General features: G+C 34.6%; 5 protein-coding genes across 5 annotated transcripts; 1 reads left to right on the plus strand and 4 right to left on the minus strand.

Moving 5' to 3' along the window:
• The first annotated feature begins 848 nt into the window (after nt 1-848).
• On the plus strand, nt 849-1964 carry LOC113766594 (putative UPF0481 protein At3g02645). The gene has a single exon (XM_027310768.1). The coding sequence runs from the start codon at nt 849-851 to the stop codon at nt 1962-1964; it is 1116 nt and encodes a 371-aa protein (XP_027166569.1).
• A 1786-nt stretch (nt 1965-3750) lies between these two features.
• LOC113765104 (RING-box protein 1a-like) lies at nt 3751-4394 on the minus strand. The gene has a single exon (XM_027309163.1). It carries the CDS (start codon nt 4369-4371, stop codon nt 3994-3996), a length of 378 nt encoding a protein of 125 aa, XP_027164964.1. The 5' UTR covers nt 4372-4394; the 3' UTR covers nt 3751-3993.
• A 25516-nt stretch (nt 4395-29910) lies between these two features.
• Nucleotides 29911-31488, minus strand: LOC113766595 (putative UPF0481 protein At3g02645). Its single transcript, XM_027310769.1, has one exon. The coding sequence runs from the start codon at nt 31486-31488 to the stop codon at nt 29911-29913; it is 1578 nt and encodes a 525-aa protein (XP_027166570.1).
• Nucleotides 31489-45708: 14220 nt separating this feature from the next.
• LOC113766865 (UDP-glycosyltransferase 13-like) lies at nt 45709-47446 on the minus strand. Its single transcript, XM_027311027.1, has one exon. It carries the CDS (start codon nt 47292-47294, stop codon nt 45885-45887), a length of 1410 nt encoding a protein of 469 aa, XP_027166828.1. The 5' UTR covers nt 47295-47446; the 3' UTR covers nt 45709-45884.
• A 1750-nt stretch (nt 47447-49196) lies between these two features.
• Nucleotides 49197-53090, minus strand: LOC113764716 (putative disease resistance protein At3g14460). The gene is made up of 2 exons (XM_027308687.1): nt 49576-53090; nt 49197-49406 (listed from the first exon to the last, which is right to left on the minus strand). The coding sequence occupies exons 1-2, from the start codon at nt 52920-52922 to the stop codon at nt 49274-49276; spliced, it is 3480 nt and encodes a 1159-aa protein (XP_027164488.1). The 5' UTR covers nt 52923-53090; the 3' UTR covers nt 49197-49273.
• Nucleotides 53091-72089: the final 18999 nt, after the last annotated feature.

Raw genomic sequence — 72089 nt, forward strand, 5'->3', positions numbered from 1 at the left:
GAAAAAAAAAGAGGAAGAAAGAACAATACTGAAAGCCCAAGCCACATTTCTTCTTTTAAACAGCTCTTATCCTTACTTTGAACCTAAATAGTATTGCACAAGAAGAGCATAAAAATTAAACCAAGATTGTTGAACTACTGAATTCTCAAAAATATGGTTAGTGAATTTCATGGAAAATTCTTGCAAGCTTTAAATTTCTGTTGAAGATAAAAAAAAAAAAGAAAAAAAAGGTTCTTCTCCGTAGTGGATAACTATCTCTTTACACATAAAGATTGTCATAGAAAAACTGTCTGTAAACGGAAATTCCTTATGTCAACAACCGTACCCTTGGCATTACTTGGTGAAGGCTTGAAAATATTCTGTTTCTTTATCAGTCTTGTTTTAATGTCTCACAAATAATTCTGCACTAGAAGGACTATCTACTTATAGCCAATAGTATACCTCCCACTTTTAATTCATGTCCGATTATTTCAATATTTGGGTGTATTTTTGCCTGATCTTTGTGTGAGTTGGATTTGGAGTGTATGCGAATCACGAGTCTAAGTTGTCTAACTATGTATGGCTTGTGGAGGATGAATAGTTTTTTTTTGTTAGGCATTGAGAAAATAAATGGTTAAATAGATGGATTATGGTTTTACTTACATTATCCATTCATATTCCTTTTTTTTTTAGCATTGGTTGTAGTTTGATTGCATTAATATTATCCACCATACATTTACCATCCGTTTATCCATTTTGCTTAAATGGATTATATATGCTCCTGCTAAGCACATTCTTCCATGCCATAAGCTCAAAGCCAAATAGATATTCCCTAAAAAAACTACCACTGACCGCATTTCCTTTGCACCATGTCTAGCTCATTTTTTGATTCAATCACAAGCGAGCAAAGATGGACTGACCAGTTCAATGAACATTTCATCATATGCATTGATAATCATGCTTCCATCTTTCGTGTACCGAAAAAAGTATGCGACACAAAGCCAGAAGCTTATGCCCCTCGGCAGATAGGCCTAGGAGCATATCATCACTTTAGGCCTGATCTTGGTGAAATGGAGCGCAGAAAGCTTGAGGCTGTCAAGAAATTTTTGAAGCCAGAGCAGTACCGGAATTTCAAAAGCCTAATTGTCGACAAGGTCAAAGTGCTTGAGCCCTTGGTACGCGCTTGCTACAGCAAGTACTTGGACATTGATGGCGGTACTTTGGCATGGATCATGTCTATTGATGGTGTATATTTGCTTCATCGGCTGAGCACCTATACAGATAAAGGAAATGTTGATTCGGAGGACAGGAAGTTAGCTCAGGAGCTTGTAATGTTGGAGAATCAAATGCCCACAACTGTACTGAAAGAAATACTAAAGGCTATACCACCTCCTAGGGGACTCCCGTGCCTGAGTCCAACTAACATAGTGGACGAGGAAGAAGAGAAGGAAAAAGGGTTAACTTTTCGCACTATAACCGTGTCCGGGGGACTCCTATGCCCGAGTCTAAGTAACATAGTGGACGAGGAAGAAGAGAGGGAAAAATGGTTAACTTTAAAGCTCCTGTGGTTCTGTAAAGCACATACTCCTCTAGGCCTCATTGATAAGGAAGAAGTTGTTCGTGACACTTCTAATCCTCATCTTCTGAGTTATATGTATAATTTGATTGTGAAAAATTGGTCTTTTGGAGATCAGGCTCCCAATCGTCGTTTTAACCATAGCGCAGAGGTTGCTAAGCAAGTTACACAGGTTGCAAGCGTTGCAGCTGATTTGACGGGGCAGAAACCTCTGCAACTGTTAGCAAGTTTGCCACTGCAGCAGCTTGCTGCTCTTTTCAAAGAAGATTCTAAAAAAGGAAACTCTTCAATTGAGGAGATCCATATACCATCTGCTTCCCAACTTGATGCAATTTCCAATGTGCAATTTAAAGTCTGGCGTGCAGATTCAGGCATCAAAATCATGCAGTTTGATAAAAGGATCGGGTAATGTACCTCCCTGTAATCACTCTGAACACTGATTCAGAACTGATATTACGGAACCTGGTGGCTTGTGAAGTTGTCTCTGCTTCTCCTGGATCTACCCTTATACTTGCCGGATATGTGGATTGCATGTGCGGCATTATTGATACTGCAAAAGATGTAGATTTGCTCAAGAAAAAGGGAATCATACAAAGCGATCTCCCGATTAAAGAAATTGCGGAAATCTTCAATGGGATAAACAAATCTAGCAGTCAGAGTGCCCTTCCTGAATTAGAAAAGGCTACTCAGGATTTGAATAGGATTTATGACAGCACTTTCAGAGTCAGAACTTGGAGATTCATAAGAGACCATTTTATTCCATCTGAGGATGCTGTCAAACTCTTTCTTGCGATATTGCTGATTTTGCTGCTCATACTACAAGCAGTTTGCCAGGTTTATGGCTGCAGTGCTCGTTGGTTTGGCAGGGTCAGTTCTAAATGATCATTATGGTTTTACAGAAAGTTCTTGTTTGCTTTGGGGTTTTGGTTGTTTTGTACAATAGTCTGTCTTTTGTTGGCTTTTGGTCTTAAAATTAGAATTTTGTCTTGTTTCTCGGTTTGTGGAGGTGTTAATTATTGTTCTTTTGACAAAAACCTAATGATAAGAGTACTAGTTTGGCCAAGGCTTCTTTCTTTTTCTGTTTTTCAACCCAAATATATATATACATATATATATATATTTGCATCAAATTATATATCTCTAATTAATGAAGCAAAATATCATACACAAGCACAAATCTTAAGAAAAAATTTAACAAAACTAATCAGAAGATAACGCTGACCAAAAATCAGCTTTGGGAAATCCCTATTAAGACTAAAGTTCTCAATTCACTTGCTCTAGTGTTCTTGAAACCTTTCGGGATCCTGCAAATCCTCCTGACAATCTAATCAGTTGCAGTAGATTTATGAGTAAAGAGCCTATGATTCTTCTCACGCCAAACGCGATTCACAGTAGCTGCCAATACCGACTTGTTGATGCAGTTGCAGAGAGAATATTCACCTAAATATTGAATTAACAAAATCAGCTCCTCCTTCCATGCATAAACTTTTAAGGTGAAATAGACAAGACATCTGAACCCTGGACCACAATATAGGCAGAATAAGGGCATGTAAATTATTATTGCAATTTCTTTTTTGTTTTATTCAAAATTTTTCTTTGGGTAAAATACACTTAAGCGATTTGGCACGTAACGCTCCTGTGATTTTAAAAACTATACATAACTCTCTCATAATTTGGACTAAAGTGTCAAAATAATAGAAATGATCCTCCGTAATGGAACCCACAAAAATGTCGAGATTATCCTTATTTAAAAACTAAAATAAAAGAAGTAATATAAATGTATAAATATAATATGCATGATATTTTAACCCTTTATAGTTTTGTCTTTTACCATATAACCCCATTATGATTTTTGAAATATGTGCATAATTGCCATGTGATTAATGAAAAATATCCAACTTTACATAGGATACTTTTGACATTTAAGCTGAATCACTAATGAAACGCAAATTCCATTAGTTTGAAACTTTCATCCAAATAATGAGAGACTCATGTATAGTTTTTGAAATCATAATGGAGTTATGTGTAAAAGTGCTAAACCACAGGGAGATAAATTAGTATAATTTATCCTTTTTTCTTTTATTGTGACACATTTATGTTATGCAACGGAAATTTGTCGCAGGTTCTAGCAAATTAAATTAGTTCCTTCTTTTGAGATTTGTTTTTTTTTTTTTTTTTTTGACAACAAGCAGCAATAAGGTGTTAAAATCATTAAAAGCAAAGAACAGACATCAATTCAGTACGAGTAACTGCAAACTAATTTACTGATGAATCCCTACATAGTACCTAATAGAACCAGATATTGCATTCTACAACAAATAACGTTTCTCAGAATATTTGACTTCATATTTGCAGCAAACTGGTAAAGGAAGGTAAAGACAGGGCTAAATCTTCATTTTCAACAACACAGAGAAACCCAACTGTCAATTGCCCAAGCTCTAGTGACCGTACTTCTGGAACTCCCACTCACTGTTATCTAATGGGCAAACCTGGCGTGTCTTGAGCCATCTGCTAATACAGTGGAAGTGAAAAGCATGATTGCAAACACCCAAAGCAACCGTGCATTCCTCGCTAGTAGCACTGGCTTGATTAGCTTGACACTCGATGCAGAGATCCATAATATGATTCCTGCAAATTGCACAGTTATCCACCACGATATCCCAAGCCCAAAGAGCGACGGCGTTCCACTTCTTGATCTCGAATCGCTTGGCTTTCTTACCAGAAGTTGAGGTGGACGCTGTGGAGGATGAAGGTCCGGCTCCGCTGGAGCCTTCTCCAGCCGGAACCATGGTGACGTCGGTGTCAAGAGATGCCATTGGGTTGGCTCGAAGAGAGCTCTCTTCTCGTTCTTTTGAGATTTGTATTTGTTCTGAACAGTTATTGCTTTATCAACAAAAGTGACAAACTTATCAAAAAAATAAAATAAAATAACAGGCTAAAAAGAAAATATGGAATTGATGGTATTCTTTTCAAATTCAACATATTTTATGGCCACTACAGTATTCAAAATGGTTCAGTTCTTCAGTCTTGACTATTCTTCATCCATAGCTCCACAAACTTTTGCCAATCCACTACCTAATTTCTCATCTTATTGGGATTCAAAAGTTAAGATTGAAGGAGTCGAAATCTGGATTTTTGGGGTTCTAAAGCAATTCTTGCCCCAAAATGCATCAGCATAAAGAACATAAATTAGTTCTAATTCCTTTTCTAGTCCCTCTTTACCCTCCAGCCAATAAACAAAAAATAATTCCAAAGTAAGATATAAACAAAATATTCTCTAGGCCTCAGGAAATTTATACTAATACGGATTGTCAAGGGAATTAATTCCCCAACCAAGATTACGAAAATGAAACTATACATACTAGGCTACTAGCCTTGCATATATCCCGTGAGTTTGTTTAGATAATAAAATTATTATTAGAATTTTGGAGTGAAATGATGTATTCTGCTAGCCTCAACATATTTTGGGGCCTGTCAAGGCCTCATGCCCGTATACTGGTGTGTTTTCAAAATATACATGCTGTAGTTGTCTGCATAATTGGACGAGTTTCAGCAGCTAGTAGTTTTTCAGGGGCTTTTAAAAAGGGCAATTCCGCAAAAATATTGGCCAGTTAAAATCCCTAGACCAAAACGTAACAAATGGGTCAGTTCTAAACTTGAAAAGGGGTCCAAAAAATGGTCTATCAAAATAAAAATTATCACTAAATGAACATGTATGAATAACTTGAACATGTGAGATGGCTCAATTTATTGTTATCATTTTTTTGGTTATTAGCGGCAACATCTACTCTATTTCTACAATAAGATGAGCCATCAGAATTTCTACAATATCCTACACTATGGGGAAGGGGAATCTAAAAGGGCATCAGAACTTCTACACTAGTCTACCTGCAGACCAGACAAGTGCAGTAGGATTTTTTAAGAACAAGTAAGCACCACTCTTCCTTGTAATGCATTATTGATAGGGTATAATTTGTTAGTAAATTTATTATTGATTTCCCCTTCTATCCCTGACAAATATTGTGCTAATTGCTGACATTTACTCATATTTGGTATTTGGAATCAATTTCAGGAGTGAAGCAGAAAATTACCAAAAAGGAGGGACTTGTATGGAAAAATGCAAACTTCTAAGGGCTTCAACCTTTGGGTCCTTGAATTGGTGGGGACCACAAGCTAGTGCAAGGCATTTAGTCATTTGGGCTTTTCAAAGAAAGCAACGTAGAGAGACTTGGAACAACAAGTACTTTGGAGGCTTTGTCCACATGTGCGGGGACCACGGATAAGAAGCATGAGTCATTGGGATTCTAGGAAAAGAAACGTACAAGACTTTGAATTTGGTGTGGGGACCACGAGAGATAGCATTAGACTTCCTTTTGGCTTTAAAAAGGGGGAAACGTATGGAGATCAGGGGATGAATACTTTTTATCTTTAGTTCTTATCGAAGCTTTAGGATAGTTTTAGTTTTTTCGTTTCTTTCTTGGCTCTTTTGATGGCCTGGACCTCAGTGGAATTACTTGAAGATTTTCTCATGAGGCGTGGCTAAGTTTGTCTAGTCAAGAACAACGGAGGATTTGGTTCTACTAAATTTGTGAGATCGAATTAGTTTTTATTTATTCCCATTATTCACTGGTATTTGTCTATCTTCTGCTTTATGTTCATATGGTTGTTTTATTATTCGATTATCCAGGGCCCGGATTCTAGATTAATTCAATAACCTGAAGCCAATTAGGGTAGTTAAATCCGTAATTGTTTAATTATTCTAAACTGGTGGCAACTGGCATGATTGGGTTTGTGTCAGGGAGATAGGCAGGCTAACTTAAAGAGACCCTCGTAGCGTGTTGATTGGTTAGAATTAGGCTCTTCTAATTATTCATGCAATTAGGGAATTGAACTTCTATGGTCGTACCTAGGGTTATTTTCTGATTAGAGAAATAGTCAACGGTCGTACCTTGGCTATCGACAAATTGAGGAAGAGTTGGTTGTTTATCGCGTGTATGACAACTATAACTAATTTATCAGATAGTAACTAGAATAATCCTTGCATCTGTGATCGAATTAAGTGAACCATCTCCGAAGTTGTCTCTTGGCTAGAGTTCGTCCATTATTATTTTTATTGTGATAATTAGTTATTTGAGTTGTAGTTATTTTATTTTAATTAATTTATTCCAAGTAATTTAGTTACTATCATTTTCAAAACCCCCCATATCTGGAACTTGAGAAGAAATTAAATTATCCACAGTCCCTGTGGATTCGACCCTGCTTACCGCTATATACAGAATTTGTACTTTATTTAAGCAGGTATTTATTATTGCACAGGTTTGACGCCTGTCAATTTTTGGCGCCGTTGCCGGGGACTGGTGCCAGATTAATTTGTTTCTTTTTGAGTTCATCTTGTTTTTATTTTTTATTTTTTATTTATTTTTCTCTTATTTTTTTTATTATAGTTTATGGCTTCTAACACTCCGTATTTTGGTGATAGACTGAATTTTGTTTCGGGGGAAGGCGATGAGACTAGTTTTTTGCTAAGTTTGCACATTCAGAGGCACTAAACTCTATTAGAGAAAGAATGGCTGCTGCAACCTGTGAAATTTGTTATGCCAGGGATCATTCGACCGGTATGTGCCCCGAATATCAAGATAATCTGAGTGTCCCACTCAATAATTATGGAGATTTTTCACCATGGTCTCAAACGTGGTATAACCCTAATCCAAACGGGTATGATCAAGGATGGTGGGATAACTCCAGTTATAATTATACAACAGGGCCACTAGATTTTCAACAGCTAGAGTCTCAAGAACCGTCATCCATGTCAGGTATGTCTCTTGAAGAAATGGTTGAATTAATAGCTACTAACACATATCAAATTCAACAGGAGGTACATCAACTTCAACAGGAGACACAAAAGATGAGTGAAGAGATGAAAGAAGGAAGGCGTGAATGGGCATCTAAAATGAGCAAATTGATTTCTCCAGTTTATGAAGAATTGCCCTCACCGACTATTATCGACCATGAGGAAGATGAGAGTGCAATTATTCTGACAAATGACATGGTACTGCAAGGGTCTCAAGAAGAAGAATCTAAAGATGCAGATGAAAAGAAAGTTGAAGCACAAGAATTGAGACCCCAACATCAAATGGTTCAAGTGAATGAATCCAGTGAACAATCTCCAAATGCGGTGACATCTCCTCCATTCCTTGATCAATCTTTTCCTGACTCTTATTCTTTAATTCCTGTTAATGAGATTGATTTTATTATACCAGAAAATTTTGAGTTTCATGACAGGAACAATTTAAGAGTCAAGATGGCAAAATATCTCAAACCAGCAAATGCAAGTGAGGGAGGAGTGAATGGAGAATGCAAATTATCATCGACTCGTTTGGCGCCATTCACTAGTCCATGGAAGCCCGTAACTCGTGTGCTCAAGGATTACTCCATCTATGAGGGTTACCAGGATCACATTGAAGATGAAGTATTGAAGCGAGCTACACGATTTTATCCTCCATGAATAAATATGGCAATGTCTAGTCAAAGACATTAAAAAAAGGCGCTGCTTGGGAGGCAACCCAAGGCTCTTTATTTTAGTTTTCTTATGCTTTTTGGAATTTTTGTTAAGTGTTAGTTGCATTTAGTGATTTGTTGCTTTTGTGGCAGGAAGCTGACAGTTATACGTGCCCTCGCCAGGTGGTCACGCCTGAGGGAAAGAAATTCTCGTTCAGGATCTGCGGACTCTATAGCAGTTGAGCGTGCCCACGCCTAAGACAGGAGTCCCTCTAAAAAAAAAAAAAGAAAAAAAAATTTTGAAAATTTTATTATTACAAAAAAAAAAATTTCAGCAATTTCCAATTGGGACGATTTACATTAGCGTAAGTTTTTACAAAAAAAAAAAAAAAAAAAAAAAAAACAATTCCCCTTTTCTCTTTTCTTTTTCTTTTTCTGTCTTTCTTTCTTTCTTTCTTTTTTCTTTCTTTCTTTTTCTTTTCTTTCTTTCCTTTCTTTCCTTTTTCTTCCTCTTCTTCCCCGCTTCCTTCTTCTTCTTCTTTTCTTTTCTTCTTCGACCGAGACCAGCGCACCGCCAGCTCGCCTCCACTCTAGCAGCTCCATCGCCATCTCCAGCCCGCGGCAGCTGCTGACTAGCCGCCATCCACCAGCGGCTACCCACTCGAGCCCCACCTCACGGACCACCTTCAGCTGCTCCAAAGACCGCCGCCGCTCCCCTGCCCACGGCCGTCCACCCACAGCTCGCTGAGCTCCTCCGTTCCAAGCTCCACCCGCCACCTCCACTCACCAGCGCCTTTGACTGCCACCGCAACTCCTCCCCTACTGCGCGCCTCCACCCCAGGTCGCACGCCACCAGCGCGCGAGCTCGCGCTCTACCACCTCTCTTCGCCGCAGCCACTCTCATTTCTTCATTCGAGGAAGCAGTAGAGGTATTTGTCATTCGATCTCCAACTTTGGGCAGTGTTAGGCGTCATTCGGATTAATTAGTAGGCGGTGTTGATCTTTTGTGATATCTCTTCCCTGTGTGCTCCATCAGTAGTGGTACTGTTGGGGTGACTGGACCTGAATCTGATTTCGCTATTTGGTTGATTGAGTTGTTATTCTCACGTCTTTGAATGGTCATCATTGCATTTGCTGATTTTGAGTTAGGATTCTAACTGGCCAACTGGGCCACTTGTTGAGATTTTGGGTGAGCTAATTTACTGCACTTGTTTGTTACATTGGGAGGCCTCTATGCCATTTACATTGCTTGTTCCAGTTGGATGCATCTAATTGAATTGCTGGGTTTCCTTACTAATTTTGACTGAAACTCCTGTGATTACATTACTTGTTGTCTGAATTGAGTTATTTGGGGTTTTCATTAGTGTGAGTTAGCCATTGAACTTGTTTCACCCATTGTTTGGGTATTTTGGCTCCACTGGGTTAATTCCACTCTATTGGCTGACTGTTGGAGGCTGGGCACTTGGAATCCCTTTGCTACTGCCGGATTTATGAGCTATTATTGTTTGAATTGTTATTTCTTGGGGCTGTTGCTACAATTTCAGCTGATTGAGTTGTGCATTCTATCTTCCGCCAGTGGTATTAGTTGAGGTGTTTTCCCCTGAATTTATCTATTCTAGTTGGTTGGATAGTCGATCAACTGCCGATGCCTTGTGGCTCCATTGCTCTTGCTAAACTTAAAGACTGCTATTGCTAGATTTAGCATATTATTGGGCAATTGTTGCAATTTTAGAGTGCATGTGTTGAGATTATGGATGGCCAAGTTTGCGTGTTGCCTGACTGAATTGGGTAGTCCCTGTGCTTATTGACGTGCCTTTGCTAGTTTCCAGTTGTTGATAATAGTTTCTGATTGTTGGTTTTGGAGTGAAACTGTTGCTTTGTTGACCATATTTGGGCTTGGGTGCACATGTTTGCTTTTGCATTTGACTATTGAGTTGGAGAACACCAGTGACTATGGATTTGCATTTGTTGGTTGCTATCTTTGTTGGATATTCTGTCTTTTGTTGTTTGGGGTGATAATTGGCGACAATGGTGAGTGGCGCCACTTACAAGCACAGGTTCACAACGTAGAAGAACGAATGACGAACATCACCCGCCAAGTGGCAAGGATGTCTCAGAACTCGGCTCCCCTCCATTGTTCCCTCCTATCCCTTAGCTGTTCAACAGGGAAGTTTCATTGTTCTCTTCGCTTTCATTACTTTATTACCTCCATTGAGGACAATGTAGGATTTAGGTGTGGGGGGAGCAGTTGTGGTTTTTGGTGTTTTCGTTCATTTTCTTTTTCTTCTTTTTAGTGATTAGCTCGTAAGTGCATGCCAAGGTTTGATGTTGGATTATTGCCTCTATTTCTACTATTGCCAATTTTAATAATAAAAGGGTATCAAGTTAATGTGGTTGAATCCAAAAATATCTCTTTGGTGAATATCGATGATTGTTTTACTCTTATAATTTTTGGTTAACTTCCTAGGCATAGGGAATGATTATTGGCATTTTCATGTGAATTGGTCCGGTTATTAACTTTAGTTCTCCATGTTTGAAAATGAGGCTAGCTGATGCAAGTTTTCTTTTTGGTTCTTGTGTTATATTGAGTTTTTGTGATTTTTAACTATAAATAAACTTGACTGTACTCCGCTATTAGTTACTACTGAGTAACCGGGGATCTGCACCTAAAAGTGTTGATTCTCGCGTCAAAAAGTAGTAATTGCTATGAGTACGTGGTCACGTGGCGATAGAAGCTGAGTAACCGGGCTCCTTCATCTGGCCAATGTTGGAGTTCGCGTCAAAAGGCTCAAATGGCTAGCGACTAAGTCTTTTGTTACTATGGAAGAAAGAAGATTCAAAAAAAAAAAAAAAGTAGAAAAAAAAAGTGAAGAGAAAAAAGTAGAAAAAAAAGTGAAGGTTGTGTTAGTGTGTAATAAAAGTCAGCTTGCCGAATTATGGATTTAATGTTGAGATTTTGGTTAATAGTTGGACCATTTGCTGATAAATGTTATGCGTCATTCCTTTTTCTTAGATTAGTTAACCTGAAATTGGAGGAGTTTGTGGTTTAGAAGCTAACCGGAGTGATGTTTCTTGGATCTTGACCATTGATGCTTGATTATTTTTCTTGGTATCTTGGCAATTTGGTAGATAGAGCAATGACCATTATCAAATTTTGGTGTCTGTATACTTTCCCCATGCTTGAGGGCAAGCATGATTCAGGTGTGGGGGGAATTGATAGGGTATAATTTGTTAGTAAATTTATTATTGATTTCCCCTTCTATCCCTGACAAATATTGTGCTAATTGCTGACATTTACTCATATTTGGTATTTGGAATCAATTTCAGGAGTGAAGCAGAAAATTACCAAAAAGGAGGGACTTGTATGGAAAAATGCAGACTTCTAAGGGCTTCAACCTTTGGGTCCTTGAATTGGTGGGGACCACAAGCTAGTGCAAGGCATTTAGTCATTTGGGCTTTTCAAAGAAAGCAACGTAGAGAGACTTGGAACAACAAGTACTTTGGAGGCTTTGTCCACATGTGCGGGGACCACGGATAAGAAGCATGAGTCATTTGGATTCTAGGAAAAGAAACGTACAAGACTTTGAATTTGGTGTGGGGACCACGAGAGATAGCATTAGACTTCCTTTTGGCTTTAAAAAGGGGGAAACGTATGGAGATCAGGGGATGAATACTTTTTATCTTTAGTTCTTATCGAAGCTTTAGGATAGTTTTAGTTTTTTCGTTTCTTTCTTGGCTCTTTTGATGGCCTGGACCTCAGTGGAATTACTTGAAGATTTTCTCATGAGGCGTGGCTAAGTTTGTCTAGTCAAGAACAACGGAGGATTTGGTTCTACTAAATTTGTGAGATCGAATTAGTTTTTATGTATTCCCATTATTCACTGGTATTTGTCTATCTTCTGCTTTATGTTCATATGGTTGTTTTATTATTCGATTATCCAGGACCCGGATTCTAGATTAATTCAATAACCTGAAGCCAATTAGGGTAGTTAAATCCGTAATTGTTTAATTATTCTAAACTGGTGGCAACTGGCATGATTGGGTTTGTGTCAGGGAGATAGGCAGGCTAACTTAAAGAGACCCTCGTAGCGTGTTGATTGGTTAGAATTAGGCTCTTCTAATTATTCATGCAATTAGGGAATTGAACTTCTATGGTCGTACCTAGGGTTATTTCCTGATTAGAGAAATAGTCAACGGTCGTACCTTGGCTATCGACAAATTGAGGAAGAGTTGGTTGTTTATCGCGTGTATGACAACTATAACTAATTTATCAGATAGTAACTGGAATAATCCTTGCATCTGTGATCGAATTAAGTGAACCATCTCCGAAGTTGTCTCTTGGCTAGAGTTCGTCCATTATTATTTTTATTGTGATAATTAGTTATTTGAGTTGTAGTTATTTTATTTTAATTAATTTATTCCAAGTAATTTAGTTACTATCATTTTCAAAACCCCCCATATCTGGAACTTGAGAAGAAATTAAATTATCCCCAGTCCCTGTGGATTCGACCCTGCTTACCGCTATATACAGAATTTGTATTTTATTTAAGCAGGTATTTATTATTGCACAGGTTTGACGCCTGTCAATTACGCAAGGTTTAAACCCTTCAACCTAGTATACGTGAAAGCTTTAACAGACTCTCCCTAATCATTGGATCAATGCCCAATCATTGCTCAATTTATTATCTGTTTGTAAGATTTTCATTTTCGCCACGACTTATCATTTGGAAGCAACTTTGGATTCCTTTTCCTAAAGGGATAATTTCAGAAACATCCCATGAGTTTTCCAACAATTTCACTAGCCTCTCTTGAGATTTGCCAAATTACACAAACCTTCCCTGAGGTTAACATTTTAGTAACAAAATTAGTCCAAATCAGAAAAAGTGACATTAAAAAGGTATTTTAAGGAGAGAAATGAAACTTTTATCCCATAACTACCCCTTATATAAGTATATAAGTTGTATTAGTGAAAAAATGAAAACAATTAAAAATTAGAAACAATTAACACACACATTTCATTACTGAAAAAGTTCATATTCAATATATTAGACAATACAAATAAAAAATAAAACTAAACTAATGATCATAAGATTCAGTAAAATAGACTAATCATTGCTCTTAACATTAGGTTTGCTATCATTCTTGTGATTTTGAATATAAAAAATTTTTAAATTTTGCCTTTCTTTTCCCTTCTTTCTCCTTTACTTCCACAAAATTGCTTTACAACTATTACAGTTTTAAAAGTTTCAAAGAAAATTTTCTCATGAACAATCTTCTTTTGCCCTATATTTTTTCTTTTACCAAAGTTCTTCTTCTCACATTGTGTACAACTGGTTTCTGATCATTATCAAGTTCTATCAATCATGAAATAGTGTCATTTGGTATATCAATTGGCCTTATTTTATAATTGCAAGTCACTATTCATCATTAAAGAAATTCTCAACAATTGTTTTCCTTAATTAGTGCTCTAATAAATCAATCGTTAGATATTAGTTTCTCTAAGACATAATGTTTTAGGGTATATATATGAGTAATCTCTTCCCATATGGTGTAAATAATTGGGTCCACAATTCTACCAAGGGTGGTAAATGTAATTTTATAAATCTCAGGGGAGGCCAGTGAAATTTTCAGAAATCTCAAGGGAAATTTCTGAAATTATCCCTTTCCTAAACTACACTTTCAACCATTGAGGTAACTGTAGACACCAAATTTTTGTCAATTTTTAATATTTTCTCAAGATTTTTCTATTTAATGAATTATTTATTTTCTAGCATTTTAATGTGCATTTTTCTCATTTTTGCAGGTTTGCTTTTAAAAAAAAAAAAAAAAAAAAGAAAAAAAAAGAAAGAGAAAAACAAACAAAAAAAAAACAAACAACAAAAAAGAAAATAAAAAAAATCATCATAATCATTTTCTCTACCAAAACAACTATTAACCCATTCCACACTCAATTGCCAGGGACCTTTCTTTTCATCCGCAGAAGCCATCATTTTGAAGGAAACCAAACCCATTTGACTCCTTCTTGGCCATGAGTTTTTGGCTCTGCCAACACTCAACATTTGCAGAGGAGAAAACACGCACAAAAAGCTAATTTGGCGACCCATTTTCTTCACTCGGCTCTCTCTGGAAAATCAGGGAGGCCACAAAGAAAAAATTCTCCACTCTTGCTTCCCCCAAAAAATACATCCCTCGGCTCTCTCTAGTTTCAGGAGACCAAAAAGACAAGCCACAAAAAGAAAAAAAGCACTCCAATCCCTCTGGGCTCACTTGGCAGAGGCAGAAAAAAAAAAAGAAACGCACGAGAGAAGAGGAAGGGAAGCTCTCGGAATTTTGCAGCTGACCCCTCACTCTCCCTCTCTCGGACTCGGGCGGAGGAAACAAATAGAACAAAAAAAATCTTCCCCAACTCCTCTCGGTTCCATCTCAACCTCACACACACCTACATTGAGGTATTTTTTTTAGTCTTTGTCTAGCACATTAAATCAATGCTTCATTGTTTAGTTTTCTTTCATTTCTGCTCGCTGCCTTGTATTGTTGTTGTTGCATTGCTGAAAATTTGGAAATGGCATGAACTAGATGAAGGAAAAGGAAATGATGTCTGTGAATGCATATTAATTGTTTGAAAAAATGCCAAAAAGATTTTTAGGTACTGTTTTGCCTTAATGTAGTCTTTTGTTATTGTTTTCTGGTTAGTTAAAATCATAGTTGTATTGTAGAGGTTATAAGGAGTATTGTAATATATTTTTTATGATTTTTGGTGAAAGATTTGGGTGTTTTAAAAAATAAAAACTGGACTGTATTTTGACATTTTGGCCACTTTTAGATCGTCTTTTGTAAAAACTAACTCCGAAAATGGAGTCTACGCGAAAAATCGAGTGGGGAGGTGTATTTTGAGGATTTTTGGTGACCGGAGAGGTCACCGGCGGTGGCGGTCGGCGGCGGCGGCGCCACCGGCGACCACCATGGCCGCCAGCTGAAGCTTCAGCTCGCCTGGGAAGAAGAAGAGACGGAACGAACGGGGAAGAAAGAAAAGAAAGAAGAAGAAGAAAAAAAAAAGAAAGAAAAGAAAAGAAAGAAAACGGTTTGGGCTAATGTTTTTTCTTCGGTTGGGCCAGGAGTTAGTTTTGGTTGGGTTTTGGAAATGGGCTTTGGTTTATTTTTTTTTTTTGGGTTTCGGATGGGCTAGGAGGCTGGAGCCCATGCATTTCTGGGTCAGGTTTGAGTGATAAAATGACGGGCTGGCCTGCTCGTTTCTATGGATTTTCGGTTGGGCTTAGGTAGTTTTCGGCCCAAAGAAATCAATAATGGCCCAATGGCCTTTTTCTCCCCAATCAGAAATCAAATTTTGCACTTTAGCCCCTGATCTTTGGAGTAGTTTTATTGTGGCCCAGAACATTTTAAATTCCTTTCACCTAGGCCCTTAAATTAATTTCATTTTGGTCCCTGAATTTTATCTTTCATTTAATTTTGACCCCTGAACTTTGGAAAATATAATTTTTGTCCCCCAAAAGTTTTCAATTTTTGCAATTCAGTCCTTGGCAAATTTTGACTCTCTTTATTATGATTGTTTCTTTTCTTTAATAGCTAATTATGTTACTTTAGAATATACTTAACTTGGAATTTTTAGATTTGCTTAAATCTCTTTACGTCTGACATATTAGTGTGAATTTAGTACTTGTATTATTATTTTCTTTTTCAATTAAATTGGTGCCATGATCCTTTTGTTCATTGTGAGTATAAATAGGACAATTTGACTCCATTTAGTCACCACTTCAAACGGGAGGTACCCCTATTTTTATTATTTCAATGTCAATTACGTGCTCTTATGTGCTCTTATGTGTTCCTATGTGTTTATATTTTTATATGCTTTATTTATTTGATTTAAATATTCATTCAAGTTTTCTTACATATGTTTTAGTTAATTTTTTACAATGATTCAAGAGGCATTTAAATACCTCAAAAAAATGTAATAGATAGGATAATTAAATTTGTTTTATTATATTTTTCCCTCCTAGATTGTAGTTAGGCGCTCCCCGATGTAATAGATAAATTGCGTGTTTATGTGGCTTATGTGTTATGTGTTTTATCCGTTTTTCTTAGGATTTTGGCATCTAGATATTATGTTTACGTGTTATGTGTTACGTGCTCTTATGTGTTTATTTGTTTTAATTTATGTTTTATTTGTTTCACTATGAATTGTTGATGCATGACGTCACCACACTAGTCCGACGTTAGTTGTGGTTTCTCCCTCCGCTTACTTGCTAGTCCAACGCTAGTAAGGATTTTTAGAAATGGGCTAGTCCAACGCTAGACCCTTTAGGTTATCTTGCGCTAGATTCATCTTTGTGTGCTATTCACTACATTTTCATGTATATTTTTATTTTTAGGATCTTTTCTCATTTGCATGATATTCCCTATTATATTATCCCCTACCCGCTATAGGTGCTAATCATGTCATTTAGAATTGCATCTCATTTAAGCTAGTTCATTTGCTTGTTCATGTTAGGATAATTATTTTTCAAACATGGGAAATGGGTGATTATAACTTTCTAGTTTAAATACCCTATTAATCCATGTATAAGAAAATTATGTCACGAATTTTTTTTGCCTCCCGTACCCTTTATGTTGCATTCCCTTTTTCTTTGATCACTTATATATATGTATATAATTTAATTTCTTTTCTTTTATTTTCTTTTCTTTTTCATCATTTGCATCCTTGTGACACCTTCGAGGATTTATTTTGACCTTCGCAATTAATGCGATTGGTTCAATTAAACCCTTGAATGAACATGTTGTCCCTTACGATATTTTTTAGATTTGCATTCATATAGAAAACATCCAAATGTGATAAATTAAGGGTTAGATTAGGAAAATTTTGACTAAACCTCGCAACTAGCTTAGACTAGGTTGAAAGGGTGCCTTAGATTTGAGTTAATCGAATCTTTGCCTTCCCTTTCTTCAACCGTGACTCCCGAATCCATTTTCTCTTGTTTTCAAAGACCTGGAGTTGTCAAAAAGGGTTTCATTTTGTTTTACTTTATTTTTTTTGGGTGACTTGGTACACCAAAACTCCATACCAAGTGGCGACTCCTATTTTTTCTTAAAAACCCTTTTAGACTAAATTTTGGACCCAAATTGTCGCATTCTTTTAAGTCCCATTCTAGGTCCTTTTTCATTTATTATTAAATCACATCTTTTTATAAAACTTATTTTTCTTTTCCATCGCGAAAAATGGGGCGCGACAACTTGGCGACTCCACTGGGGACCTAAGAGAGTCCAAGCACTTGGTTTAGTCGTCTTTTTCTCTTTTTAACCCTTATATTTATCATATTTGGATGTTTTAGGTTGCATTTTTCTCTTTTAGGATATTTTGCATTTCACCCTCGTATTCGTTTATCGTTCCTCGTATATGTGATGAATGATTTATTTATTTACTTTTGTTTATTTACTTATATGTATCGCGCTTTGCATTTGGGGGTGGGGAATATTACCCTAGAGCTTCGCATTGGTTATCGATCCCTCCCCTCCAAAATGAGCACTGGCATACGTGCATACGTTTTATTTTTTATCCCTTATTTATTTTTCTTTTAGTGGCTTGTCACGCCACTCCACCCTACTAGGATTTTAGGCGACCCACTTGGACATGTGATCGTATCACGACGTGTGCGTAGTATGATCCGAGGGGTCACTCGATCTTCCGCTTCAAACTTTAGGTTGATGACCTATTAGTTTTTAGTCGAAGGTTGAGGATTCTTTTTAGATTCGCCCAGACGGGTAGCCGTAACACGACGTGTGCGTAGCAACGTCTGGGGAATCGCTCGAGCCACCGACAAGGAACCTTGGGAGTGATGACCCTTGGTTTCTAAGTCTGAAGGCTCGGGGACCTATGACTTATCGAGTCTAGATGCATTAGTGAACCCTAACCTCATGCATCCATTTTAGCTTGCCTAGAGTAGAGTCGACCTTACCCTATTAGGGACACTATTCACGAGGGGAGGGGTCCAACCCTTTTCCTCTTTTTATTGCTTTATTTCCTTGTGTTGATTCCGTTGCTACAATGTGTTATGTGTATTTATCTGTTTAAACTAACTTTTCTTGGTTTTTGTGTCCCCATTGCATTCACAAACCCTTAGCAAATAAGAGGTCTGGCATGACCTTCTTTTAGAAGCCCACCCTTGTAGATAGGTTATCGCACGTTTGAAAATTGTGATGCATTTTGTTCATAAATTCATAATGTTATACCATTTTAGGCTTACCCTGGCAAACAAAGGGCTCCTTAGGTCACGTCTCATTTCAAATCGCATTTTTCCCTGCTTTGATAAGAATGGCATCATGCATAAGCCTTAGAAAGGGAATGCCTCTTAGGGAATCCCGCGTTAGGCATAAACCGCCTTGTGTCTCGGATATATAATCCAATGAGACTGGCACGTTTATATTTCTTGTACTATTCAAAGGGGTAGTGCACAAGGTAAGGTAGGATTCGATCCCTTTCGTGTGACGACATTGAAAATAATGGAACAGTTTTTACGCATTAGAATATGAGCCTTTAATAATCACTTTTTGACCATTTTATCAGAATTGGTAAAAATCCCTTGCGTAAAGGACATTAAGTTGAAGAAATTCACAAATTCCTCATTGTTGAGATGATAAGTATGTTAACGCCAAATCTTGATTTTCGAAGGCTCATAGACTAATGAATTTTTGAAAATTTCCAATGGGTAGACAATTCAATCAATTTTTGGAATAAACCATCAATTTCATTGGATCATTTTATTCATTAAATTCATCCAATCCATTTTTTCCTATTTCTTCACTTTTAGGACTAAGTCAATTTTGAATAAATCATCAATTTCGTTTGACCAATTTACCCTTTTTTAAGGTGATTCGGTCAATTTTGAATAAATTAAATTTCATTCAATTCATGTGACCAGTTTACCTATTTTTAGGGCAATTCGGTCGATTTTGAATAAATCATCAATTTCATTCATTCCATTTTTACATCTAAGATGATTGAGTCGATTTTTTTTATAGATCATTCGATCCTTACAATTTTGTTCATTTTTAATTTCATTTTCATTCAATTTCATTTTGGATAAATCATCAATTTCATTCTGTTCATTTGGCCAGTGATCCAGTCGATTTTTGAATAAACTATCAATTCTATCCAATCCATTTGACCAATTTATTCATTTTTAGGACAATACAATCAATTTTGAATAAATCATCAATTCCATCCAATTCATTATTCATTTAGTCAATTTTTTTTGAATAAATTCTCAATTTCATCCAATCCATTGAATCAGTTTTATTCACTTTCAGGATAATCCAGTCAATTTTTGAACTAACCATCAATTTCATTCGATTCATTTAACCTATTTATTCTCTTTTAAAGTTTCGATCTATGGTTCACTGAAAAAACTAGTCGAGACATTTCAATCCTAAAAAAAAAATAAGTTTTTCACACTAAATTGATTTTGATATCATTTTATGTGTCAATCAAAGCAATCAATTCATTCGGACTTTGTCCTCATTTTGTTGGACAAAATTGTCTTTTGTCACTACAATTATCTAATTTTTTCAAAATTTGTCTTTTAATTGAATCTCAATAAGCCAATCGGATCCGTCAGGTATTGTATGGTGCCTATCCCAGAGGATTGCATTTTTCATGCTAGGCCAACCTTTGGCATAAAAGGGTTCCCCCATAGGACATGCATACCGATTTTGCAGTTTTGCTTACTAACTCTGGGTATTTTGCTTTAATTTTTTCCCCCTCCCCTGCATTTATAAAAGTTGTTTCAACAAAGTAAAAATATTTTTCCTATATCTGATAATATTTTTGGTCTGATAAATTTTAAAAAATTACAAGTGTTACTTGATTCTTGGGCAGATCCAACAATGTAAAAAAAAAAAATGATGATGAAAAAAATGAATGAAAAATCCATTTGAAAACGCTAGTGTAAAGTATCTCAAAAATCTTTTGATTCATTGTTTCTAATATATTTTGTCTCAAAAGATAGAAAGAAAAAGTGTGTATATATTTGAAAATGTATTCTTTAGAGATTTTTATTTGCTCACATGTATTATATTTGACAAAAAAAAAAAAAAAAATAAAAAAAATAAAGTTTTTATTTAGACAATTATTGTTTTGTATATATTCATTCTTTATTTGCTCATTGGGAGAATTCATGATAGATTTTAAGAAATAAGACTAAATTGAAAATTTTCGACCTCTTGTTCGAAAATTCATGAGTGTATGTCCAATTCCCAAATTTCTTTGCATACACTAGATTTGTGGTCTAAACTATTCAATGGGAGTAATTGAAATAAAAAGGGTCACACAAATTTGATAGTTTCCCATAAAAGATCAACCCAGATACTTTTCTTTTTCATTTTTTGTCCACTTCTATTTAACATCTAAGATCAGTCGCATTGATTGACTAGCTTCAAAGTGAGACAATTTTTACCATGAAAATGTCCAGTGTGTCTAACCAGATTCAATCCACATCTGAGTGAAAGCAAAAATGTACATTACTTCATATTTGTTTTGAAAATTTGGAATGATACTTTAGGCCTTCATTTCTCTATCTATACAGATTTTATCATTTATTTTCCCATTTGAGACTTTTAAAAATAGAATTTCGTTTCAAATAAAAGCCTCAATGATCATGACCCTCCACGGAAAAATTTTCGAATGTCAAATGGAAATGGGTTTTTCCAACGGGTTATTCTTTACTTTAGTTGTCATGAGAAATAAGAATGATGCTTTGGCCATCGTTTCTATCATCTAAACACTCTTATCCTTTGCATCCTCATTTGAACCTAAATTGGTGGTTCGTTTCAAAAGCACTTATGATTGCACCCCCACACTGGGGAAGGAGATTTGAGAATTGAAAAAAAAAATGGCAAAAATGCTCAAAATTTTTTGCAAGAGAAAAATTACAAGTTGGGGGGAATTTGACTCTACCATTGACATTTTGGTCTTCAATATCAAAAAGAAACAGGGGCCATCTACACTCCAAATTAGGGAGTTTTCAATTTTATCATTGACATTGGGATATCAGTATTGGTAAAAAAAAAAAAAAAAAAAAAAAAAGGGAAAAAAAAAAGAGAAAAAGAAAAAATGAAAAAAATGAAAAAATGATGAAAGAAAAAAAAAAGAAGAAAAGAAAGAAAATACGAAGACATCCAATGCTGCATTCCCCTTAGTGATTGTTGAAGAAAAAAGAGGATTGATAAGAAAAAGGGAGTCAAAAGGGGGTCCCGGATTTTAAATCCAAAACTGGGGCAATTTTTGTGAAAGAAGGCGATCTTAAGTGCGTTGTCCTTGAAAATTCTATTTTTTTTAGCTATCATTGTTAAGCCACATTACAAGCTCATAAAGTCCATTGCTGACTTATCTTTCATGACAATTTGAAGTGAAGATTTCGCCTTTAAGGAATTTACCAATTACTCATGATCATTAGGCCATAACTTGTTTCCATATGTTTAACTATCGTTTCTACCCATACATTACAAGCCCATAGAGCTTATATGTTAACTGAATTTTCTTAAGAAATAAGGGTGATAAGCTATTTGCTTTCACCAAGATGTGATACTGAATGTGTTGGATACAATTTGGGCACAAAAAAAAAAAAAGACAGATCCTGACATACCATCTCCCTGAGTCACCTCAAAATCATGAGTAATACCCATTTGATTGGTCCTAAAAGATGAGCCAACGAGAAGAGGACCCTTTTCCCTCGATATCGATCCCAAAAAGAGGAAGAGATCTTTTGTAATTTGGTTTTGTTTTGAGAGATTTATCATGGAGCTTTCTACATGGCATTTAAAGTTTTTTGTGGAAAAATGCATTTTTTCTATTATACATCAACTCACATTGCATGTTAGTTTTTTAAATTTTGGAAGACACAGTTTTCTTGTTTTGTCCGAATAAATGGAGAATCACTCGAATAAAATTTTAGAATAGACCCAAATTGGGGCAAAATTTTTTGTAATATATCTGTGAGATTTTGTCAAATAGGTTCAAATTGAGGTAAAATTTTTAATACATTTGTAGGGTATGTCCAAGGTCAAGTATATTTCTCAAATCTTGATAAGTCAACACTTTGCATGAATGTTAATTGTTATATCATTACTCAAAAAAAAACAAAAAAAAAAATTTTGAAAATTGAAAAATTCAAGTGCTTTGAAAAATTCTCCTTATGCAGGTGTTTATGGTTGAGATCGAGGAAAAAGTGCAATTCAACTTGCAAATTTGGAGATTAGTCACGAATAAAAATGGAGCAATAATGCTACATTGCAAAGTAGAGGATCGGCTATTTGCTCAAAAGGAGTACATACTTTAGCAGCCAACTTGAAAAAAAAAAAGAGAAAAGAAAAGAAAAAGAGGGAATGAAAAGTGAAAAAAAAAAAGAGAAAGAATAAAGAAAAAAAAAGTAAAGAGAAAAGAAAAGAAAAGAAAGGGGGAATGAAAGAAAAAAAAAAGAAGAGAATAATAAAAAAGGAAAAAAAAAAGGAAAAATGAAAAAAAGAGAGAATAAAAAAAAAAAAGGGATTGAAAAAAAAAGAAAAAGAAAAAAAGAAAAAGAGTTTTTCCTTCGATTTTGCAAATTTTGCAATTGAACTCTGGGAGCATTTCATTGGAGATTACATTTCTAAGTTGGGGCAACACCTTGTCCTCTTATGCTGAAATGGAAGTGGTAATACATGCCAAAACCGAGATCCCGTCCTTGCACATTTTGACAAAGACTCAGGCAGAAGAAATCAAATGGATTAAGAAGCACAATGAGTTGCTGTCTCTGATTGATGAAAAAGAAGTTGAATGTTTGTCATGGACAATGCTATCATCAAAGGATGGTTCGTTAGTTATGACAAGAAAGACAAATCTCGCTTATTTGAAGTGAGGGATAAGGTTTTGAAGTAAATTCTTCCGATTCAAGAGGAGGTTAAAGAAAAATTTGCTCCAACTTGGCAAGGGCCATTTATTGTTCAAAGAGTGCTATCCGGAGGAACATCCATTCTCACAGAACTGGATGGACAGGTCTTTCCTCTGCCAATCAATCCAGACATGTGTAATAAATTCTTTATCTGATTATGTGATTTTTCTTTTGAAATACCATCTATGGCGGATCAAAGGCGAGCTTTCTTCTTTTCTCTTTGAACATCTCACTCCTAGTTTTCCCCATTGAACCTCTAGAATAATTTAACCCTTCATTTGATAGCCCTCCTAAAGATTGCAAACCCCATCCTGGGGTAAATTTTTATCTCCCATTTGTCAGAAAAAAAAAAGAAAAAGAAAAAAAAGATTCAAAAGCTAAACTGGGGCAATTTTTCAGTTTTAATACCCTCATACTGGAGCAAATATTGATAGAACGTGATCTTAGGGGTTTGAAACCTCTTTGAAGATTTTGCTTTCAAGCCTTAACATTTCTTCCACACCCCACCTGACCCCATCATAAAAATCATAAAGTCTCGACCTCCGCTTTAGTGGTATTTCTAATAAAAATCACTTAATCAAATGGCAATTGATGTCAATACACCTTCACTATTTTTACATGGGAAGGGTTGTCGCGCTGATGCCATCCTTTCTTTAAATACATTTCTGAGTTGACAAATGTCGAAAACCTGAAAGGGTGTCTTCAAAAGAATGAAAAAAAAAAGAGAGAAAAAAGGGATTGAAAAGAAAAAAAAAAGAAAAAAGGGAAGGATGAAAAAGAAAAAAAAGAAGAAGAAGAAAATGAAAACAAAATAAAATAAAAATGTGTGACCTTTGTGAAAATCCGAAAGGTTAAGGTCATCAAGGTGAGATTTTGGAGCACAAGAGAATCATGAACGAAAAGCGGGTTGCTGACACTTGAGATAGTTGCCATTCATTCAAATCTGGTCATTAGAAAAGTTGATTTGTGGTACAAAGTGAGGTATGGCTGACTGATGCTAGAAAATTGAGAAGATTCAAAATAAGCTGCAGCACAACTCTTGAGGAGCAATTTTGACATCGAAAGATCATGCTTACATGGTTCTCAGGGCCAAAAGGAGCACAAGGAATCACATGGTATTGGTATCATATGATCACTCTTTTTGCTTTTTCAAAAGCATGAAAAATGTGGCCTTCGTTAAACATGATTTACACTGGGGCAAATATCAAAAGAAGTGAGCTCCAATTTTGGTAATACATTCTAAATCGGCTTGGTGAAAAAAAAAGAGAGAGTTTTTTAAAGTCGAGAAGATAGTGACATATGTATGTACCTCTCAGATCTCTTGAGGGGAGAGTTGTTATTGGTATTCTTCAAGTTTTAAAATTCGTCACTTTTGATTTTTTTCAAAAAAAAAATTTTTTCAAAAAAAAAAAAAAAAAAAAATCAATCAAAAAAATCAAAAAAATCAAAAAATAAAAAAAATTTCAATTAAAAAAAAAAATCAAAAAAGTCAGAAGATCAATTTAATTTCCTGTTGGTGAGTCTCAGCGTCCACCGCGCACCCTTCTATCTCCCCTTCTTGACAATTTAATTTCCTGTTGGAGCGTAATCGCGTCCCTCCGCGCATCAATTTAAATTCCTGTTGGTGAGTCTCAGCGTCCACCGCGCACCCTTCTATCTCCCCTTCTTGACAGATCAGAAGAATCAATTTAATTTCCTGTTGGAGCGTAATCGCGTCCCTCCGCGCATCAATTTAAATTCCTGTTGGTGAGTCTCAGCGTCCACCGCGCACCCTTCTATCTCCCCTTCTTGACAGATCAGAAGAATCAATTTAAATTCCTGTTGGTGAGTCTCAGCGTCCACCGCGCACCCTTCTATCTCCCCTTCTTGACAATTTAATTTCCTGTTGGAGCGTAATCGCGTCCCTCCGCGCATCAATTTAAATTCCTGTTGGTGAGTCTCAGCGTCCACCGCGCACCCTTCTATCTCCCCTTCTTGACAGATCAGAAGAATCAATTTAAATTCCTGTTGGTGAGTCTCAGCGTCCACCGCGCACCCTTCTATCTCCCCTTCTTGACAATTTAATTTCCTGTTGGAGCGTAATCGCGTCCCTCCGCGCATCAATTTAAATTCCTGTTGGTGAGTCTCAGCGTCCACCGCGCACCCTTCTATCTCCCCTTCTTGACAGATCAGAAGAATCAATTTAAATTTTCTGTTGGAGCGTAATCGCGTCCCTCCGCGCATCTTTTTCTAAAAGACAAATTTAATTTTCTGTTGGAGCGTAACCGCGTCCCTCCGCGCATCTTTTTCTAATTATGACAAGTTACTTTTCTTGACTGTTTTGATTAATAATTGTGCTATCTCATTCATTTTGTATTTCCTGTTTAGAAGTTCTGAGAGCTCAAACTTTTTCGACTTTGCAAAGACCGCAGTTTGTCAATACACTTGTTTCATTGTGGTTCACTTGCATTCGAACTACGTTTGACCTGATTCCCATGGTGGGATACGTAGGCAATTCTACATGGGTTCGGTCACATTTTCTGCAATGTTATTGCATCATTTTGTCCAATAATTTCAGCCAAGTGTTAGCTTGTCTATTTTAGCTCAGGTACAGCTAGAAGAGACAGGTAAGCAATTTGGTGTCTACGTCTTTGTCTTGAGTTTCTTTGAAACTCTAGACAAAGAGGGGCAAGCTGTAGACACCAAATTTTTGTCAATTTTTAATATTTTCTCAAGATTTTTCTATTTAATGAATTATTTATTTTCTAGCATTTTAATGTGCATTTTTCTCATTTTTGCAGGTTTGCTTTTAAAAAAAAAAAAAAAAAGAAAAAAAAAGAAAGAGAAAAACAAACAAAAAAAAAACAAACAACAAAAAAGAAAATAAAAAAAATCATCATAATCATTTTCTCTACCAAAACAACTATTAACCCATTCCACACTCAATTGCCAGGGACCTTTCTTTTCATCCGCAGAAGCCATCATTTTGAAGGAAACCAAACCCATTTGACTCCTTCTTGGCCATGAGTTTTTGGCTCTGCCAACACTCAACATTTGCAGAGGAGAAAACACGCACAAAAAGCTAATTTGGCGACCCATTTTCTTCACTCGGCTCTCTCTGGAAAATCAGGGAGGCCACAAAGAAAAAATTCTCCACTCTTGCTTCCCCCAAAAAATACATCCCTCGGCTCTCTCTAGTTTCAGGAGACCAAAAAGACAAGCCACAAAAAGAAAAAAAGCACTCCAATCCCTCTGGGCTCACTTGGCAGAGGCAGAAAAAAAAAAAGAAACGCACGAGAGAAGAGGAAGGGAAGCTCTCGGAATTTTGCAGCTGACCCCTCACTCTCCCTCTCTCGGACTCGGGCGGAGGAAACAAATAGAACAAAAAAAATCTTCCCCAACTCCTCTCGGTTCCATCTCAACCTCACACACACCTACATTGAGGTATTTTTTTTAGTCTTTGTCTAGCACATTAAATCAATGCTTCATTGTTTAGTTTTCTTTCATTTCTGCTCGCTGCCTTGTATTGTTGTTGTTGCATTGCTGAAAATTTGGAAATGGCATGAACTAGATGAAGGAAAAGGAAATGATGTCTGTGAATGCATATTAATTGTTTGAAAAAATGCCAAAAAGATTTTTAGGTACTGTTTTGCCTTAATGTAGTCTTTTGTTATTGTTTTCTGGTTAGTTAAAATCATAGTTGTATTGTAGAGGTTATAAGGAGTATTGTAATATATTTTTTATGATTTTTGGTGAAAGATTTGGGTGTTTTAAAAAATAAAAACTGGACTGTATTTTGACATTTTGGCCACTTTTAGATCGTCTTTTGTAAAAACTAACTCCGAAAATGGAGTCTACGCGAAAAATCGAGTGGGGAGGTGTATTTTGAGGATTTTTGGTGACCGGAGAGGTCACCGGCGGTGGCGGTCGGCGGCGGCGGCGCCACCGGCGACCACCATGGCCGCCAGCTGAAGCTTCAGCTCGCCTGGGAAGAAGAAGAGACGGAACGAACGGGGAAGAAAGAAAAGAAAGAAGAAGAAGAAAAAAAAAAGAAAGAAAAGAAAAGAAAGAAAACGGTTTGGGCTAATGTTTTTTCTTCGGTTGGGCCAGGAGTTAGTTTTGGTTGGGTTTTGGAAATGGGCTTTGGTTTATTTTTTTTTTTTGGGTTTCGGATGGGCTAGGAGGCTGGAGCCCATGCATTTCTGGGTCAGGTTTGAGTGATAAAATGACGGGCTGGCCTGCTCGTTTCTATGGATTTTCGGTTGGGCTTAGGTAGTTTTCGGCCCAAAGAAATCAATAATGGCCCAATGGCCTTTTTCTCCCCAATCAGAAATCAAATTTTGCACTTTAGCCCCTGATCTTTGGAGTAGTTTTATTGTGGCCCAGAACATTTTAAATTCCTTTCACCTAGGCCCTTAAATTAATTTCATTTTGGTCCCTGAATTTTATCTTTCATTTAATTTTGACCCCTGAACTTTGGAAAATATAATTTTTGTCCCCCAAAAGTTTTCAATTTTTGCAATTCAGTCCTTGGCAAATTTTGACTCTCTTTATTATGATTGTTTCTTTTCTTTAATAGCTAATTATGTTACTTTAGAATATACTTAACTTGGAATTTTTAGATTTGCTTAAATCTCTTTACGTCTGACATATTAGTGTGAATTTAGTACTTGTATTATTATTTTCTTTTTCAATTAAATTGGTGCCATGATCCTTTTGTTCATTGTGAGTATAAATAGGACAATTTGACTCCATTTAGTCACCACTTCAAACGGGAGGTACCCCTATTTTTATTATTTCAATGTCAATTACGTGCTCTTATGTGCTCTTATGTGTTCCTATGTGTTTATATTTTTATATGCTTTATTTATTTGATTTAAATATTCATTCAAGTTTTCTTACATATGTTTTAGTTAATTTTTTACAATGATTCAAGAGGCATTTAAATACCTCAAAAAAATGTAATAGATAGGATAATTAAATTTGTTTTATTATATTTTTCCCTCCTAGATTGTAGTTAGGCGCTCCCCGATGTAATAGATAAATTGCGTGTTTATGTGGCTTATGTGTTATGTGTTTTATCCGTTTTTCTTAGGATTTTGGCATCTAGATATTATGTTTACGTGTTATGTGTTACGTGCTCTTATGTGTTTATTTGTTTTAATTTATGTTTTATTTGTTTCACTATGAATTGTTGATGCATGACGTCACCACACTAGTCCGACGTTAGTTGTGGTTTCTCCCTCCGCTTACTTGCTAGTCCAACGCTAGTAAGGATTTTTAGAAATGGGCTAGTCCAACGCTAGACCCTTTAGGTTATCTTGCGCTAGATTCATCTTTGTGTGCTATTCACTACATTTTCATGTATATTTTTATTTTTAGGATCTTTTCTCATTTGCATGATATTCCCTATTATATTATCCCCTACCCGCTATAGGTGCTAATCATGTCATTTAGAATTGCATCTCATTTAAGCTAGTTCATTTGCTTGTTCATGTTAGGATAATTATTTTTCAAACATGGGAAATGGGTGATTATAACTTTCTAGTTTAAATACCCTATTAATCCATGTATAAGAAAATTATGTCACGAATTTTTTTTGCCTCCCGTACCCTTTATGTTGCATTCCCTTTTTCTTTGATCACTTATATATATGTATATAATTTAATTTCTTTTCTTTTATTTTCTTTTCTTTTTCATCATTTGCATCCTTGTGACACCTTCGAGGATTTATTTTGACCTTCGCAATTAATGCGATTGGTTCAATTAAACCCTTGAATGAACATGTTGTCCCTTACGATATTTTTTAGATTTGCATTCATATAGAAAACATCCAAATGTGATAAATTAAGGGTTAGATTAGGAAAATTTTGACTAAACCTCGCAACTAGCTTAGACTAGGTTGAAAGGGTGCCTTAGATTTGAGTTAATCGAATCTTTGCCTTCCCTTTCTTCAACCGTGACTCCCGAATCCATTTTCTCTTGTTTTCAAAGACCTGGAGTTGTCAAAAAGGGTTTCATTTTGTTTTACTTTATTTTTTTTGGGTGACTTGGTACACCAAAACTCCATACCAAGTGGCGACTCCTATTTTTTCTTAAAAACCCTTTTAGACTAAATTTTGGACCCAAATTGTCGCATTCTTTTAAGTCCCATTCTAGGTCCTTTTTCATTTATTATTAAATCACATCTTTTTATAAAACTTATTTTTCTTTTCCATCGCGAAAAATGGGGCGCGACAGTAACCATACTTCTTCCCTTTCAACAGAGGTATCTCGCCGTGTGTGTAATTTTTAATGCTCCACATTGTAACAAAATCCGCATAGCCTCTAGAGCCTATTAACGCATGGAAATTTAAATTTTTTTTGTGTCCTTTGGACATATACGACACGAACCAAAGCATGGCTACAACCAAAATCTAAAATCCAAAGGCCAGGCGAAGTACACATATTTGAAAATTGTGAAAACATCTCCATTGGATTACATTCAAATTTTACATTGGACTCCACTATTTTGTTTTATCCTTTATCACCTATTGAGATGTTTGTTGGCTTCCAATCCTTTAACATTATAGTACAAATTATGAGAACATTATAGCACAAATTATGAGAGGTCATGTATATCTTTTGAAATCACAAGAACGTTACGTATAAAATTGCTTAAGTGTATTTTACCCAAAGAAAAATTTCGAATCAAAATTTGTGCTTGTGTATGCTATTTTGCTTCATTAATAAGAGATATATAGTTCGATGCATAAAAAAATATATTTGCGTTGAAAAACAGAAAAAGAAAGAAGTCTTTGCCAAACCAGTACTCTTATCATTATCATTAGGTTGTAGTCAAAAGAACAATAATTAACACCTCCACAAATTGACAAACACGAAATTCTAATTTTAAGATCAAAACCCGAAGGCAAACAAGAACTTTCTGTAAAACCATAATGATCATATAGAACTGACCCTGCCAAACCAACGAGCACTGCAGCCATAAACTTGGCAAACTGCTTGTAGTGAGAGCAGCAAAATCAGCAATATCGCAAAAAAGAGCTTGACAGCACCCTCAGATGGAATCAAATGGTCTCTTATGAATCTCCAAGTTCTGACTCTGAAAGTGCTGTCATAAATCCTATTCAAATCCTGAGTAGCCTTTTCTAATTCAGGAAGGGCATTCTGACTGCTAGATTTGCTTATCCCATTGAAGATTTCCGCAATTTCTTCAATCGGGAGATCGCTTTGTATGATTCCCTTTTTCTTGAGCAAATCTACATCTTTTGCAGTATCAATAATGCCGCACATGAAATCCACATATCCGGCAAGTATAAGGGTAGATTCAGGAGAAGCTGAGGCAACTTCATAAGCCACCAGGTTGCGTAATATCAGTTCTGAATCAGTGTTCAGAGTGATTACAGGGAGGTACATTACCCGATCCTTTTTATCAAACTGCATGATTTTGACGCCTGCACGCCAGACTTTAAATTGTACATTGGAAATTGCATCAAGTTGGGAAGCAGATGGTATATGGACCTCCTCAATTGAAGAGTATCCTTTTTTAGAATCTTCTTTGAAAAGAGCAGCAAGCTGCTGCAGTGGCAAACTAGCTAACAGTTGCAGAGGTTTCTGCCCCGTCAAATCAGCTAAAACGCTTGCAGCCTGTGTAACTTGACCAGCTCCCTCGACTAGTGCCGAACCTAGTCGAGCCGAACCTAAAAGAATACGAACTTCGGGAGACTGATCTCCAAGAGACCAATTTTTCACAATCAAATTATACATATAACTCAGAAGATGAGGATTAGAGGTATCGCCAAGAATTCCTGCTTTATCAGTTAGGCCAAGGGGAGTGTGTGCTTTACAGAATGACAAAAACAATCGATTTAATTTTTTTTCCTTGTTTTCTTCCTCGTTCTCACTTTCATCCTCTTCCTCAACGTCATCTTCTTCTTCATCCTCACCATCACCAGCTTCATCATCATCATCGGCACCTTGCACCTCACCTTCAACAGGAGCTTGAATAGCCTTCAATATTTCTTCGAGCACAATCACGGGCATTTGATTCTCCAACATTGCAATGTCCTGAGCAAACTTCCTGTCCTCCGAATCAACACTTCCTTTATATCTATAGGTGCTCAGCCGATGAAGCAAATATACACCATCAATAGACATGATCCATGCCAAAGTATCGCCATCAATGTCCAAGTACTTGCTGTAGCAAGCGCGTACTGAGGGCTCAAGCTCTTTGACCTTGTCGACAATTAGGCTTTTGAAATTCCGGTACTGTTCCGGCTTCAAAAATATCTTGACAGCCTCAAGCTTTCTGCGGTTCATTTCATCAAGATCAGGCCTCAAGTTATGATATGCTCCTAGGCCTATCTGCTGAGGGGCATAAGTTTCTGGCTTTGTGTCGCATACTTTTTTTGGTACACGAAAGATGGAGGCATCATTTTCAATGTATATGGTGAAATGTTTATTGAACTGATTAGCCCATCTTTGCTCGCTCGTGGTTGAACCAAAAAATGAGCTAGACATGGCGCAAGGGAAATGCAGTGAGTGGTATGATTGGAGTATGCTTTGTGGAGAGTAACTGGCTTTCAACTCAGGCTTCCCGCTATCAGGCTCAGTTCAAAGTCTGTACCTAACAGTTGAACCTTGGAATGGTACGGAGAGGAGTGGAAGGATTTAAAAAAATAAAATAGCTTTCAGCTATGCGAGGGTAAGAATGAGCCAAGTAGGAGGATAATCTATGGGTTACAAATGGGCAGTCCTTTAAGTGCAGAAGGCATGGTTAAGTAATGCCAGTGGTTCGTCCTTTAAGTACGACCATGTGCCACCCCATGGGCTTCGTCGCACCCTGCTTACTCGTCTTTAACCGGCCTATTTGTACTCACCCACAATCTATCTATTCCCTTAGGCCCAAGGGCCCCTGGGCCAATCGTCACTGACAGCTCCGTCCTTGATTAACTTGATTGATCTGCTTTTTCCCAGCAAAGGTACCGTTTACAGCTCAATCCGTGAGTTCACGCTAGTCAGTACCGCTTTTTTTGAATTGAGTTTAGCGAAGAAGTTTATCAAAGAAGAAAGTGACAAAAAAAACTTGGCGGAAAGCTCTTAGCTCCTTCCTTTACCCGTTCTATTCTAAAAGAAGCTCAGTTAATTAGATTGGATTAAAGATAAAACGTGTATTCAATTCAACCAGTCGCATGGTCTCCCTTAAGACTGACCTCTTTTCAAGGCCTGAGGCCTCTTGGATTCGGCGGGGACGACTTTGGGGTTCTGAAATGCCCGTAAACTGATGGATACAAAATTTTTTCCAAATAATATTTCGTTTGCATCATAAACACATTTTTTAACCCATCTTTTTTATATTTCCAACCATTTTTTTATCTCACATACATCACATCATAAAAAGTGCTACAGTAATTATTCCAAATAATATTTCAAATAATACCCTATCCAAAGCCAATACTTTTAACTAGTTTTGCCCTGTCCTCTGCATATCCTTTATGGTATTGTATTAATATGAGTTCCATCAAAATTACTTCTTTCTAAATTACTATTGTGAATAGTATTTTGTCTTACTTAACAAAATGCTTGTTGAAGTGCTATGAAAGCTATGATGCATTCAGATTTCAGAGAAGGAAGTGATTATGAGTAGGTCATGAAGAAGTCTACCAATAAATTTCTACATAATTTTGTGTATATTATCTTGTCGTAACAGCTCTAAGATTTGTCTATTTTAACTATTGAATTAAATCATATTTAGTTTCAGTTTTGATTTTGCTGTTTCATCAAATAGACTACAGTATTCTTTTTCCATAGGTCCACAAACTTTTGCCAATCCACAACCCTAATTTCCAAAATCCTCAGTCAAGTAATTAGACTGGCATTTGAGTTGGATACTCCGTTGGGCTGGACAACCAATGGGCTAATGGATTCCGCCAATATTATTATTAGACTAAGCTCCTCATCTTATGGGGATTCAAAAGTTATTCTTGAAGGAGTCGAAATCTGGATATTTGGGGTTCTAAAGCAATCCTTGCCCCAAAATGCATCAGCATAAAGAACTTAAATTAGTCATAATTCCTTTTCTAGTCCCTCCTTACCCTCCACCCAAGAAACAAAAAATAACTCCAAAATAAAATATTCTAAAATATTCCCTAGGCCTCAGGAAATTTATACTAATACGGATCGTCAAGACAGCAGTATTGCATACTAGGACTAAAAGGGAATTAATTCCCAAACCAAGATTATGAAAATGAAACTATACATGCAGTGTTATAGGGCTGCGCATTGTTGCCTGCAGTGAATTGGCGATTGAATTTCAATCCCACCAAACAACGGCAGCAGTGGATTCGCTCGCTGGCTGTTCTTTTCGGATACTTTTTATTTTTTTACAGGTGGTGGGGTCCATCCTGACTCAGCTTCGACTAGGAAACCACATCCCTTGGGGCCCCGCTGCAGTAGAGTCCAGTGGAAGGCTACGACGAACGACCGACCCCACCGTTAATTGGACTACCGAATGTCCGTAACAGTCCTGTGACATCACACGGGCCCCGTGGCCGGGGGGCAGGTAGGTGGTGATGCTGATATTTCAATTCTTTCCACTTTATTTTTTTTTTGAGTAATTGGATTCACAAAAATTTACCCCTTTACATTGTTATTTTTAGGGAATTTTATAGAAAAATATACTATAGTGACTTGATGTATGTAAAATAAAAAAGTGATTAAAAAATATTAAAAAAAAATTTGGTGAAAAATTACCTTCCAAAGAAGACTATAGTAGGTTTAGTCATAGTTGTGAGCTCCCAATCATGTTATTCCAAATCTTTTTATGATCTAAATTTATAAATTTGATCTCGATTTTGTGTCAAAACACCGGTCCTTATGAAATTATAACTATATCACTAGAAATTTTATGATTTTAAGTCTGTATACATAGATTAGCATTCTAACATTGACCACGTATATTTTGTCACCAGTGAATGCATGATAATTAAACTGAATTTAAATTTTAAATTAAAATATGGTGTACATGTCATACGTGTGTAACTGTGATACCGTAGTCATTACATATAAGATAAACGCACAATACACTAAGATATGTTTGGATAATTAGGAGTTCAAAATTTTAAACTTCACTTAGATGAGCCAATTAAACTACACTAAGTTGACTCATGTGAGATGGCTCAATTTATTATCTTTCTTTTATTGGTCATTAGCAGGAACATTTACTCTATTTCTACATTAAGATGAGCCATCAGAACTTCTACACTACCCTATGCTGTAGGGAAGGGGAGTCTAAAAAAGCACCGGAACTTCTACACTAGCCTACCAGACCAAACAAGTGCAGTAAGATCTACCTTGTATATAAAAAGAAATTCAAGTTACTGTAGCTAACCATCTTTTTGACACATGTAATGCATATATTTTTGACAAGTGGACCTTTGATTATTTTACCTAAATTTTTCCTTCCCATTTTTGATCCAATTGGGTTAAAGGATTAAAATATTTTTTCTCCTTAAGAAAATCAACTCCATCTCTTCTTTTTCTTCTTGCAGTAACTAATGTCATCCCCCACTTTTTTTATTTTTTATTTTTTAAAACTAATCTAACTAAGATTGTTGCCATGTTCTTTTTTTTTTTTTTTTGTCAAGATGATAGCTACTTAGCAAAAAGAATTCTTTATTATTTTTATCCCATTTTACATTTTCTTTTCTTCCTTTTTTCTTCATCTCTAATCTCTCATGTTTGCTCTATTTTTTTATCATAATGTTATAGCCAACTGGCATTTGTTTGTTAAATTTATAGGATGATGTTTTTATTTGGTAGTTCTTCATGGATAAAAGGTGAAATATTAAAATATCTTAGAATTCATTTTATACCAATGATCATTTTCTATGAATAATAGAACAAAAATTCATTCTTTTATTTTCTCCTCCCATGATTTGATTTCTGACGTCACATTTTGTTTCCTTTGCTTTGTTTTTTTGGTTCCATTTTGTAATTATCTACAATTTTGTGTATTTTTTTAGGAGAAAGATATATCATGTGATGTTTCCACTAAGATAAATCTAGCTAGGCATTCTTGTACCTCCGTTTTTCTCCATTTCTTTCTTTTTGCAATTACTTTATGGCCTATTCAATTTAATTGAAGGATCCAATAAGATTTTGTATATATTTAAAATAAAGTTAATTTTTGTTTGTTTTTTAAGTACTCAAGTGTTGTAGTATCAATTGGGTTGGTATACAAGGATTGCAGTTAGTGGTGGAAGTCACAATTGAGGGTTTCGGCCTAGAATATGACTTGACAAAAAATTGTTAGAAAATTCAATTTTGATTAGGAAGATGGTTTTGCAATAAAAAATAGTTCAATTCTAATTTGTATATGTAGATCAGGAAACATAGCAATTCATATTTTTATCTAATCTTACTATTTATATTCTGGAGCTGCAGGATAATGTTGTTACCTTTAGGTGGAATTTACATAGATGAACTAGATTCTTCTATCAAAAGAAAGAAAAATATGAAAGTTTATAGTAAGCTATATTGATGTTGAAGATTGTGCCATGTTTTAGCAGCTTCCTAAAATTTTTCTCATTATTAAAGTACTAAAAGTATTATGACTGCTTTTGATTTAGTTTTAACTAAAACTATACTACTATTAATACATCAATGCACTTATAGTGTATTAATTTTCTCTCCTTTTTGGGTATCATATAATAGTGGTTCAAAAATCTTTATTCAAATCACAATAAATAGGGAGGTTGAATTCATAGATGGGATTTCTCTTTACAACAAATTTTGAGAGAAATTTTATTTATTCTCCATATTTTGTTAATTCTATTCCTATAATAAACAAAAGCTATATGATAAAAATAATAGCGGAAGTATGATTAACAAAAATGAGAGTTCAAATAATATTTGTCAATTTTAATTGCTTTGATGCTCAATTTTTCTCCTATATTTCTATTCATTCATCATGTGGCAAAATAATTTGATGCTATGCATTCGACTAAATTTCTAGGGGGCTCAAACTGTGCTTTGCACAGTTCAAGTACCTCTAGTTTTTTAAGAACAAGTAAGCACTACACTTCCTTGTAATGCATTTGGCAAAGTTTAAACCTCTCAACCTAGTATACGAGAGAGTTTTAATAGACTCTCCCTAATCATTGGACCAAGGCCCAATCATTGCTCAATTTATTACTCCCTCTGTCCCGAAAACTTTGTCGTGCTTTGGGAGCTGAACGTTTTATGCACAGTGTTAAGTTTCAGATTTGTTTTCCGATTTTGCCACTAGAATGTGTGGTCATTAGTGGTTAAGGAGACAAAAATGACATGTGGGGCCAAAACTACTTACAAGAAATGCAATCCGCCAACAGAGAGTGATTCTCACGCATCACTTTAAACCTTGTGTGTATCTCACGGATGTCTTGCAACTTGAGTTGAGAGCAAATGAAAATCAAAGGGCCCCACTAATAAAAGTAAAGAGTGAGGGAATCTTGAAGGGTAAAAATTGAAACAAGAGAATTTTTGTTTTCCATTTTGAGTATGTGACAAACATTTTGGGACAGACCAAAATGGAAAGCATGACAGTTTCAATGGGACGGAGGGAGTATCTGTTTGTAAGATTCTCCTTTTTGCCACCACTCATAATTTGGAAGCAACTTTGGATTCCTTTTCCTAAAGGGATAATTTCAGAAACATTCCCTGCATGTTCTAACAATTTCACTAGCCTCCCTTGAGGTTTGTCAAATTACATAAACTTCCCCTGAGTTTAATGTTTTAGTAACAAAATTAGTCCAAATCAGAAAAAGTGACATTAAAAAGGTATTTTAAGGAGAGAGATGAAACTTTTATCCCATAACTACCACTTATTTATGTATATAAATTGTATTAGTAAAAAAATGAAAACAATTAAAAATTAGAAACAATTAAAACACACATTTCATTACTGAAAAAGTTCATGTTCAATATATTAGACAATACAAATAAACAATAAAACTAAACTAATGATCTTAAGATTCAGTAAAATAGACCAATCATTGCTCTTAACATTAAATTTGCTATGATTCTTGTGATTTTGAACATAAAATTTTTTTGAATTTTGCCTTTCTTTTCCCTTCTTTCTCCTTTACTTCTACAAAATTGCTTTACAACTATTACAGTTTTAAAAGTTTCAAAGAAAATTTTCTCATGAACAATCTTCTTTTGCCTTGTGTTTTTTTTCTATTAGAGTTCTTCTTCTCATATTGTGTACAACTGGTTTCTGATCATTATCAAGTTCTATCAATCATAAAATTATGTCATTTGGTATATCAATTGGCCTTATTTTATAATTGCAAATCACTATTCATCATTAAAGAAATTCTCAACCGTTATTTCTGTTAATTAGTTATTAATAGTTAATTAGTGCTCTAATTACTCAATCGTTAGATATTAGTTTCTATAAGACATAATGTTTTAGGGTATATGAGTAATTTTCCCCAATATGGTGTAAGTAATTGGGCCCACAATTCTACCAAGGGAGGTAAGTGTAATTTTATAAATCTCAATGGAGGCCAGTGAAATTATTAGAAACCTCAAGGAGATTTCTGAAATTATCCCTTTCCTAAACTACACTTTCAACCATTGAGGTAACCATACTTCTTCCCTTTCAACTAAAGATGTCAAAATGGGTGATTTGGTCGGATTTGGGTTGGGTAAAATGCATAATGGGTATAAATAAGTCAACCCACATATATCCATTTAATTAGATGGGTCTAAATGGGTAAGTCAAAAAATGAATTGGGTAACCCAATTACCCATTTATTTTAACTTTTGTAAATTCATTTTTTCAAACTAAGTTATCAATTTATACCATCCTTTGTACACATCATTAGTTTTAAATATTTACTTATAATACTCAATAAAACTAATTGTCAATTTGTTTTCCATCCGTACTCTATGTCGCAAAATTACATACTATTTAATAATTAAACAATGACAATATAAAAATCTGAACTAAGTACTATGAAAGTTAACATAAAAACTTAATCAAAAAATTTTGAACCTCTATCATTTTTTTGTATGTAAATTTAAAATTTCATTTTGGAAAAGCAAGAAAAAAGGCTAAAACTTGTCATAAATTGGTAATGCTGAAAAATGAGCAAGTTAACAAACTAAGAGAAAATAAAATGATAAGATAAAACCGACAATAATAATAATAATGAGACAAAAGTAGTTAATATCATGACAAAATAAAAATTTTGAAAAAAAAAAATGGGTAGGGGAAGAGAGGAGATTTGGAGGAAAACAATTCTAAATAGGTTAATTGGATTTGATGGGTTACCCAATAATATTTATTTAATAAATGAGTATTATTGGATAACCCATTTATACTCATATACAAAAATTTAAAATACCCATACTCATCTATTCATGGACAAATATGGATAAATCAGTTACATGGGTTTGTTTGACAGCTTTGTTTGACAGCTATACTTTCAGCAGAGGTATCTCGCCGTGTGTGTAGTTTTTAATGCTCTAACAAAATCCGCCCAGCATTTAGAGCCTATTAACGCATGGAAATTTAAATTTTTTGTGCCTATGGACATACACCACACGAACCAAAGAATGGCTACAACCAATAGCTAAAATCCAAGCGCCAGGCGAAGTACACATATTTGAAAATTGTGAAAACATCTCTCCATTGGATTAGATTCAAATGTTACATTGGACTCCACTATTTTCTTTTATTCTTTATCACCTATTGAGACGTTAGTTGGCTTCCAATCCTTTCCCCTACCAAACTTTCTTGAACAATGGTGTTGACCCTATTATAAATTGTTAAATTGATAATTGTTACAAATCCTTTTGATATCAATATTTAATCCGATCCAACTATGCTCTGATGCCTGTTGTTGGGATCCACGATGCAAAATAAATAATTATTGAACAATCAAGAACTTAACCATTTAATGACACCAAACCACCGCATGAAATAAGAGTGATAGAAAATATTTAACCTGGTTTGACTCATTTATAAAACTTATGACTAGGGAAAGAACACCTATTCTTTCTTATAAGGGAAGAACCTCAAATAAGAATACGACTTGAACCTCAAATTTAACCTTTGTCTAACTTCTTTTACCTCATGCATAAGACCACGCGGCTCCCTTTGTGTGTTGCCACTCCACACCTATTTATAGAATACGTTGCTTAACCAATGCCCGGCTAATGAAATTGAATGACTTAAAATACTGACGAAACCCATGTATATAGAAATTTCTTAATGACCATTTGAAGTAAATACCAAATAGAAAATGTTAGAAATTACTTACTTGCCACACAATCTAGATGAAAAATAAATCGAATTTCCTAACATCCATTTCCAATTTCATTGGATTTGGTGAAGTAACGGGGACAAAACAAGAAAATAATGCACGTGCCGCATGTACATAAATTCAGATATTTTCAAATTCATCGGAACAAATTACTCTGCATTTTTCATCCTTTCTTGTGAGGATGAATATTTTTTTTTATTTCATTATTGTAGCCATCCATCGTGACAAAATTATTTTTGCTGTCTCTAAATAATTGGATCAGGAGCCACACTCTACATTTTGTATTGTATATTAAAGTTACAACACTGACCCCCTCTGACATGATTATTCACAATTTGTAGATGTGGCACAGTGAGGCAGTTGGCCACATTCAACGACTAAATGTTTAGAAGGCTTTTGTTCTATAAATATTTATGGTATGTGTAGCAAAATTAGACAGCTTGACCCCAAGAAAGGTTTTTCAGATTTGAGCATGATCTCCACTAGATTCTCAGACTGCAATGCACTACATGAGACGAGGAAAAAGGTGCCGGATGTCGCAAACTTGCTAGATTGAATACTTGAAAGATTTGCGTGTTTGAGACTCAATTAAAAGAGTTCAAGAATTAACGTCTAATTTTGAGTGTTTCACTAGAACTGTTTCTTAGAATGTTCACTACTATCTAAATAGTGACTAGTTATATTGTTGTGGTGCATTAAAATTGTTAGTTTACTTCTTTTATCTGTGAATTTAATTTATTAATTTTATATTAAAAGTCCACCACAATACAACATTGTATAATGCGTATAGATCTACAAGTTTCAATACAACATTGTACAAGTTTCAACAGTTTTAAACTCTAAACATAATAATAGATGAACTTGTTTTATACATGGCGTGTACCTAGAGATGTGAGTTAATTGTTCTACGCCGCAATTAGATTGTGAAGTCCCCTAGATAGGGTTGAATTGGATAGTAAGGTGAAAGGGATTGTAAGTAGAAGGTTTTGGATTAAAAATCTATCACTTTAATAAAAAGGGTAAAATACACTTTACCCCCCAGTGATTTAGCGCTTTTTCACATAACTCCCCTATAGTTTCAAAAGTTATACATAACCCCTCATGATTTGGATTAAAATGTCAAAATAACGAAATTTTCATTCCATAATGGAGTCAACTAAAATGTCAAAAGTACCTCCATGTAAAGTTGAAAATTATTTATGAACCATAGGGAGTTATGTATATATTTGAAAACCATAAGTGGATTATATGATAAAATAGTAAACCGTAATGGGTTTATATGGTAAAGCATAAAAATCATATAGGGTTAGAGTGTCATGCCTATTATGTTTATATTTTTTGATCACTTTAGCCATTTTAATTTGTAAACAAGGGCAAATTACACTTTACCCCCCAGTGATTTAGTGTTTTTGTATATAACCCACCTATGATTTCAAAAACTATACATAACTCTCTCATAGTTTAGATTAAAGTGTCAAAGTAACGAGATTTACAATCCAAAACGGAGTCACCTAAAATGTCAAAAATACTCCTATGTAAAGTTGAAAATTATTTACTAACCACAATGGGGTGATGTGTATATTTTGAAAACTATAAGGGGTTATATGGTAAAGTATTAAATTATAAGAGGGTTATATGGTAAAATATAAAATCATACTGGGTTAGTGCGTCATATATATTATATTTATATATTTTGGTCATTTCAACCATTTTAATTTTTAAATAAGAGTAATTTCAATATTTTTAAAGGTTTGGTTACGAATGATCATTTCTATCACTTTGACACTTTAATTTAAATCATGAGGGGGTTATGTATAACTTTTAAAACCATATGGGGGTTATGTACAAATATACTAAACTATAGGGGGTAAAATATAATTTACCCTTTAAACAAAGATAATTTCGACATTTTATAGGTTCCGTTACAAATGATCATTTTCGACAATTTGATACTTTAATCTAAATTATGAGGGGGCTATATATAATTTTTAGAACTATAGGGGGGTTATGTGAAAAATTGCTAAACCACAAGGGGGTGAAGTGAATTTTGCCCTTAAAGCAAAAAAAAAAAAAAAAAAAAGTAGATTGTGAAGTCTCCTTGTGCAATCTGATGTCCGATATTGTCGTCTTCTCAAGAAATCAAGTTGCTTTAGTCTCTGTCACAGAAAGAAAATTGCCAAGCTTTATGTCATTTTCCACAACCAGAGGCATAACCTAATTAAACTGTTTTTATTGCAAACAGATGAATAATATTAGCCCCTCTTTTCTCAGGTCAATGTCAACTTATAATTTAGGCCATATCCACTCAACTTTGCGCGGGGAGTTTGTGAACATATAATTTCTTTCGTTGAATATGTAACAATCATCTTTGCGCATTTGCCTATATGCCCTCGAACTCTGATGCCTCAAGGCTAACTATCAATACTACTAGGATAAAAAGTATACTGAGAATGCTATGTTCTTTCTCATATTCTTTCTTTCCAGAATTGAGTTTTCCCTCTAATTCTTTCCCGTCTCTTGCTTTTCTTAATATTGATAAGAGTGCCAAAAAAAAAAAAAAGAGAATCACCCCTTTGTATTTAAGAGAGTGGGAAAAATGGTGAAGAATAATTCAAAGTTTTTTAATATTTTTATTACATAAAGAGAAAGGTACTTTTGTCCAAAATTTATCAACATGCTAAACTATTTTAATGGGTAAAATACATAAAAAAAAATTATGTTAGGAGGTAACCTAATAATAGCTCTATAGTTTAAGAGGGTAAAGTAATGACTCTAAGGGCTAAATGTATCTTTTAATTGCATCACTAAACTACGTCAAGTGTGAGTGTTAGGTTTAGAGATAAAATGCTTGAAGAATAATGCTGTGAGGGAGACTGAAAGTAGCTCTAAACTTTAGGAGAGCAAAACGATAATAGAAGCTATGGGTTGTAGGGGAGCTAGATTTTTGCAATAGAAGCTGATCTTAAACTTAAAAGTTGAAATGATCCAACCATACTCTAACAAGTTTCAAAAGTAGAATAACAAGTTTAAACTGGAAGTACAAGGAAAAAGTTCAATAATTTTATATAGCCAGAAACAAAGTGTTGTGATTGTGTCTTTTATATGTGTTACAATATACCCCAACTAACTTGAACAGATTGTGTGGTCTGAGAATGAAACTTAACATGATTTAAGGTAATTGTCCATGCTATCTGAGGAGGGAAATGGAAAATGGTAATGGTTTAGTTAAAAACATAGTGTAGCCAAACTATACAATAGTGTACCTTTTAGAAACTAAAACGTTAGTTACTAAATATTTCCAAGTTAAAATATTATTCCTCTCGACTTTTTTGTGTTCCTAAAAGTAAGGGATATAACAGTGAAACAAAAAGGAAGCACAAAATGTAGTTTTCAAGCAATACTTTTTGAAATTGCGTTTCTGGAAAAGAGCAAGTTAATTGATGTCTGCATTTGATCTTGAAGAACAAAAGGAACAAAGAAAACTAAGCTTTGTAATTTAGTTTTACTTTGGAATTATTTTTTGTTTCTTGGGAGGAGGGTAAGGAGGGACCAGAAAAGGATTAGAACTAATTTAAGTTCTTTATGCTGATGCATTTTGGGGCAAAAATTGCTTTAGAACCCCCAATATCCAGGTTTCGACTCCTTCAATCTTAACTTTTGAATCCAAATAAGATGAGAAGCTCAGTCTAAGGTGCACAGTCAATATTGGCACTAGTTGTAGTCTGTAAAACTTTGGCGGAATCCATTAGCTTGCAAATAATAATATGTGGTGACTTTCTGTTTTCCAGCCCAATGCAGTATCCAACTCATCTGCTAGTTTAATTATTTGACTCAGTATTTTAGAAATTAGGTAGTGGATCGGCAAAAGTTGTGAATCTGTAGCTAAAGAATAGTCAAGACTGGAAAGCTGAACTCATTGTTTTAAGCAGCTAAACCATTTTGAATACTGTAGTGATCATAAAATATGTTGAATTTGAAAAGAATACCATCAAATCTTTTATCGTTTGGAAAAAGAAAAAGAAAAGAATACCATCAATTCCATATTTTCTTTTTAGTTTGTTATTTTATCTTATTTTTTGACAAGTTTGTCACTTTTATTGATAAAACAATAATTGTTCAGAACAAATACAAATCTCAAATGAAGGAACTAATTTAATTAGTCAGAACTTGCCACAAATTTCCGTTGCATAATATAAATGTGTCACAAGAAAAGAAAAGGGTGAATTATACTTTACTCCCTGTGGTTTAGCACTTTTACACATAACTCCACTATGGTTTTAAAAAACTATACATAAGTCTCCCATTGTTTGGACAAAAGTGTCAAATTAACGGAATTTGCATTCCATAATTGATTCAACTTAAATGTCAAAAGTACCCTATATAAAGTTGGATATTATTCATTAATCACATGCTAGTTATGCACATATTTCAAAAATCATAATGGAGATATATGGTAAAATATAAAACTATAAAGGGTAAAAATGTCATGCATATTATGTTTATATATTTAAATTACTTCTTTTATTTTAGTTTTTAAACAAGGATAATTTTGATATTTCTGTGGGTTTCATTACGGAGGATCATTTCTATCAGTTTGACATTTTAGTCCAAATTATGAGAGAATTATGTATAATTTTTGAAATCCTGGGAGCATTACGTGTAAAATCGCTAAAGCGTATTTTTCCCAAAGAAAAATTTCGAATCAAGCAAAAAAGAAATTGCAATAATAATTTACATGCCCTTATTCGGCCTATATTGTGGTCCAGGGTTCAGATGTCTTGTCTATTTCAGCTTAAAGTTTATACATGGAAGGAGGAGCTGATTTTATTAATTCACTACTTAGGTGAAGATCATGCAATACCGCTATCTTGACGATCCGTATTAGTATTAATAACCTGAGGCCTAGCGAATATTTTAGAATATTTTGTTTTCCTTTCTCCTTTTTTTCTTTTACGTTGGCTAATTTTTTAGTGTAGAAATAGATTATTACAACTGTTTTACTATTATTGTTTATTTTCCAATGGAAGAAGACTATCTTTTGGTACATTTTAAGTTGATGTATCAGCATTCATTGGTCAGCTGGTAGAGCAAGATATTTAGTATTTGTCTGAAAGAAGTTCTAAAGCAATCTAATATTTAGACTTAGAAGCATCAAATTTTTATTAACATTAAACAGGATCCTAAAAGCCTAATAAGTGATTAATTTTCATTGCATGAGAGGGGAACTCGTAACTCATAATATATCATACAAAGTAATCCATGAACATGAAGAGAATAAAAGGCACACAAAGGCGTGTAGAAACAGAAGTGATAGAAGATCCTAAAAAGGAAAATTGAACAAATAGTTCCTTACATCCAGATAACATATTTAAAATAATGCATTTCAAGTGCTCACATACTCAAAACACAACATTTTTACACGGTTGGAATGCATCTCTTAATCTCTTTTTTTTTTCTTTTTTTTGGCCTGGAAATTATATGCTCATCACGGTAAAAGATAGCGGATTATAGTAGATTTTCAAGTTTCCAAGATCACCCTCTGTGCGAGAGATTGGAGATGCAAAGGAGTAGAATATGAAAAAAAAAAAATACAAAAAGCTGAAAGAATTCACAATGACCAAATAAGAAGGGATGAAACAAAATTATGGGTCCTGGTATCTAATTCCTCTGTCACTTTCCTGCTTCTTAAATCCTGTGTTTCCCTTGTGCTGATTATAAACTGATGGTTGCTGGTTCCCTTGTGCTTTTGATCTACACAAGTGTTCATTTCCTTTATCGATCATCTTCAGCTTATTATTAATATCTCTTGCTTTAGGTAACATTTCATAGAGAAAGGCTTTCTTCTTAGAATGCGAGGAGAAGAAGCATACCTTTGGTTTCTCTTGGTTCAAGATCTCTACCTCATGCTGGGAGATTTTCATCAGCATTATACCTTGATGTTCTCTGCCTTGTCCTGCAGCCTCAGATTTTCCCGCGAGACAGCTTGGATGATTGATAAAGAACCTTCCAGACTCTCCAACTCTTCTCTGATGGTCTGCACAAGATTAGTCTCTTCACTGGAGTGGGAAAACAAATTCAATATTTGTGCATTGACTGGCAGTGAAAGTAAAATTGAGCAGACCTTGACACCAATCTGTCTCCATGTATTATCATAATAGAAATGAATCTGACCAGCTGGTTGGAAAACACCGGTGAACAGAAATAAACAAAAACAACCAATCTTCTCAGCTCATGCTTTTAAGTTCCAAACTGTAAAGTTGCATTAGTATGAACATTATATAATCAAGTTCACACCAATCAAGGGTCATTTGTATCATCATTTTAATTTTTTTTCCTTCTATCAGGTCAATTCTACACGAAGCAAGGATTATTTGTTGATATCATAATAATGTATTTAGAAAGAAAGGAAAAAAGTAGAGAAAGAGAAGAAGAGAAATATCTTCTGGAGTAATTGACAACAAATCAAGGATAAAAAATAGCACAAAAGTGGGAATTTTGCTTCTACGACAGTAGATAACAGTAATTTATCGGAGTTCTCAGCTAAATTTTGCTACCAGTGATCTGGATTCTGCCCATTTCAAGTTTCATTCTTCTGGCTTCAGCTCAAAGATTTTCTATGATTTCCAGAAGCACTTTCTTAGAACTCCCACCAACTTCGTAGGCCTTCCTAGCTTCTTCCTTCACCTTCTTTGCCTTTATCCTCAATGTTTTATCCTGCATCAACTCGACAATTTGATCCCCAATCTCCTCTCCCTTCACTAGGTTCTCCCCCAGCCAACCCCAATGCCTCATCCATACTCCAAGGCCTGCCTTCTCTGTCACTTCTGCGTTCAACTTTTGGTCTCCATTTAGAGGCCAAGCCAGTATAGGCACCCCATAACGAGCTGCTTCAGTTACAGAATTCCACCCACAATGGCTTACAAATCCTCCGATTGCTGGATGCGCTAAAACTTGCTCTTGCTCCACCCATGCTTTACAAACTAGCCCCTTCTTCTTTGTTCTTTCAAGAAATGAACTGCCAAGTAAATCTTGCAGATCTTCCCTCTCGTCTTTGTCAACTTTGGTAGTCTTTATTACCCAAAGAAATCTGCATCCACTTCTCTCCAGTCCATTTCCTAGTTCTCTTATTTGTTCCTTTGACAATGCTGTTCTGCTTCCAAAGCTAACATAGACTACAGACTCATTTGGTTGGCCATCTAGCCACTGCAGATAAGAGCCAGCTTTCACGACAGCCTTACAAGGCTCGTATGGTCCTATGGGGAGAAAAGGAGGTAAATGAGCCAGCACCTTGCCAGTATTTACTGCAGCAATTGTTTCAGACTCAAACCAATCAAAGCTATTAAGTAGAATACCCTTGGCTTTCGAGAGGAATTGAGCATTTAAACGGATGTGGGCTGTGAAAATATGATCTGGAGTAAAGAAGGGAGGAGGAAGGCTTGAAATTGGCACCGAAGCTAAACCCGGAAGCTGAATGCTAGAGTCTTCCGAACTTTTGCTTTCGAGTATCAAGTCAGGAAGACAAGCCATAAGTGAAAAAAATCTAGCTGAAGTGGTGGATACAATGTAAAGGGGCATAGATAATTCATCAGCTAGACGATTGATATCGGCTGCAACAGCAAAGTCAGCGAAGATGGCTGATAGAGGCGGAGTAGATAAGGAAGCCAGGAGAGGATGCAGGAGATGAACTGAGCTACTAATAGCTAGAAATCGAGCAAAGAAAGGATCAGGTTTATCAGCGTCTGCAAATTCGGATGGACTGCTGGGAATTGGGAGATGAAAATCAAGCTGATTGATTTGAGGGTGGGAAGCAAAGAAGGTAGACAATTCGTTGGACTCTGCAGCAGAAACTGGAGGCTGAACAGCAATCAACGTAACTCTGCATTGGCAATTAGGAGAAGCAAGCATGGCTGCCAATCTCAGAAATGGGACCAAATGGCCTATTCCTGCACTAGGAAACAGAGCTACATGTGCAACTGCTCTCTTCTGGGAATCACCAATTCTTGACATTGACATTGTTTGATGAACTGATGATGCTGTATCTAGTCTACTTTGTTTTGGTGTATAGGTCTTCTATCCTCTGCTACCATCTTTAAATAGAGTAATATAATATCTTTTCTTATGAAAATATTTTATAATTACTAGAAACAAAAGAATCTCATATGGATTAACAATCTAATATGAACGTCAATACTCTATTGTCTCATTGTTGTTTTTTTTTCAAGAATAAATCATCCATTTTGACAAAAACAATTTTCTTGTGAGTAATATTAAATTCATTGGATGAGAAGCCTAACTCTTCATTTATTTATGATTAGGTAGGTTGCTTCTACAGTGGAAAGTTGGTTGGTTGCTTCTACGGTGGAAAGTTGGTTGGTTGTCTCTAGTCCACTTTGTTTTGGTGTACAATTCTTCCATCTTCTGCTACCATCTTTAAATAGAGTAATATATTTTCTTATGAAAATATTTTGTAATTACTAGAAACAAAAGAATCTCATATGGATTAAAAATCTAATATGAACGTCAATATACTCGATTGCCTCATTGTTGTTTTTATTTCAAGAATAAACCATTCATTTTGACAAAAACAATTTTCCTGTGAGTAATATTACATTCATTGGATGAGGAGCCTAACTCTCATTTTTAAGATGATTAGGTACATCTATTAGTTGAATTTGGACACATTCTTGTGTCATATAATGCATGTGTACAAGTTTCAACGTTGTCTTCCAAAGAGTAGACTGAAAAGAGTATAAGTTGATTGTTGAAGTACTTTTGAAATTTTTGGTTGCTTGTATGTTTTATCTGTATGTATTTTTCACTTTTTTTTTGGTTCAATTATTGGTGAGACGTGCTTTTCTCCTTGCTAAAATAGTATTTTTTTCAACAAAATAATTAAGAGAAAACAGAGAGTTTTATCTGTTGTTATTGACTTATGCCGGCAAGAGTCACGTGTGCCAAATTTTGTATAATTTTGAAGTGAATTTTGCGATTGTCCACATTTTTGGCAAATTGAATAATTCAACAACCAAATTTACTTTTCACTAAAACTTTAGGATTAATAAATTGATTGGCAAAGCGAGATGAATCCTAAAGTTAATTCATACAAAGTTAGTTTATGATTGGCAAAGCTAATTCATACAAAGTTAGTTTTGATTCATCTCGCAATACATTTTTGGCAAAGCTAATTCAACTAAATTGATTGTATTGCGAGATGAATCAAACTAACTTCGTATGAATTAGCTTTGCATGGTTGTACTGATCAGCTTTGCCTTTTACTATAGTGAACCTGCTAAATAAGAGCTCATTGAGCTTGGTGCAGTCAAACAATTTACAATATTCTTCGAAATTTCAAAATACTCTAGGTTGAATGTATGAATTAAAGTGCATGAATTTGTACATAATACCTTGAATTTATTCATACAAGTATTTAATAAGTTCTTTTGTTTCTTAAACAATCTCTCCTATATAAAGAGGTCAAGTAGAGAGTGATTTGCTACGGAAAATCACTTTTCTATTACTTTGAACTTTCTCAAAAAGCACTTCTTAGTTCAAGAGAATTTGTCTTACTTTATGCAAGCATTTAAAACAAATAAACTTCATCTTATCCTAAAGGATATTTATCCCTGATTGGCAATCTTCTACTACAACTTTTCAGCTAGTTGAAGTACTTGAATTTGTCTTCTTCTTTGTCTTCTTCTTCTTCTTCTTCTTTTCCTCGTTATTTCTCTTTTGCATTCGCTTTTCCATCATCCTATGGATCCTGCATAATTGAGGTTTGCAGTGGAATAAACAGAAAAGAAAAACAGTAAATATTATACTAGATTGGACTTGCAGTAAGTAAACATTTTTTTTTTTTTTTTTGCACCTCAAACACTATTCAGATGACAATAACACCAGCATCAGCAAGTAAAAGGTTCTGGTAGTGTTCAAAACCTTCTAAATTTGAGTCATGTTCCTTATTGGCAATCTTCTACTACAACTACTACAACTTTTCAGCTAGTTGAAGTACTTGAATTTGTCTTCTTCTTTGTCTTCTTGTTCTTGTTCTTGTTCTTGTTCTTGTTCTTCTTCTTCTTCTCCTCGTTAGTTGTTTTTTGCATTGGCTTTTCCATCTCCCAATGGATCCTGCATAATTGAGGTTTGCAGTGGAATAAACAGAATATAAAAATAGTAAATGTTATAGTAGATTGGACTTGCAGTAAGTAAAGAATGTTTTTTTTTTTTTTTGGGTAAGTAAAGAATGTAAAACTTCCTAAGAATAAAATGTAAAATGGATAGTTTTGGAAGCACTTACATATTCCAGATGATTGGATCTGAAACTTCATCAAAATCTAGAATGATTTCCTTAATATGGGAAACTTTAAACCACTCAGAATCTGGTTCATTTTGCAGCATCCATTTCCTTGCTAGCAGATCACAGTCCTCGATTTCCAGCTTCTCCAAATTCTTGAGGCCTTCCATTATTTCTTTGGAGGGAAAGGACTCAAGTTTTCGGCAATTGGAGAGCTTTAACTTTTGAATCGAGGAAAGATTCCCTATCCAATCTGGCAAAACTTCTATTCCAAAATCATCTAAAGTCATTTCTTTCAGAGCAGTGAGGTGTTGAAGCTCTTCAGGCAAAGAATTCCAGTGATGCTGCCCGACTAAGAATAGAGAAACAAGTGAAGAAAGCTGTTGAAGCCCTGTAAAACATGTTTGGAATGTTTCAAACTCCATTGAATTTGAAAGAGGACCCATCCTGAGGTCAGCCAAGTTGCTAAGTGCACCAAGCCCCTTGGGCATGGTATTCAACTTAGGGCAGGAAGTAATTCTCATGAATGAAATGTTAGGCATTTGTTGAAAATTTGGAGAAAACTCGATGAGATTTTCACACTCTGTCACCCATAGGTATTGGAGAGACTTGCAAGACTCCAATACCTCACTTGGTATACTGATCAAACCTTGGCACTCAGAAACTGTCAAGCTCTGAAGGGATGGAAGGCCTCCCTGTCCATTCAAATTTGGAAATAATTTGATACTAGGGCAGTCTGATAGCTCGAACCTTTTGAGAGATCTGAGTGAACAAATTTCTGGTGGAAATTCTTGTAATGCCCCGCATTCCTTGATCTCCAACTCTTGGAGCACTGCACTGCAACCGGACATATGAGGAACAATGTTCGTCAAAGAGTGGCAATTTATAATACATAGATGAGAAAGGTTGGTGTTGTTTTCCAGCAACTCATCTGGAAGAGAAGTTAGCTCCTCTACATCCTCAACATGGAGACTTGTGAGGGTGGTCAGCTTGGAATTGCATATACTCTCCAGTGGCGAGCTGCTCTTGATGGATTCAACCCTCAGTACCTTGAGTGCAGGGAAATGACTTGGAGCAGTCATCAACTTTGGATCCCATCTAAGAAATAATCTCTCGAGGCTATTAAACGTCTTAGCTTCATAAGATGCAGAGATTTCTTCTGGTCCCTTCCAATCTAGTAGGCTTGGCATGCGGTCTATTGTGAGGCTTTTGAGTGCTGGAAAGAATGATTCTGTTGCTTGAGTTTCACTGGTGTTGGTATTTGATCCATTGCCACCGTAAAATGATGATCCAAAGCAGCTAACTTCTGAGAGGTCAACTATCTCAAGATTTTGGAGAAGCGGTAGGGTCCCTAGTGTTGGGATTTCCTTGCATCTTGTGCAGCTTTCCAGTTTTACCTCCACCAAATTGTTAAGTTGCAAAGAGCCTCTTTTAACAGACATCTTCATTACCCATGATGGGAATCTGTCACCTTTGAAGTGTTCGATCCTTAAGCTTTTCAGATTGTGGTAAGGCTCAAGGCCTTCCAGCACATTCTCATCGTTGTTTGGACCTTCTCTTTCTTCTTTTTCAGGATCAATCCAACGAAGCTCCAGCTCCTGCAAATTCGGTTTCTCAAATAGATTTGCTTGCTGAGCTTCCTTTTTGTCTTTCACAAGATCAAGATTTCGTATCTCCAGCTTGCCTTTGAGATCTTTCAAGTGCTTCAGCTCCCCAATTGGAGGACCACACACCTTTCCCACGTTATAGATTGGCAGTGTTTGAAGGTGACTTAATCGCCCAAACTCATATGGCATAGAGAAGTACTCATTATAATAGAAGTGAAGATGTCTCAGGCATAGCAAATCTTTGAAATCTTTTGGGAGTTTTTTAAGAGAATTACATCCAATGATCCTCAATGTCTTCAACTTGTAAAGGTTGCAGGCAGAGTCAGGTATAGACTTTATGTTTGTCCTCGAGAGATCAAGGTATTCTAAATGCCTTAGCTTTCCAATAGATGCTGGCAATTCTGCTATATCTGCATCACAGAGGTTTAAAACATACAAGAAGTTTACATTTAACAAGTTATTGTCAGGTAAATTGTTCTTTAGGAATAATGTCCTCAAATATGTTGCTTTCTCCTTGGCAATCTTCATGGTTTCCTCTGTAAACGACTCCAATGCAAGGTGTTGAATCTGACGAATGTCATCTTGATCTCTTTCACCGAAGGTGATGCTCTCGAAGCTTGACAGAGAATATGCAAAATCATAGACAAGATTATGCAGTTTACAATGTGTTACTTTGTTGAAGTTATCCTTGCTTGCAATTTCAAGTAAAGAATTCTGCAACAAAGTGTCAAAGTATTGATTTCCTAATTCCTCCATCACAGAAATCCCCAACCCTGGGTCAATAAATCCTTCAGCCATCCAAAGCTGGACTAGCTGGTCCCTTTCTATAACAGAGTTCCTTGGAAACATCGAACAAAATGCAAAACATCTTTTGAGGAATGGAGATGGCAGATTTTCAAAGCACAATTTGAGTATCGCAGAGATTACATCTTCTTTATCTAATACCCCGCTTTCTAAAATTGACAACCAGAAATCCCTTCTTTTGTTTTGTAACAAACCTCCAAGTAAATTTGCTGCTAAAGACAGACCTTGACACTTTTCTGCAATGTGCCTTCCTATGTCCTTCAGGCCTATTGGTATTTCATCACTTACACCTGCCTTTTCTTTTATTATGGACCAGAAATTTTCTATAGATGTCTTTTCCTCATTTTCTGTGATTTTCAGGTCAGCAATCAAGAAGCCAACCTCCTGAACTACATCTACCTGAGGGGAAGAAGCAGTTGTGACACCATATTTCTCAGAAGCTAAAAAGTCTTTCACTTCTTTATTGATCATCTCCAGCTTATTACTGATGCCTCTTGCTTTAGGCATCATTTCTTGGCGAAAGGCCTTCTTATCAGAGTGACAGGAGAAGAGACTTACCTTTGGTTTTTCTTGGTTCAGCATCTCCACCTCATGCTGGAGAATTTGATAGCCGAACTCTGCCAAAGCATTATCAGCATCATCGGCTAAATCAGAAAGTTTATGCAGCCAAAGCGTAACGATCACAGCCTTGTCCTGCAGCCTCAGATTATCCTGTGAGACAGCTTGGATGTTGGATAAAGATCCTTTCAATTCCTCCAACTCTTGTCTGATGGCCTGCACAACATTAGTCTCTTCACTGGAGCGGGAAAACCAATACTCCATTAGGCATGAGATTTCTTGAGGACCACCAAACACAAGGTTAATGTTTTCAGTAGTGACTGAGAATATTTTCTGCAGTAAAACCTCCACGGATGCACTTATAAGCAGATTCTCAGCCATCCTTTCAGATGCAGAAATGCTTTTTTTTTTGGCAAGTTTTGAAGTGAGGAAGAAAAGTTTTTGCTGAGTGACTGATGAAGTTGCAAGGGCTGTGTATTTATAAGTGATTATCAAGATGAGTCCTGCTCATTTTTTAATTGAACAGATACAAAAGGTCTGCCTTTCCGTTCCGTGACTAAATCAAAGTTTGTATGGTTCTATTATTGTTTATTACAAGAAGCAACCGTCCATTGTGACAAAGCAATTTTCTTTATCCATTCTAATTTATTTGTTTAGGGGCCACTGTCCTAAGTAGCTGAAATTGAACAGGACCAATGTTCTGGTGCTGTACATTCTACGATATAAAGCTTAAGCCTAATCGGTAAACTCATAGTTGTACTCTTCATACCTACTAATAACTAAAACTTCATTGTATTAGACACAATGAAAGATGATCTGGTTGATAAAACACTTTATTTGAAACCAAAAAGTCACCGGTTCAAACCGCTACTATAGAGGTACGAGTTCAAATCATCACAAGAGATTTGGTTTCCAAAATTGTTGATTGTGTTTACATTAAAGAAAATGAAAGATTAAACGACAAAAAAGTAATGATAAGATGAATAGGGAATTGTACATACCTCCAGTGTGATTAATGACAATTTCACTTAGCTTCTTCTATTTTTCATATTGGACTTACCTCCCTTAATCTGAATTTCGTTAACATATTTGCTCATGTCAATGAATTATTGACTTCCTAGACCCTAGTGAAGGTTTGTGAATTTATTCGTTAAAAATTCATGTATGCTTTGAAATTGTGGACCATAAATTGCTCTTCTATTTGAACACAAAAACAGAGAGTTAATATCTGTCCACGGAGAACCCGCGTTAAGTAACTTGAGCAGGTCTTTGATCTCGATCCAACAGAAATGAATCGAACCATTGCTGGAATTAGAGGTTAACATTTTGGGAAAGGAGGCAAGAATAGTAAATAAGTATACTTAAGGGGGCGTTCTTATACTTTTGTAAAAAAGCTCCGGTGCAAAATTTAATATTTTCAAGGATGGAAAGGAAAAAAATTTAAAAAAATATTTTCAAAGGGATATAAGAAGATTTCCAAAATCTTGTAGGGACAAAGTCTCATTTGTAGAAGGATTAAAAAAGCAAAAAATTTTATTTTTTATAGTAACCAAATGCTTCTAACAACCAATCTTATGTCCGTTTATACTTTTGAGTTCTTACCTGCATTGCACCACAAAACATTAGTGACCAGTACGACAATAAACAATAACAACCAATCTCAGCTTATGCTTTTAAATTTGAGCTGAAAAAGTCGCATTAGTACAGCTGATTATATGATCAAATCCAGACTAATATGGTTAGTCGTCCCACAATTTCATTTTTTTTCTTTCTCTGGTCTAATCAAGGATTTTTTGTCTTCTATATCATGACTTTAAAATCAATTTAACAACCAATTTTGTGTCGGCTTATGCTTTTAAGTTCTTACCTGCACCATAAAAAAAAACCCATTAGAGCAATAAATTAACAAAAGATAATCAACCTTCGCTTATGCTTTTAAATCTGATTGGAAGTCGTATTAGTAGAGGTTATTATATAATTAAATCCACACTAATCAGGGGTTACATTTTTTCTTTCTTGTGTCAATATCACATTAATCAAGGATTATATCTTGTATATCAAGTTATGGTATCTTTCCTCCTCCGGTTTCTAAATTTTCTGATGCTCAAATCTTGTTGTTATCACTGTTAGAGTATAATAATCGTCACAGAGGTGACAAACAGGATGAAAACAACAATTACATTATATGAGGTGAGTTAAAGTGTCAAGAAATATATTGTAACTAGATGTTATTCTACTATCTCTTGTCGTATCCTGGGACAAATGCATGCATACATCTACGTTGCTTGTATATTTTATTTTCTGTTTTCTTAGCTCAGCCAAGTCCAGTTGCATTAGTTTATTTTGAAAGAAAATTTGCAAGTTTTAGGTCATTGTTATTCTCAATTGATTTTGTCACATTTGCAGTGGGTGACAAACAGGATGAAAACAACAATTGCATTATAGGCGGTGAACTTAAAGTGAGACAAGAAGTATATTGTAACTAGATACTAATCTAGTGTCTCTTGTCATATCCTGGGACAAATGCATGTATACATATGCGTTGCTTGCACATTTTATTTTCCGTTTTCTTAGCTCAACCAAGTCAAGTTGCATTAGTTTATTTTGAAAGAAAAATTGTAAGTTTTAGGTCATTGTTAGTCTCAATTAACTTTGTCACGTTTGTAGTGGGTAATTAATTAAACATGATTGGTAATATCATAGGAATGTATACTTGCAAAAGGACTTCTTGATGATCATGACAAATGCAAATGGAGACCAAAGATAATGAATCGAATTGGAGACCTAAAATCATGAAATAAATTAGAAAAAAAAAGAAAAGAAAAAGAGATACGCATGGCTTTAAATGGTTTTAGCAAAACTTGGTGGCTAAATCAACTCCATTGGTGACTTCAATGTTATAATTGATGATGCCTCATGACTTGGGCTTTGGTTGCACTAATTGTAGCTTATGGTAGGAAAAAAGGATTATGCACATGATACTTTAGGAATTTCAAATCTCAAACTTAGAAGTTCTGTATTCAAATCCTCCTTTCCCTCCTTGCTTCTTGAATTCGATCCCTTCCTGCTAGAAAAAAAAAATTTTAAAAGTAATTTTAATAAAATCTTGTTCATGTTACTGTCATTTACATAGTTAAGATCAAGTGACACGTTAAGATCAAGTGACACATGTGGAGGTTTTTTTTTTTTTTAATTATCTAGTTATTCAAAGTGTTTAGACGATGACTTGTACAATGAATGCAATTCCTTTTGTGATTTGGGCAAGGCTCAAGAGAGGCAAATGTCATTAGGTCAAATTATAAAAGAGTTATGGAGATCTAGAACGTTATTATCTGAGGGGGATACTTGAAAAATATTTGGCTATTTATGAAGTATAACTGTAATTTGGCCAAACTACATGGTAAATTTCGTAACTCTGCCAAATCTTAAATTGGGAAAGATTGGACGATGTTCGAGTGAGACTTATGACAATTTCACTTAGCACCCTCTATTTTTCAAAATGAACTTAATCCCTTATTATGAATTTTATTAGCACATTTGTCCCGAATCAATGAAATATTAATTTCCTGAACCTTGTGCTGAGGTTTGTGAATCTGTTTGAAACAAATCTTTCATGTGCGCATGAAATCTTGGACTTTAAATGTATCTCTTATTTGTAGACGGAAGGTCCATATTTTTGTATCTAACAATATGCTTCTAACAACCAGTTTTGTGTCAGTTTATGCTTTGAAGTTCTTGCCTGTACATAGTGCTGACTACATAATCAATTCCACACTAATCAGGGGTTTTAGTCACATTATTTCAATTTTTTTGGTTCTCGGGTCAGTATCACACTATTCAGTGATATCATGCTGTCATCAAATGTCTAAATTAATAAATCTTTCCTCCTAAATTAATCAAGGATAATTTGTCTATATCATGCTGTGATCAAATGTCCAAATTGATCGATCTTTCCTCCTCTGGTTGCTAAATTTTAATGCTCAAATCTTGCTGTCATCCATGTTGTAGAGTACAATAATCGTCAGGCAGGTGACAATAATAGTTACAACAATGCTGATAGCAGTGGCAGATTTAATGTGGGGCTGCTCCCATGAAAACTATGTTGTCACTCATACAATTCTGATAAAATTTTAGCTTTGCCCCCATTAAATTTTGGGCAAATTATACTTTATCCCCTATAGTTTAGTGTTTTTGTGCATAACCCCCTCTATAGTTTCAAAAGCTATACATAATCCCTTCATGGTTATGATTAAAGTGCCAAAGTGACGGAAATAGACGAAAATAGTCATTCGTTACGGAACTTTTAAAAATATCGAAATTATCCTTATAAATACATGACACGCTAACTCTGTATGATTTTTATATTTTACCAAATAACCCCCTTATGGTTTAATATTTTACCATATAACCCTCTTATGGTTTTTAAAATATACACATAACCCCCCTTGGTTAATAATTAAATAATTTTCAACTTTACATAAGGGTATTTTTTATATTTTAAGTGACTCCGTTACGAATGATCATTTCCGTCACTTTGACACTTAATCTAAACCATGACGGGATTATGTATAGTTTTTAAAATTATATGGGGGTTATGTAAAAAATGCTAAACCACAGGGGGTAAAGTGAAATTTGCCCTTAAATTTTTGAGAAGTAAAACAAATATATGACTAGTTTTGTTATTGGATAAGAATGGAGTATTAAATAATCCCAATGTGAACATGAATACTCTTTTATTTTACTGCTGTTTCTTTCAAAAATTGACAAATGGTTCAAGGGAAGATTTCAAACCTTACAAGAGGGAAACAGGAAATGGTAGGGGTTAAATCAAGAATCTCATGATTACTTGGTTACTGTCCATAAGAGTTAAGCTAAATTTTGGGAACTAGAATTAACATTTTATTCTGATTCTCATTGTCTCCAATTTGTTTTAGCTAGCTGGGGCAACATTTTCATTTTTAAAACGCTTAAGATCGTCTATATAAGGTGTAATTGGACAAGTTTTGCTGTGCTATTTTCAGTTTTGTATTTCAACATAATAGACAAACTTTTTTTTTTTAAAAGGTAACACATTAGATAAACTTGCTTTCTGCATTTGTCACTTATACAATTTTGCCTGTTTTGTGAAGTCTCCAATGCTAATCCTGTTAGGGAGAAACACCTCGAGAGAGTCCACCAAAGGGCTCAATATGTAAGTTAGGAACCCAACTCTGACCCAAAAGCTTAAGCTATTAGGTCTTGAGCCCTTACTTACATATTAACCGCTCTTTTTCCATCTCTCGGACCTGATGTGGGACACAACCCCTTACTCATTAACCCAACAAATCTCCCCCTTCATGAGTAACCCCCACATTAAACCCAAATTTACAAGCTCTTGTTTTTCGGAGCCCACTTTAATACTCAACACAAGCCCACCTTATCATTTAAGGTCACCTCTTCTTCCAAATATGGACCCACTCTTCTTCAACATCCAAACTATATTTTTGGACCCCTACCAACCCTTGGCTTCTTGGTCTAACATCAACCGGAACCCCTGCCAAACCCATGACACATCTGGTCCAACACCAACCAAACTCCTTGGCACTTCGGTCCACCATCAAGAAGAGAATTTTTCACTGATCCAATTCCGAGAAGAATCCACTTGCCCATGAGTAACCCAGTTTTTGCAACCTGAAGCTCTGATACCAATTTGTTAGGGAGAAACACCTCGAGAGAGTCCACCAAAGAGCTCAATATGTAAGTCAGGAACCCAACTCTGACCCAAAAGCTTAAGCTATTAGGTCTTGAGCCCTTACTTACATATTAACCGCTCTTTTTCCATCTCTCGGACCTGATGTGAGACACAACCCCTTACTCATGAACCCAACAAATCTATTGTCCATTAGTCACGTTTGTATTAAGTAAACACAGTTCCCAATAATTGAACGAGTCTATCATTGCAATAGGATTTTTTATTTATTTAATTTTTTTCCATTCTTCCACTCCTTTAATAACTGTGTTACGTTTACACCAAATTTCAAAGTTTGCTGAGATTTTCAATCCAAATAAATGAAAAAATGGGCTAATAAGGTCTACAATCATCTTTAAAAAAAATGAAAAAATGGGCTAATAAGGTCTACAACCAGAGGTATAATTAAGTCTGTTAAAATTGAATTTATTGGATGTGAACAGATGAATAACTATGAAGCATATTACCTATAAAGAACAAAGAGACAACTATGAAGCATATATTGGCAGTAGATCTTTGTCATGAAAAGCTTTTAGTTTTTGTCTTTCTAGAGCATCACATTGAGGGTCTGGTGGGATCAGGATTTGTAAAAGTCATTAGACAAATTATTGTGTAGAACAAATAGTCATGTGCAGATAATTCTATTGAACACAAATGATTTCCATATTTGATTTATATGTCTTGCTGCAATAAATCTAAATCTGACATGCACTACAGAATTACATCAGTAAATAGCAACAAACAACCAATGTTATTTTTCTCAAAGGAATAAAAAAAAACACCAATCTTAGCTCATGTTATGCTTTCAATTCTTGCCTGCACCAGAAAGCACCAGTGAACAAAACAACCAGTCTTATCTCAGCTTATTTATTTTTTTGTCAAGTTGTAACTGAGGTTAGAATTATTATGGCAGATTTTATAATCAAATCCATGAGGTTTGCTTCTTTCGAAGTATGATAATCTTCTTTAGTTTGTTGTCTATCTCATGCTACAATCATGTCGAAAATAGTATATTTAAATGCCTTAAAGCTAGTTGTCTACACTGTAGTATAGTTCAGTACAAAACCGCTAATCATGCTATATATATATATATATATAGGTGGTAATCATTGGGTACAGAAAGAGATTACAAATGGTATGTACGATATGATGAAAACAACAATGATTACAAGGACGATCGATCGTGTTTAAACGTACCAAATTAAGCAGGTAAACCATAAGTTATCAGTAGTGGACCTAGAATTTTGCACTTGGAAGTGAATTTAAAGCAAGAATGATTTTGTTATTAACCCACAAGTTTAAACAAGTAGAATGGCAAGTTTAATTTTTATACTTCTCTTTCACATAAACCTATAGTTGATGGACCAAAAAAAAAAACTTAGTAGTTCTGATTCAGCCACAAAGCTAAAAAATGAAAAAAGAAAAAAGAAAGACAACAACAAAATAATGCAGTTTGTGATTTAACTCTGTTACCATATAAACCAAATAACTTGGAACGAATATGCTTATCAATGAAATTTAACATGATTTTAAAGCAGTCTTTCATGCTTTCTAATAGGCACTTCCAATGCACAGATAGATTTTAGGTGTGAAATGACCATTCATATATTCAAAACTGACAGGGGTGCGTAATTGCTATTTAATTTTTTAAACATTGTTTATTGGACAGGGGCCATGCTCTTCATTTATTTAATTTATGAAAACATTGTTCATTGGATAGGGTGTGTAAATGCTAGTATTTTATGTCATTGTCGTTTCTTTCAAGAAGTAATCATCCATTGTGACAAACAATTTCTTATAGTCTCTAGTTTGTTGGACAGGGGCCATGCTCTTCATTTTATAATTATTAGGCATATCTATTAGTTGAATTTGGACAAATATTGTTGTGTTGTATAATGCCTATATGATGCATGTGTACAAGTTGCAAGGAAAATTGCATTAAAATTCCAAAAATCGCTTTTTGTTTCCATGCATCAAAAGCCAACATTCATTATTCCGTTATATCAAGAAACGTAAGGGAAACGAAATAAAAAATAAAGCATCATATATGAAGCTTATGCTTGTACCAAGTATACTCGATTTTTCTTCTCTAGTTAGCATAATTGATAAGTGTATATTTTCTGTATTTTAAGTGTGTTTTGTTATTTAGTTTTAGTATGTTTCATTCACTTTTATAGCTAATTAACTAAGTTTCTAGTGAGATTTGCATTTTGTGGTTTAAATATCAAAAATTGCATTTCTATGGATTTTAATAGTGAAAACTTCATGTTTTTGTAGGTTTAATGATTCAATCATCAAATGGATTGAGTTGAGAAGATAATTGGATGATTTTTTATTATTTGAAATGGTTTTAAAGAGAATACGAAGTGCAAAGATGAAATGAAATCAAGTTCTAAAGAGGAAAAGTTAGGCAGCTTTGACACCTTTTGATATTTTAACTATATTTTGAGCTACAAGCATTTTGAAGTTAACACATAACTCTACATTTTTTTTATGAGAAATCGAAATCTAGTTCATAAGTTTTCCTAGTCAAAATTTGTTATATACACACACACATACATACATATATATAATATCACTATTGAAATAATCAGAAAGCCCTTCACCTCTTTCGACCACCACGCACAATCGCGCAGTCGCTAAATCCACAAAGACCTCAGCGTCCCCATGCCTACAATTAGTGATCCTCCTTGTCAAGTACCTTTTTGTAGCCGGAATGAATTTAAAAAAGAAAGAAAGTACCTTCCACTCTTCTCACCGCCATGACTGCTGGAACCTTACTTTCGCCACCTGCTTCCTCATTGTTTCTAAAATTGTTTAGGACGCCATTGTGTGTGTGTGTGTGTGTTTTTTTGGGATAATTGCAGAAACCTCCCCTGAGGTTTCTGACATTTGCATTGACCTCCGCTGTGGTTGAAAAAATTACACTGACCTGCCCTGAGGTTACTAATCATTTGCAAATTTAGTCCAAACGATTAAAATATTATTTTAGGGAGTGAAATTAGAATTTTGTACCAGATTTTTCCTTTGTGCTATAAAGGAAAATATTGTAACTAAAATACATAAATGTTAAATACATTTAATGTTTGTAAGCAATACATAATTTTGAGGAGTGAAAATATTGTTCTTTTGATGATAAGAAGATCCATATTTTGTACCATTTGCAACATAAGATGTGGTTAACAAAGTACAAAGTACTATAAATATATAAATGTGGTTAAGAAGTACTATAAAAGAAGATCCATATATAAATACTAAAAATATTTTAAGTACTATTAAAATATTTTAACATTTAAATACAGTATTATTAAAATGAGTGAAATATTTTAAAATATTTTAAAAGATACATTATTATACATATGTTAAAATATTTCACTCATATTTAAAATATTATTAAATACAGTACTTATATACAGTATTATTGTTCTTATAATATATACAGTACTTAAAATGAGTGAACAATATTTTGAGGTAACAATAAGAATACTATTAAAATACTATATTTTTTGAGGTTCAAAGTATTATTGTTACCTCAAACAAAATACTTTATGGATGAAAGTATTATTGTTACCTCAATACAATAATACTGTATAAAATATTGTATATTGTTAACTCATACATTTATTCTTAACATATTTTAAAATAATACTATATATTCTTATAATACTTATATACATTACTTATATACAGTAATTATTGTTAAATATTTTAATAATATTGTATTTAAAATATTTTAAAATAATACTGTATTTCACTCATACATTTATCGTTAAGAAGATCCATTAACAATAAATGTATTAAAATATTTTAATGGTTAAGAAGATCCATATATAAGTACTATTAAAATATAAACGTATTTATGTTAAATACAAAGTACTATAAAAGAAAAATAAAATACATATTCTGAATCATTTAATTTATGTTAAATACATAAATGTTTGTAACTAAAATTGAAAATGTGTTATATTAATATTTTTACGGCAAAGAGATTAGTAGGTTTTGTATTTAACAAAAATTAAATATTTGAAAGTAAATACAAATCCGTATTTGAGCGTAAATATTTGAAAGTAAAATACCCATAAAGAGCCGGTACTTTAAATAGGCAATGCGTATTTGCCTATAGGCTATACTCCTTAAAGTTTATTAATTGTTAATTGATTTGTAGTACTTTGTCATTCATTAGACATGTAATACAAAGGGCAAATTTGGTACAAAATTCTAATTTCACTCTCTAAAATAATATTTTAATTGTTTGGACTAAATTTGTAAAGGAATAGTAACCTCAGGGGAGATCAGTGTAATTTTTTAAACCACAGGGGAGGTCAGTGCAAATGTTAAAAACCTCAGGGGAGGTTTCTGCAATTATGCCTTTTCTTTTTTACATATAAAGTGAAACTTTGACAAAAAACAATCTGGGTGATGTCATTAGGTGGATTGCCAATATCGTCCTCATTTAAGTACTAAATTAAATAACTGTCCAACTGCTTTGTACAAAACTACAGAGGAATCATGTTGATAAATGCAAGACTACAAGGGTTTAAGCAGATACCTATGCAAAACCATACAAGTATATTGTAACTAGATGCTAATCTAGTGTCTCTTGTCGTATCCTCGGACAAACGCATGTATACATATGCGTTGCTTGTACATTTTATTTCCCGTTTTCTTAGCTCAACCAAGTCAAGTTGCATTAGTTTATTTTGAAAGAAAAATTGCAAGTTTTAGGTCATTGTTAGTCTCAATTAATTTTATCACGTTTGCATTGAGTAATTAAACATGATTGGTAATATCATAGGAATGTATACTTGCAAAATGACTTCTTGATGATCATGACAAATCGAAATGGTGACCAAAGATAATGAAGAAAGACAACGAATCGAATTGGAGACTAAAATCATGAAGTAAATTGAAAAAAAAAAGAAAAGAGATGGACTAGGCTTTAAATGGTTTCAGCAACACTTGGTGGCTAAATCAACTCCACTGGTGACTTAAATGTTATAATTGATGATGCGTCATGACTTGGGTTTAGGTTGAACTAATTGTAGCTTATGGTAGGAAAGAAGGATTATGCACACGATACTTTAGGAATTTCAAATCTCAAATCTTAAAAGTCTTGGATTCAAATCCTCGTTTCCCTCTCCACTTCTTAAATTTCATCCCTTCCTGCTAGAAAAAAAAAATTTTAAAAGGAATTTCAGTAAAATCTTGTTCATGTTACTGCCATTTACATAGTTAAGATCAATTGACACATGTGGAGGGGTTTTTTTAAATAATTTTCTGGTTATTCAAAGTGTTTAGACAATGACTTGTACAGTGAATGAGATTCCTTTTGTGATTTGGACAAGGCTTAGGAGAGGCAAATGTAATTAGGTCAAATTACAAAAGAGTTATGAAGATCTAGAACATTATTATATGAGGGGGATACTTGAAAAACATTTGGCTATTTATGAAATATTCTAGAACATTATTATATGAGGGGGATCCTTGAAAAACATTTGGCTATTTATGAAGTATAACTGTAATTTGACCAAATTACATGGTAAATTTCACAAATATGCCAAATCTTAAAGGAGGTATATGTAATTAACCCTTTAAGTTATGTAGATGTTGCATTATTTTTTGTTTGGTGCCTCAATGAGAGATAGAACCAAACAAGAAAAATAATTAATTGTCTTCAACAAGAGTCATTATTATGTCATCTTAAATTTCAATTGCTTTGGATCTAGATGAATAATAATGGAAAAAAAATTGGGACTGGCTAATATTTGGAATAAACATTTTGTAACCGATACAAACATCGATAAATCAAATTACTTATTCTATTTACATTAAAGAAAATCTCCTATACAGGATTAAGCGATACAAAAGTTTATGGTAAGATAAATTAGGACAGATTGGACAAAGTTCGAGTGAGATTTATAACAATTTCACTTAACACTCTCTGCTTTTCAAAATGAACTGAATCCTTATTGTGAATTTTTTTTAGCACATTTGGCCCAAATCAATGAAATTTAATTTCCTGAAGCTGGACTGAGGTTTGTGAATTTATTTGAAACAGATATTCATGTGCGCATGAAATCTTGGACTGTATATGTATCTCTTTTTTGTACACGGAAAGCCCATATTTGTGTATCTAACAATATGCTTCTAACAACCAGTCTTATGTCAGTTTATGCTTTTAAGTTCTTACCTGTATCACAGTCGTATTAGTCAGTGTTTTAAAAGATGAAAACGTTGGGTGGGCGTTTTATCTCCACTTAGGTGAGGCATAAGTCGTAAGGCACGGAGCGTAAGCCCCACAAATTTTTGAGTTTTTAACAAATAAGAATAAAATACCTGTAATATTATAAAGAAATATTGTAAAGTCATAATTTTCTGCTATAAGGTAAATTATTTACTTCGATTAATGGTTGCTGGAGAACAAAATATGAAACTTTTAAATAATTTAGGACTCAATCATAAGTTTTGAACAGTTAAAAAAGCAATATGCCAGTTCTGCACAAAATGGGGAAAATTTTGAAAATAAAAAAAAGTGGATGGGTTTATGAGCAAAACATATCACAGAGTGTCCCACCCTCTTGCGCCTCGTTCCTTTTCCTTCCTTCTTACGTCGTTTCTTTTCTTATCCACTTTCTCCTCTTTTTCTCCCAAACTTAGTCTGCAATTCAGTTTCTCTTTGCTTATTTACTGCTTGGGCTCCTCATTCTTCTACCTTTATCCTATTCAGTAGCGGAGCGAGAAAAAATTTTCAGTGGAGCAAAAGCAACACTAAAATTTTTCATTGAAAATTTTTTACCTGCTTTTTTAAGCAAAAAAATATTAACCAACAAGTTAAAATGAAAAGTCTTTTTTAGATTATTTTAAATGGAATTTTATGACCTATATATCTTTTTAGAATATTAGTTTATGAACTAATTTAAAGGACCACGTAATTTGTTTACTTTCTTAAAACTCTGGGGACACATTTTAAATTATATCAAAATTTTACGGGGATATTATAGGAATTTAAGCGGGGGCAGAGGCGCCCGTGGCCCTAGAGCCCCCACCTTAAATCTGCCACTGATCCTATTTATGTCGTCTATTTTTTAGTTACTACTTCCCTTTAAATTATAATCTGATTTTTTCCCTTCAAATTTCTGTTCTATCAAACCAAAGCTTTTTACGCCCTGAGGCGTGCGTTTTTCGCGCCCTGGGCGACGCCTCAGAGTCGATGATGACACTGGCGTTTGCCCACCAGAAGAAACGCCTCACTTGGATACCCTGAAGTGATTATGCTTCGCCCGTCTCGGAGCGCGCCTTCGCCTTTGAAAACAACTATTATTTGTAGAGCTGACTATATATAATATAATCAACTCCACAATAATCAGGGGTTATAGTTACGTCATTTCAATTATTTTGGTTCTCAGGTCAGTATCACACTAATCAAGGATAATTTTTCTATATCATGCTGTGATCAAATGTCTGAATTAATCGATCTTTCCTTCTTTGGTTGCTAATTTGATGGGTGTCAAACCATCAAAATTAAAATTCCTACCCTAAAAACTTAAATTTGAGTATTGGGGTGAGTAGGGTCGTCTCCTTAGGAATTGGGTAATTTATTTTCTTGCAAACAAGAATTAAATGGAGGTTTGAGAAATTGAAATTAAAATAAATAATTGCCGTGAATAAAAATAATTGAACAGAATAAATTAAATTTAAATCAATAATATATAAGTTCTAACCAAGAAAATAACTTCGGAAGTGGTTCATACAACTATTCATTGATCCAATAATTATTTCATCTATTCGTTAATAAACATGTTATATTTGTTAAACACGCGATGACAACCAACTTTTCCTTACTCTCCGGATAGTTAAGGTACGCCCGTTAACTACTTTTCTAATCAAGAAACAATTAGATCTCACAGTTGACTAGAAAAAGAATTTAATTGTTCATTGTTGAAAAAAATCCAACGTGAAAGTTTGATGAACTGCTAGAGACATGCGACTACAGAAAAACTCCAGAACCAAAAGTCTGCCATTTCCTGCCCTTTCTAAGCAAAGAGTCTTGACCCAAAAGTCTTTCTCTTTGGAAGTACTAATCAATCGAGAACTGGCTGACTAATTCCTTTTCTTTTTCCTACTTTATAGCTACCAATAGTAAACTCCTAAGTGGAAAAGGAAACTTCAAACAATAATTTCAATTGTTTCCCAACTAAATCCTATAACTAATAAAGATATCTCCTAAATCTTCAACCAAAATCTGCTCCGAGTCCAACTCGAACTGAGAAACCTCTTCACGTAGTGAAATCTCGAGCCTTTGGGACTTGACAACATGTCTCGACCTCAACCTCACTCATGTCAAACTGGTAAAGAGTTTTCTAGAAAATTGTCCCAGTTAACCATGTTTTGTTCACTTTCCTACAATTAGCACCATTAACCAAATATAAGTAGAATCCATCAATTAATACAATAGTTGACTAAAATCGAGGGAAAAACAATCATAAATTTATGAACAAAAATGCATCCAATCAATTCTTTCCACACCTGAATCGTGCTTGACCTCAAGCATGAGAACAACCAATTAAACAATTAAGTGGGAACAACGGCTATCGCCCAAATCATCCACTACTAAGATACAATTAAAACACACGTCAAGCATTAGTGGCTAAGTCTCAAAAAATATCTCTCCGATGAGATTTTAAAACCATGAACTCTTTCAATTCCTGACTAACTAATCTAAGGATATAGAATATTTGACCAGTATTCATCAGCAAATTGTTTAACTATTAACCAAAATCTTAATATTAAAACCCATGGATCATCAGGCTAATATAACCATCCACATATTTCACTTTCATACACACTTTTCATTTTTTACTATTAGCATATCTCTTTTCTAAGATGCTCTCCACACTTGAGTTTTTTTTTCTCTTAATTTTTTAGGAAAAGTACTTAGTCCTTAGCCATTCAAGCCTTTTGATGTGAATTTCGACATCTACTGAATAAAGAAGATCGGTTACTCAGCTTTCATCATTTAAAGACCACATAATCATAGCTATCGCCACTTTTTGACGCGAAAGTCGACACTTGTGAAAATCTCCGATTACTAGGTAATAATAACTAGCAGAGTATAGCTAAATATTGTTCACAAATAAAGACCAAAATAAAAATTAAATACGCACAAGCCTGTTTCATTTCCCAAACATTGAGAACTAAAATTAATAGTTAACCAATTTACATGACAAATGCCAGAAAAATATTCACAATGCCTAGAAAAATTAACCAAAAATTACAAAAGTCACAATATCTCAAATATTCACCAAAACGATAGCCTTAAACCCAACCATGTCATACTTGACCCATTATCAGATAAAACCTTAGCAATGAAAACGTTTGAGACATTTAACCATTGTTGATCACAAATGGCCATCAAACATGTATAAAAATGACAAAACTAAAAGGAACTTTGAAATTTTTAACAAAAAGTTCAATAAAAAAGTACCACTATACTATGCCCTCGCACACCTAAATCTTACATTGTCCTTAATGTAAGAAATAAAGAACAAAAGAAAAGAAAAGGGACAATGAAACTTCCCTGATCAACCCGGGGAGGAGGGTAAGGCAGCTATGGGTGAGTGGCAAAAGGAGGAATACAATGGACAGAATGGTTGCGGCACTGACCACAATTGCCAAAGGCGAGGGGTGGCGATGATGTCCGAACTCGGCGACAATTTCTACTATAGAATTGGGTGTGGAACAAGAAATTTTCTCCAAAAGGTTTTGCGAAAGGCCCAGTTTGGATTGCATTTTTCTGAATTTTTTGTAGAAAAAATTACTGTATCGGTTTGATATATGTGAGGTAAAAAGATGATAGGGAAATGTGTTTAGGGAAAACGTAGTAATTTTTCTAAGGAAAATCACAATCCAAACGAGGCCTAAGTATGTCAGTCCCAAAATTTCCCTTTTTGTCAATAATTCAAAGTTGAATTTTGTTGTTAATTTCTATCTCTAATGAAGTATCTTTCCTGAATTTTAAGTCTCCAAGTAAGTGTCTTTGAAACGTTGAAACTTAATACTGCGCAGCGGGAATAGAGAAACATAAAGGATTGTGCGAGTTAACTATGCAACCTTTACAAAAATTGAAAATTAGTTTCTTGAATTGTTGATTGTGTTTACATTAAAGAAAATGAAAGATTAACTGACAAAAAAGTAATGATAATTTTGCATATCTCGAGTGTGATTAATGACAATTTCACTTAGCTCCTTCTATTTTTCGTATTGGACTTACCTCCCTTAATCTGAATTTCATTAACACATTTTCCCATGTCAATGAATTATTGATTTCCTAGACCCTATAAGTAACCTGAGCAGGTCCTTGATCTCGATTCAACAGAAATGAATCGAACCATTGCTGGAATTAGAGGTTAACATTTTGGGAAAGGAGGCAAGAATAGTAACTAAGTACACTTATGGGGGCGTTCTTATATTTTTGTAGAAAGCTCCGGTGGGAAATTTAATATTTTCAAGGATAGTAAGGAAAAAATTTTGAACATGTCAAAGGGATATAAAAAGATTTCTAAAATCTTGTAGGGACAAAGTATCATTTGTAGAAGGATTAAAAAAAACAAAAAATTTTAATTTTTATAGCGGTATTTAAGAATTCCTAAATCTTGGGGGCAGTTGCCCTAGTTGCATCCGCTAGCTAATCTAACTATATGCTTCTAACAACCAATCTTATGTCAGTTTATGCTTTTGAGTTCTTACCTGCACTGCACTAGAAAGCATTAGTGACCAGTACGACAATAAACAATAACAACCAATCTCAGCTTATGCTTTTAAATTTGAACTGAAAAAGTCGCATTAGTACAGCTGATTATATGATCAAATCCAGACTAATCAAGGGTTAGTGGTCCCACATTTCATTTTTTTTCCTTTCTCTGGTCAATATCACACTAATCAAAGATTTTTGTCTTCTATATCATGAATTTAAAATCAATTTAACAACCAATTTTGTGTCGGGTTATGCTTTTAAGTTCTTACCTGCACCAAAAAAAAAAAAACCATTAGAGCAATAAATTAACAAAAGATAATCAACCTTCGGTTATGCTTTTAAATCTGATTGAAAGTCGTATTAAACCCACACTAATCAGGGGTTACATTTTTTTTTCTTTCTCGTGTCAATACCACACTAATCAAGGATTATGTCTTGTATATCAGGCTATGGTCGTGTCTAAATTAATATTGTATTTTTCCTCCTTTCAACACCGCACCAAATTTTCTGATGCTCAAAAATTGTTTTTATCACTATTAGAATATAATAATCGTCAGACAGGTGACAAATAGGATGAAAACAACAATTGTATTATACGAGGTGAACTTAAAGTGACAAGAAGTATATTGTAACTAGATGCTAATCTAACTTCTATTGTCGTACCTTGGGACAAATGCATGTATACATATGCATTGCTTATACATTTTATTTGCCGTTTCCTTACCTCAACCAAGTCAAGTTGCATTAGTTTATTTTGAAAGAAGAATTGTAAGTTTTAGGTCATTGTTAGTCTCAATTAATTTTGTCACGTTTGTAGTGAGTGACAAATAGGATGAAAACAACAATTACATTATGGGATAATTTTATAGACCTCCCCTAAAGTTTCTGACAATTTTCCTGACCTTTCTTGAGATTTTCAATTTTATACTTACCTCTCTTGCTGATAGACAATAACTATAATAACCTTCATAATTATTCAAAAGACAAGCCATTGATACAAAAGGGAAAAGATAATAGAAAAAAGGAAAACAATTCTTCTTGATCAAGCCATATATTATGGCTAAACTATTTGAACCATGACCATTAAATTGTAACCTTCTATCACTCAAATATGATAATCAATTTAAATGTCTCCTTCCTTCTATCACTCAAATATACTACTTCTGTTGATGATGATGGAAGCAATCATCATTACCAACAATCCAATTATTCATGTCATTGAGTACAAAAATGCTACTAGATTACAGAAAGTATAATTTGATAGACTGTACTGAAATTATTACCCCAAACTTGCATTGTTGATGTTTTGTCTAGTTCCTCTTAATAGACATCAAATTTGTTCTCAATAAAATTGTGTCAATTTAGAGGGAAAAAATGTGGGTTGATTTAGGATAACCAATCCAAATGTTGAGAGCAGAGGTTAGAAGAATTTTGGTAATTGAGGGCTTGGCCATTTGAGTGGGGAAAAGGTAAGAATTGTGAGTTTTATGACTAACGGTTTGGTAGGCAAGAAATGGAAGAAACCTCTAGAAAGGTAAAGATTGTGAAGGTAAGAATTATGACGGTGGATTTTGGCATCTAAAACAAAGAATTTGTTCAGAAGAAGAAGAAGTGATAAGAGTTTGAAAGTTTTGGTTGATGTAGAAAAACATGAAGATGGAAAATATCAAAAAATTGGCTAAGCAATAAAACTGGTGATTTTGGTAGTATACAAGTGTATTCTTAACTTTTAAAAAATTTTAATGATTATTCATATTAAAGAAATTTAGATGAGGGCAATTTTGGGCAGTCATATACTTTTTGGTCTTACATCATCAAGGTGAAATCGAAACCTATATTTTATGGGAGATATGTGTAATTTTTAAAATGTGAGGGGAGCTGTCTGAAATTACTAGAAACCTCAAGGGAGGTTTCTGAAATTATCTCTTAAAATATATGAGGTGACTTAAGGTGACAGGAATTATATTGTAACTAGATGCTAATCTTGTGTCTCTTGTCGTATCCTGGGACAAATGCATGCATACATCTACGTTGCTTGTATATTTATTTTCTGTTTTCTTAGCTCAACCAAGTCCAGTTGCATTAGTTTATTTGAAAGAAAAATTGCAAGTTTTAGGTCATTGTTATTCTCAATTGATTTGTCACATTTGCAGTGGGTGACAAACAGGATGAAAACAACAATTGCATTATAGGCGGTGAACTTAAAGTGACAAGAAGTATATTGTAACTAGATACTAATCTAGTGTCTCTTGTCATATCCTGGGACAAATGCATGTATACATATGCGTTGCTTGCACATTTTATTTTCCGTTTTCTTAGCTCAACCAAGTCAAGTTGCATTAGTTTATTTTGAAAGAAAAATTGCAAGTTTTAGGTCATTGTTAGTCTTAATTAATTTTGTCACGTTTGTAGTGGGTAATTAAACATGATTGGTAATATCATAGGAATGTATACTTGCAAAAGGACTTCTTGATGATCATGACAAATGAAAATGGAGACCAAAGATAATGAATCGAATTGGAGACTTAAAATCATGAAGTAAATTAGGAAAAAAAAAAAAGAGATACGCTAGGCTTTAAATGGTTTCAGCAAAACTTGGTGGCTAAATCAACTCCTTTGGTGACTTCAATGTTATAATTGATGATGCCTCATGACTTGGGTTTTGGTTGCACTAATTGTAGCTTATGGTAGGAAAAAAGGATTATGCACATGATACTTTAGGAATTTAAAATCTCAAATCTTAGAAGTCCTGTATATTCAGATCCTTCTTTCCCTCCCCATTTCGTAAATGCCATCCCTTCTTTTTTCCAAACGATAGAAACATTCCATTACTTCATCAAAGGATTACAAAACTGGAGCAAAGGCTCCTACATCATTTTTGGCTAAACTACTTAGCCAACTTGGAAAAGAATCAACCCAAGCTATCTCAGACACTAGATTTAAGGCAAATTTTGCCAAATGGTGTGCCACACAATTCCCTTCCCTCTTAATAAAAGAGAAGATACAGGACCTAAAACCCTTACAAAGTACCTTAATGTCAAAGAGGACAGCTCCTGCCAGATGATCA

Source organism: Coffea eugenioides, chromosome 3 (genome assembly GCF_003713205.1).
Source record: "Coffea eugenioides isolate CCC68of chromosome 3, Ceug_1.0, whole genome shotgun sequence".
NCBI classification, from domain to species: Eukaryota; Viridiplantae; Streptophyta; class Magnoliopsida; order Gentianales; family Rubiaceae; genus Coffea; species Coffea eugenioides.

Bases quoted from the DNA above. Each gene is read 5' to 3' on its own strand.
- LOC113766594 (XM_027310768.1), top strand. From the start codon at position 849: ATGTCTAGCTCATTTTTTGATTCAATCACAAGCGAGCAAAGATGGACT.
- LOC113765104 (XM_027309163.1), bottom strand. From the start codon at position 4,371: ATGGCATCTCTTGACACCGACGTCACCATGGTTCCGGCTGGAGAAGGC.
- LOC113766595 (XM_027310769.1), bottom strand. From the start codon at position 31,488: ATGTCTAGCTCATTTTTTGGTTCAACCACGAGCGAGCAAAGATGGGCT.
- LOC113766865 (XM_027311027.1), bottom strand. From the start codon at position 47,294: ATGTCAATGTCAAGAATTGGTGATTCCCAGAAGAGAGCAGTTGCACAT.
- LOC113764716 (XM_027308687.1), bottom strand. From the start codon at position 52,922: ATGGCTGAGAATCTGCTTATAAGTGCATCCGTGGAGGTTTTACTGCAG. The intron at 49,407-49,575 runs GTAAGTGCTTCC...TCAATTATGCAG, and splicing joins GATCCAATCATCTGGAATAT to GATCCATTGGGAGATGGAAA.